This window comes from Eublepharis macularius, chromosome 4 (assembly GCF_028583425.1).
Source record: "Eublepharis macularius isolate TG4126 chromosome 4, MPM_Emac_v1.0, whole genome shotgun sequence".
Taxonomy (NCBI): domain Eukaryota; kingdom Metazoa; phylum Chordata; class Lepidosauria; order Squamata; family Eublepharidae; genus Eublepharis; species Eublepharis macularius.
This window is the reverse complement of record NC_072793.1, coordinates 162763788-162815403: the sequence shown is the minus strand read 5'-3', so window position 1 is coordinate 162815403 and position 51616 is coordinate 162763788. Positions and strand designations below refer to the sequence as shown.

Sequence of the window (51616 nt, the reverse complement as noted above, 5' to 3'; positions counted from 1 at the left end):
TCAGTGTCACAGTCACTGTGACACTGAGAGATCTCTGTCTTTTGGTGCTACACCTCTGAAGATGCCAGCCACAGCTGCTGGCGAAACGTCAGGAACTACAATGCCAAGAGCACGGCAATACAGCCCGGAAAACCCACAACAACCACAGTTTTGTAGCTTCTTAAGACACACAATTTTTCTTCTAGCATAAGTTTTCATGGATTTAGAGCTCAGAGATCTGAAAAAGCAGATCACAAAATTTATGCCAGAATAAACACCTGTTATTCTTTAGCCAAGGCTCCTGTTTACTTTTGTTTCAGCTGGACTCGTGGCTGCTTCACGTGCAGTGTTACTGCCAGATGATAATTCTAGATGGCTAGTCATGTCAGCCTGTGGCAGCAAAATAAAACAGGATCTCAGTGCCACCACAGTTAAGGGAGAAGCCTTGTTTAAATTGGCTTTGTACAGGTCTCAACTTTTCCCTTTAGTTTCTTGCTGCTTCAGGGATCACTTACAGCATTCCCTTCTTTTGGAACCCTAGCCTTTTCTTGACCCTTCTGCTTCTTTTAGAAGCAATTAGCTTTCTTTCTCCCTTTTTGCCCCCGTTTTTGTAATTAGTCCCCACTAAATCCTTTGTTAGATATATTAAAAACATTCTGTATTCTTTGTGTGCTGCCAAGTAGTACTCATTTGGCTGCCTCGTATAAAAGACCATCCAAGGCTTTGCTCTGCAGGCAGACTTGAACAGGTTCGCCTCCAGCCCTCTTTTTTTGCCTTTTTCTTATGGAGGCAATTACACTCCTCTGTACAATTTGCATCCTGCCCGGAACGCTGAATAATTGTAACACGCGTACCCATCACAAGATTATAAATATATTGTCCTCCATAATTATTCCCCGTCTCCCCCCTGCAGTTTTCAAAGGGTGAACAGACTGCAGCTTGCACCACGATGCTCGGATTAGTGCTTCTTTGCTCTTAGATGATCTGCGTGACAGGGTCTCTATTTTATCTCCTTCCCATCTTAATTAAATTTTTCGGAGTACCAGCCTAGTTTTCTCGGAATGGCATGGACTGACCTCAGTCGTTTATCCATGATTTTAGTTCTCTGAAAACCCGGTTGCTCGTTTCTCCTAAATCCAAGCGGCATTTAAAATACTTTTGTAGTGAAGCACAGCGACTTCTCACCAACTGAGCCCGATGGAAATGCCATTTGTATCTATGGTTAGTTAATCGTCACTGAGGCGCCCTCTCGCTTTGCATGGGATTTGTAGTTTTGCTGAAACTCTAGCTAGCCATAGTTGCAAGGGCTTTAAAGGACGGCTGGACTACAAATCCCGGCGTGTCCCGCAGTTTCCTGGACCGTTGCACTGTGGGATAGGTAGTTCTTTTCTTGCTTGCCCACTCTTTCCATATCCTGAAGCCGTACAGTCCCGTGGTGCCCTTTCGTTACGGGAGAGAAGCGCGTGCGCGGTTGAAACTGGCAGAGGCCTTAGCGGTCCAAAGCTTGTTTGCATCCCGTGTTCCTCTCCTTGAGGCAATTGAGCCCCTGGGGTGAGTTATTGGGGTACACATTTAGCGAGCCGGGTGGCAGATAGTAGGAGGATTTCTTGGCAATGTCCTTTTAGCGGCAAGGTTACGGGAGGGCTGTAGGGGCCTATTCCACAGCACAGAAGTACGAAAGCAAGAGTGGTGTCGCCCCCTTCCCCCCACTTTTGTGTACGGGGACAGAGTATGGCTATAGGCTAAACTCTTATGCAGATTATCTTAGTGCTAACGGACTGTGGGAGTGACCGAGTAAACGGAAAGAGTTAAGGGATTTGCTTCAGCTGGCACATGTACAAACGCGGTAGGGTGGATTTTTTTTAAAAAAATCACTGGAACAGTACGGGAGCGAAGTGACTGAAAATCACTGTACTATTAAGAGTACTTTTAAAAATTAATACAGGAATACTTCCTGGCTACACCGGGAGAACAGGTCAGTGAGTGAAGGGGGAGCAGTGTTGTGTAGATGCTGATTTCCCTCTCTGTCTTTAGAGGACGGGAAGATGAGTAGTTCTGAAGAAGTATCCTGGATTTCCTGGTTCTGTGGCTTGCGTGGCAATGAGTTCTTCTGTGAGGTGAGCTGGGCAGAGGAGCTTCCTCAAAGTGGAAGTGGGTTTTGCTGCTGAAGGACTGGGGTAAATTGTGTTGTCTGAATTAAGAAGAGATTTCATAGATTATGCAGCATGGGTGGATCAGCAAGGATTGGGTCCTGATTCTGAATGGTGTTGTAGTTTAATGAGAGGACACTTAAGAGATGGTGGCATTTTTAGGAAGTTAGCAACTTGATAAAACTTTTTGGGAGGTAAATAGATTGAGTGGGTTTGAGAAGTTAGGAGGGCTAATTTGGTTGATTGTGGATTCCAATAATTTGTATCTCTGTTCTAGGTGGATGAAGATTACATTCAGGACAAATTCAATCTAACTGGTCTTAATGAGCAAGTTCCCCATTATCGCCAGGCCTTGGACATGATACTGGATTTGGAACCAGGTTACAGACAGCAATGTGTAATGTTTTGGAGGGTTGAGAAGTCCCTTGATACCAAGGGAGATTAGAGCCAACCAAAGGGTGCTGAGTCTGTGGCATGCATGACCAGTAATGAGTGTAACTCCATGGCAATCCTTGTGGGGTTGAGGTGTCAAACTGGGCCTGCAGTATCTTGGAAAGACTTGCTTTCAGGTGTCTTTTGATTTATGGCATGGTAATTTCAAGTGATTCTTCTGATTATCTGTTCTTCTGCTTGCATGTGTGGAAATAGAGGGGAACATTTTCTGCTACTTTCAGGAGCAAAAAGCTGGAGACTCATGAGGGTAATTTGGAAACCCTCTCCTCTTATCTCCAAGATTCTGTATGCTCACTGACTTTCTCCCATTGACCCTTCTTTTGTACCTTTAAATGATGCCCAGATGCTCTCAGCACTGTTCTTTTGAGGGCTCTTTCAAGCCTTGTCAGGTAGGCTTTTAGAGGTTTCTCTGTGTTGGTTGGCGAATTAATATATTTCTGCATAACCTCCAAATTCCATGACTATGTAGAGACCCCTACTTTATCTGCCAGTTTACACTTAGATATAATGATGACAGTTGAAAATTTGCAACATGTATGGATAATATAAATTGTTATAGATTTGGAACAGTCTGCCCTGGGAACTGTACATATCCCAGTAATTGTAATTTTTGGTTTCCAAGAGGCAACATTTTTCAAGATTGAGATGTATATGGACTTTGGTGTGAAATATAAAAATGTTATTGATACTTGTTTCAAGTACAAATATTTCAAAACTAGTGAATATGTTTTTGCCACTGTTGTATTAAAGAATACCATTAAAATTTGGAGAGCTGAGAAGGGAGTACAAGATAGGAATGCTATTCATTTTATGCTTGCACAGTATGATATCCTTGAGGTATAATTTGATCTTAGAAGTTAATATCAATATTATTTTAGTAGAAGCTAGAGGAATGATGTGGGGACCCATTATTCTTCTCTGCCATTGTATAAGTGTTATTCTTCTGTGGTTCTATGGTCTTTATTACCTTGAATTTCTTCTTCTCCTCTTGCAGATGAGGAGCTTGAGGACAATCCTAATCAGAGTGACTTGATTGAGCAGGCAGCTGAAATGCTGTATGGGCTCATTCATGCCCGCTACATTCTCACAAACCGTGGCATTGCCCAGATGGTACGTATATGTATTTGTGTTATTTATTAAAATATTTATAACCTGCATTTCCTTTGTGGCTCAATGTGACTTACAAATCCAAACTGAAAATATTTTGGGTTGGTTCCTACACTTTTGTTCACTTATCTGGAGTGTTGTGGAGGTGGTCCTCTGGCATGGGGCATTTCCACTTTTACTAGACAAGTGTTTTGTGAGGAGTCTCAAAGTGCCTATTGCAAGGGTATCTCACAGCACATGGAGAGAAATGCTTACGGAACAAAAGTATAAGTTCTGAGTCTCTAAGTACAAAACTTCTTAAATAACTACCCCCGTCCCCAAATGCCTGCATCCTGTACCCCTTAAAAGCCCTAGATAGTAGAATGGCCATTCAGTACTTCCTTAAAAATCTTTGGAGCTGGTACATCATTCACCTCAGAGAACCTGTTCCAGAGGATGGAAGTTACTATAGGAAAATCACAGGCTGTAGTCAATGCCAAGCACATTACCTTAAATGGGAAGGACAAACCTCTGGGTGACAACCTGAAAACCATAGAGGCACATTGGGACATATGGAGAGAGATGGTACTTTATGTTCCCTGGAGCTCCTTGGAAGAAGACAGGATAAAAAAATTAGACCGTGTTTGTGGTTTCTGTGTTGTGAATTTTTGTAGTTTGTGTAAAGAGTTACTGTAGAACTTAATGGTCTCAGAAGCAGCTGCTCCAAGATGAGAGCGAGTCAGTGCAATCCTAAGCAGAGTTGCTCCAGTCTAAGCACACCGATTTCCATGAGGTTAGACTGGAGTAAATCTGCTTAATATTGCACTGAGTGAGTGTAAGAAGGGAAATACTCTTTATCCTATACTGTGGCATCAAATGAATAACTGGCTTAGTTGGCTAGTGCTAGCTTAGATCTCCTTGAAGGTTTTCCTGATGAACAGGAGCCACCTTTCCAAAAAGCGGAGTGGCCTTCCATTGCTTACACCCTTTCCCCTTTTTTTCTAGCTTGAGAAATACCAGCAAGGAGATTTTGGCTATTGTCCTCGAGTTTATTGTGAGAACCAGCCCATGCTACCTATTGGTAAGTATATACCTGTTGAGAAGGGCACTTGGGTTGAGGCTGAAGTTGGAGGACTACATGTTAGAGTTCTGGAATTCATCTGGAAGTACTGAATGAACTAGAGATGTTCTAGGATGATAGACAGTAGGGAGTTGTTGATTCTCAGGTAGGAGAATAAAGCGGGGAAGCTGTGAATACTGACTCTTGAGTTCTTTAGGCATGGGCTATTTCATTTTTATACTTTTGAATTCCATTGTCTAGAAAGCTGATTGGTTCTAGAAACCATGCTGATGGTACTCATCCCAGAAGCTACAACACCTGACTTCTTTGGTAGCTTTGAGCAGCCTTGTTTCTGAACTTTGCCTTCTTCTTTACTCATAGGCTTGTCTGATATCCCTGGAGAGGCCATGGTCAAACTATACTGCCCAAAGTGCATGGATGTGTACACCCCCAAATCCTCCCGTCACCATCACACGGATGGGGCCTATTTTGGGACTGGCTTCCCCCACATGCTGTTCATGGTGCACCCAGAGTATCGGCCGAAACGGCCAGCCAACCAATTTGTGCCCAGGTAAGCTGCTTCCCAAAAATTCTAGGTGGCTTTGCCCTGAGAGAGTATGTACAAACATTAGTTAAAGAAAGAACCTGGAACTGGACTCCATAACCTCAATGAATGGGAATGAAATTGGAGTTCAGGCTTTGTAGCTACAGAAATGAAGTAAGCGTCATCTCTTGAACAGAAATGACTAGTTGGAGACCTGCAGTCTGTATCCAGACTCCCTGCCCGCCCCTGCCCCCCCACCCCCACCAGCTGCCAGCTTAGAGGCAGCCTGGCCCAAAAGCAGTGCATGACTGCTGGTTCCCAGGAGCTTGTGGTGTAGTGATTACTCTGCTGGACTAGGATCTGGGAGACATGTGTTAAAATCTCCACTGTATCATGAAACTCCACCTCCGGCCAGTCCATCTCTCAGCCTTAATCCACATGACTGGGCTGTAGGGAAGATTGAGGGAGCAACATTCACTGCCCTGAGTACCTTGAAGAAAGTGTGGGAAAAATATGTATAGATAGATATAGTGTGTCTTACTCACATGCAGCTGTTAAGCTGGGTTGCTGTTCAGCATTCCCAGTGATAAGAAGGCTATGGAGTGGACAGGCAGCCAGCTCAAAAGCAGAAGTGTAACTCAGGTGTGTTATGCTGGGTTTTGACTGTGCCACTTACTGAGCAAGCTCTTAGAAGCAACAGCGTGATGCACACTTCAGAGTTGCAGGTTGCTTCTGAATGAGGTCTGGAGCCTAGCTCCAAGTTTACGTCTTTTTTTCTGTTGAGACGAGGACAGAGCTCATACAAGTATCATCTATTGGATATCTTGTATGTGTGAGAGAGAAGATTTTATTTGTTTCCATCTCTGATGGCCTTTAAATGAGGAATATGTCCATTGATGGATGTTCTATCCACCACTTGAACCCACTGCCTGGCAACCAGGAGGGACCTAATGATTTTTTAAAAAATTAAATATTATTTGCTGTCCTTGAAACTCTACAGCCCATATCTGAGACAACCCACTTTACTTGATAGTGGCCATATTCTTTGGGGGAACTAACTCACTCAATCCTAACATGGGTGTACAGATTCTTTACTTAAATATCTATTGGCTATTTGTGGGCAGGGCTTTCTTCTCTGTCTCTCTTTCCCCCGTTTAACCCACCCTGCTTTTTGTTTCAGGCTTTATGGCTTCAAGATCCATCCCATGGCTTACCAGTTGCAGCTTCAGGCCGCCAGTAATTTCAAGAGCCCAGTCAAAACTATTCGTTGATCTTCTCTGTCCAGGTGCCCAGGGTCCTTCCCTTTTCCTCCCAGTCAGGGCTGCTCATACTTTAATTTTGATGACACCCCTGAGCTTTCAGTCACCCTTCACCCTGATTTTTAGTCTTATTCTGGTGTGTGGTTTAAATTAATAATAAGCAATTTCTGTTAATTCCAGAAACATAGACTGTGACAGACAAATTCAACAACCAACTCGAATGTCATGATTTTGTGGGGCTTTTTTTTCTTTTTAAAAAATAAAATAAATTTAAAAAACTAAAAGGATGAAAATCAAATCTTTTCCTCTTGTGAGGGACTAGTTTAAAGGAAATTAGGGGTAGGAAATAGGATAAAGTAAAAGACATTAAAAGATGGGAGACAAACCATGCATCTCTGAGGATCACTCTGGAAATACTCTGCATGTTGGAGACTTTGAATCTAGTAGATGCCAAGCCAAATGTAGTAGATAACGTTACATTTCTTCTGTGACGATTCTTGATTCTATATAGTGGGTGGATCTTTCCAACAGCCCCATAACAGTAATTAAGAAGGCTTTTTATTTATTTCATTTATAGTTAGCCCTTCTCACCGAGACTCGAGGCAGTTTACACAGTGTACTAAAACTGTATAATATATACAAACAATGCATGAAATCTTGATTAGAGAAACACAAAAACTGATACTATAGACAGTAATACATACAATAAAAATGCAATGAAAATTGTCTAAAATGTCCACAGACATTAAAATTAAAATCCTATTCCTATCATAAAAATGTTCTCCTGAAAAATTCCACTTCACATATTTAGTGTAATGATAGAAACATAGGGGCTGCCCAAATCTTGAACGAGGTGTAAAAATACAAGCAGCTTTAAAATAACAACATCACAGTGCAAATAATGTTTGGAAGCTAGAGAATACTCTGGAATTCATTTTCTTCTCGAGAGGCAGAAAGAAAACTGAGATAAAACTGTTGAACTCAAGTCAACAGAGGATGTTGAGAAGAATAAATCTAAGTGGAGAATAATTGGTTAAGGAGACTTAACGTGTTTTTTTCAAATTGCTACAGAAATTGAGCTAGGTGGAGATATTCTGAATTAATGAATGCAGAGAACACAAGTTTAATCTTAACTCTGCAGCACTGCTCTCCTCCACCCCTTTGTACAATCTGTCTCTTCAGCCTTGCTGTTGGCTTTGTTTTCCATGTACCATGTTCCTTTCCCTTACAACTTACTACAAGTCATTTGGAATTAATTCAGAATGATTAAGAACACAAGAAGAGTCCTGCTGGATAAGGCCAGTGGTCCATGCAGACCAGCATCTGGGTTCCCTCAGAGTCTCTACACAAGACGAATTACACCAAGACGCTCAAGTGAAGGGAGACGCAGTGTTAGCTGGGAAGCTGAGATCGGAAGGCTCTGTCAATTTCGCCTCCCAAAGAGGAGCTATCTTTGCAGGCTCTAGAGAGGTGAAACTGACAGAGCCTTTTGATCTGTCTTTTAAAACTTGGCTTGCTGGCTAAGGTGTCTCCCTTCACTTGAGAATCCTCATGTAATTCGTCTTGTGTAGAGAGACTTTCAGTGATCAACCGGATGCCTCAAAGGAAGACCCACAAGCAGGTATAGTTTCAGTAGGTAGCCCTATTGGTCTGCAGAAGAATAGCAGGATTTGAGTCAAGTGACACCTTGGAGACCAATAAGATTTTCTGGGTATAAGCTTTTGAGAGTCAAAGCTCCCTTCAGATACGGTAGGCATAGTGCCACTAAACAAGGAGACTTCATTTAGATATTGTGATTAATTGCCACTGATGGACTTATCCTCTGTGAACATGTCTAATCCCCTCTTAAAACTAAGGTAGTAGTCATCACTACATCTTGTGGCAGTGAGTTCCACAGTTATGCATTATGTGAGTTAGTAATTTTGCTTCGAAGAAAGTGAGGCAAAACAGCCTCTGATACAATAAATTATGCCATCCTTTAGAGGTGTTTAAAGGCAGGAGTAAATTGTTACTCATAGATCAGACTCCAGGGTTGCCATTGGAGACCAGCTATCCTTAGTGTGAGGTTTGCCCTGTGGGGTTCTACAAGAGGCAATCTTATCCTTGGTGCTATTCAGTCTCTATATAAAGCCTTTAGGGGAATTCATTAATACCTTTGGAATTGGATGCCATCAATATGCTGATGTGACCTGGCTCTATCTCTTTCCAAACCCTCTGGTGATGTGGTACAGGTTTTGAGCCACTGACTTGTTGCTGTAATTAAATGACTGAAAGTGAACGAAGAGAAACTGTATCCAGAAAAGATGGAAGTAATGCTGGTTAGGATAGGAATCCTGAGGTCTTGAACAACATCATTCTTCCTACTTTTGACAAAGTTCATCAGACACTTGCTGACTGGGTTAAGAGATTAAGAGTTATACTGGACCCAGCATGACTGCTGAGAAGAAAATTAATGCAGCTGTAAAAAAAAAAAAAGATTTCCCCCCAACAAAATCAAGTCAGAGACTCTAGCTATGCAGAATGCAGCAACTTGGTTATTAGCAGGTGGTAGGTGGAACATTTATTTATTCACATGATTTATAGCCCACCTGTCAAGGAGACTCAAGGCAGATCGCACAGTGAGTCAACAATCAATGGCTGGTGCATCAATAACAATGCAATAGCGTATGGATTGCAGAAATCTGAATACAGACAAAAATCCAAATACAGAGCTGAACAATGCTGAAATAATCCATAAGCAATTAGACATCACGTATTTAAATGCTGCAGAAGTACCCAGTAGATACATAGTATAGTCCACACCCTCTGTCCCTTAACCAAAGCATCTCTCTGGACCATTTCCTTACAGTACCATCCTCCTACTTGTGTAAAAAAGCCCTCCTGAATAATTTAGTTTTGCCTATTTGTGGAAAGCTAGGAGAATGGGAGTCCTAACCTCATAGGAATTGGACACCTTCACTGCTACAAACTGACTGCACACCAAAAGGAGATGTTTACATTTCCAAGCAAAGGAATGTTTTGATTGCCTCTATGCTAATTGCATTCTGCCTTCTTGTGATTTATGACCCCTCCCTTTTCTCTCTCTTTCCCCCTCCTCTTCTGTATCTGCCCAGTTTTGATCAGGCATCTGATGAAGAGAACTTGATTCTCGAAAGCTTATGCTATAATAAAATTGGTTAGTCTTAAAGGTGCTACTGGACTCTTTTTGATTTTGCTACTACAGACTAACACGGCTAACTCCTCTGGATCTCTAACCTCATCAGCAGGCCATTCCAAAAAAATGTGTGCCACAACAGAGAATGCAAGTGTACAGGTTGCTGTTGATTTTGCCCAACTGCGGGGTGGCACCTGCAGAAGGCCTTGTGCAGATGAGCAAAGCTGCCATGGCAGAATATAGGAAGGGGGACGGTCCCCTAGATATGAGGGACCAAGGCCATGAAGGACTTTGTATGTGATAGCCAATACCTTGAATTGATGGGTAGGCGATGGAGTGACTGTAGAACAGGAGTAATCTGCGTGCTCTGCCTAGCTCCTGATAACAGAGCTGCCGCTTTCTGCACCAACTGGAGTCGCCAAGTTGACTTAAAGGGCATTCCAATGGTCGAGTCTTGATGTTACTGTGGCATGGATCCAGGTGACCAAATCTTCCAAGTCTGTGTGTGTGTGTGGGGGGGGGGGGAATCTTCTGAGCAAAACAAAGTTGGAGGAAAGTTTTTGCAGCTGCATTAACTTGCTTCTCCAGCAATAATGCTGTATTTAGTTGTAATTCCATGCCTCTAAGTAAGTCGACAAGGGCCTGCTGAACACTGCAGGTGGGAAGTTCTCTCAATCACCTTGCCCACAAAGGGCAAATTAGAAGAGACTGGATGATAGTTGGCCACATCACTGGGATATAAATGAAGTAAATCTAAAACAATTACAAAGAATGGGGTTGGGTTGGGGATATTCTGGGACAGGATGCAAACAAACTTCAGACCATTTGCAAATTAAGAGGTTACACACTGGAATAATACTCTACAGCAAGATCTAGAGGAAGTATCTCCACTGAAAAATACCATTATAGGGAAAAAGATATGGGCAGACAACACTGTTGGGGTTAGTCCATGCAGCATGTGGAGCAGGGCCCCTAAAAAAATGATGCTGTGAGTGCAGCAAGCTTATAGGGATGAATGGCCAGAGTGAGGGATGGTCAATGTACCACAAAAATAAACTGGAGCTTTAACAACAAACTATTTCATTCTGGCATATGTTTTCATGGACTAGAACTCTCTTCACGCTTAAGGCAGACCTTTTCTGTAGGAGGTATGAAAAAATAGTAACAGTCCCGAGGGGCCATGAAATATACTTAGGTATAAAAATGTAAATAATTATGTAAAATTTAGATCACATTTTAAAAAGTAATGTCATATTAGTTATGCTCCTACTGAGCAGTTTCTGCATCGTTTAATAAATCCTGTCAAATTATTTCAGCAATGCTTCATCTCTATATCTTCAAATGTCTGCTCTGCACACCCTGTTATGTTGTTTATTGAATATCCCAGCTGTTGATTGCATGGACTTGTGCTGCATAATCCACCTTGAGTCTCAGAAAGGCAAACTATAAATAACAAATAAAAATAGACGTGTTCATCAAGATGCATGCAGAGAGTCTTCATGAGCAAGGCTGCTGGACACGAGGGACTGACAGATGCAGGACTAGGACAATGTTCCTTGGGGTCAGTCACAGCTGAACCTACCTCACAGGGGTATTCTTAGGTTGCAAAGGAGGGGAAGAGAATAATGTATGCTTCTTTTGGTTCTGCATAAAGGAATAAAATATTTCAGGGCTCCTGGTCACCATGGGGCTGGGTAAGCAAAGACATTTATTTTGATAAATTTGTGGTGAATCAGGATGATGTGATGGGGGTGGATGGGTGCTCAAGGGGGATTTTTGCCTGGGGAAGCAGACTGGCTCTTAACAGTTCTGCTCACTATGCAGACATATATATAGATAAAAAAGTGTAAGCAACATGGACCGAAGGGCTACAAAATGCAATCCAGGCTGGGTGTGACTCCTTGCACGCTCCACCTCCTTCATGACTTTTGCAACTGATTTGCATTTACATAGCCCTCATTCCCTGCACCTTCTCCCCCCTCCCCTCACCACCTATATATCTCTGGCCAGTTTCTTCATACCCTCCATGCATCTGATGAAGAGAGCTGTGTTCTCAAAAGCTTATGCTACAGTAAAGCTGGTTAGTTTTAAAAGGTGCTACTGGACTCTACTATTTTACAATGGCAGTAACTGAGTGATAAGTGATCTCCATAGCTAATATTGAGAGTGACTGAGGAATCCCAGATCCTTATTTATTCCATTAAGTCTTATTTATCTCCATCACTTTCTGAAGACTTTTCTGTTTTGTCTGGGGTTCCCTCACAGACCCACTTTCTCATTTGTGTCATCTTTAACTGTTTTATTATTATGCATTTTATAATTTGTTTTTAATGTTTCTGATTGTTCACTGTTTTGGGGAACCCTAAGATTGGTGGAAAGATGGCATAGAAATGTTTTTATTATAACTTACTTGCTTTGATCTGAACAACCCAGGCAAGCCTGATCTCATCTGTTCTTGGAAGCTAAACTGGGTTTGTTTGGGGTAGTAATTAGATGGGAGACCTCCAAAGAAGACCAGGGTTGCAGAGGCAGGCAATGGCAAAGAACCTTGGTTAGACTCTTGCCTTGAAAACACCACCAGTCAGATATGATTTTACAGCACTTTCCACCACATAATTTATTTACTTCATTTATAGCTCACTTTTCTCCCCAAAGCCTACCCAAAGGAGAGTACAACATTTTCCCCTTCTCCATTTTATTTTCACAACAGCCCTGTGAGGTAGGTTGGGCTGATTGTGCGATTAGTCCAAGGTCACCCAGCAGACTGCCATCGCAGACTGGCCTATTATTATTAGCGTGCTGCATGATTTTCACCTCTTCCGCACCGCATTATTCATTGGCTGAATGTTTGCATTACTCATTTAGGCGACAAGGCCAATGCAATGAGCAGCTGCCAGGGCGGCTGTGCAAGCCAATCTGTTCCATCTACCACCTTGCCATTATTCCAAACTGCGGGGAAAGTTACACCACAACGCAATTATAATAAACACCACTGAGCTGATATATAACGCTCATACCCTTTTGCTCTCGGACCTAAGTTGCACCCTACGTCTTTCCACAGTCCCCCGTTGCGGAGACTGAGAGCATCTCTTTCCATTCAACTGAATCTCGGAATGGAAAAAACGGCGGAGCCTCCGTGACTACAACTCCCGGAATTCTCCAGTACCAGATCGACTGCCTCCCATGTGGCCCTAGCCAGGGACTACGATTCCCAGCACCCTTGAGCTTCCTGCCCAATACAATTGATGTTTTTATTCTTAAATTGCACCGATGAGCGGTGGAGAAATAGGTTGCCACTGTAGAAAAGAGGGAAGAGGACTCTGCTTGGAGGAGTTTCTGCTTAGGGGTCTCCTGGGACCATTATGGCAACGGAAAGCGTCCTGGAGCAAGCTTTGGTCTGTGCCGAAAGCTTCAGCCTCGCAGGTAAGAGATCTCCATAAGAATGCGAGGCGGAGGAGGGAGGGAAGGAGGATTGAACTTTTTGCCTGGGGGTCTTCTTTTTTTTAAAGTTCAGGATGGAGCGCGTTAGGAGATTGCCGCTTGCCAGTAATCCAAGCCTCCGTTATCTGTTGGGATCAAATTCCCCGGGCATATTTCTTTTGTCTGTCTGGGAGGAGGCGGTCCGAGTAAACCGAGAAAACGCAAGAGGAAGAAAGAAGGAGATGGTGGGTGGATATAGGGAGGATGGGATGGGATGAGGGGGATTTGGAGGGATGTGTGAAAGGAGATTGGATGAGATGGGAAGGGGTCGAATCTATTGACCTTTTGTCAAAAAAAAAAAAAGGAGTTGCATGAAATCCCAAAAATTCCTAGGAAAGGAAAGACTCCTGTACCCCCTGATAATTATTCTTTGTCCATTCACCTCCAACGTGCTTATTTATCAATACATAAAAACCTTTAGTGGAGACTCCGTTATACTATTACAGCAAAATCAGAAGAGTCTTAATAGCACCTTTAGAGAGTCTGCCGCATGCACCATACAGCATTTTCTCCCCATTTTCTAAATATCATTAGCAACATACGGGCTGTAGTCCACTAAAATGATAGTAATTCTGTTAGTCATTATAGTCTTTCGGAGCAATTAAATTGTGGAATTTATCACCAGTGACAGCCAGGAGCACTGATGACTTTAAAAGGGGGTAGACAGATTCCTGGAGGAGAGGCAACTAGCCATGGTGAGTAAAGGGAATCTCCATATCCAGAGGCAGCAAACTTCTGAAATCCAGTTCCAGGAGGCAACATCAAGGGAAGGTTTCACCACTATGTCCTGTTGGCTAGCCCTCCAGGGCAACTCGTTGGCTGTTGTGTGAAACAGCATGCTGGTTTTCTCTTCCTAGGCAATATAATCACCTTCAAACATCTAGGAAAACGGTGCAACTTCGGACAAAACTCTGAACTTTCCCCTTTTGTCCATGTAGGCTCAGAAACATGGCCCATGTCTCAGTCAAGGTCAACATACCACCCTTGGACAAGGGATTCTTCGGCAGTAGAGCCTGCCCAGGTATGGTATATGGGAGCGAGGATGAAAGACTTATACAAGATATAAGTCTGACTAAAACCCCATTTTTACCTGCTGAAGCCCCAAATGGGTTGCTGTTATCGTCACCCCCTTTTCTAAATGTCTGTATGCTACATGTGCCCATCTTTTTCATGTTATTTTCGCAACAACCACCCTGTGAGGTTGAGTGAGTGTCTAGGCCAGGGTCACCTTATGGGTTTCATTAGAGTGGGGGTTTGAACCTAGGTCTCCAAGATCATAGTCCTACATTCTCACCTTTATTCCACAGAGGGTCTCTGCCATGAATACATTGGTAGTCTTTTCAGCTCTCAGTCTCAGCTCCCTGCATTTACAATATGGGTACAATAATACTGGCGTACCTTACAGTGCTAGGGTAATATAAACCTGAAAGCACTGTACAAATGCTATTATTGTCTATACCACTCCTGGTATAGATATATATGTGGTGAATACTGCTTTTGAATGTTCCTTTGTGTTTTAAAAAATCCCACAAATACCAGAAAGAAATGTTTGGGCCTACTTCAGCAGTCCTTAACCTTTTTGAGCCTGTGGGTACCTTTGAAATTCTGATGTAGCGCAGTGGGTGCAGCCACAAAATGGTTGCCACAGGAAGTGGAGACTGCCATCAACAGCTGCTGCTGCAGTTTACCTTTAATCACACAGTAAAGATTCTTGTACTGTGTTTTTAAAAAATCTGCACTGCCAATCAGCTCTCCAATGGCCAGTCAGAAGCCTTGCTGAGCAAAAGCCCCATCTGACCCAGCTAGGGTTGCCAGGTCTTCTTACCCTCCCAGTGGGAAGGGGGGAACTGGCACTTAGCTTTTTGGAGATCCTTGCGCACATGTGCTATGCGCACGCTCCCAGCATGGCACGGTGAAGTCAATTCCGGGAATGACGTCATCGCACAGGCTCCAAGAGTGCTCCTCGGCTTCATGCTGGGCCGATTTGTGCCCCCAAATGGGCTGAATTGGCCTGGCAGGAAGCCTGGGAGCATTCCTGGAGAGTGACATTGTTGCACTGCACTGGGAGCATGACATGGAAGGTCTGTTTCTGCACCTTTCCCCCCACTGGCCAGGTGAGTAGTGGCGGGGGAGGAGGCTGGGAGTGGGGAATCCCCCGCCTCCCCTGGGGGACCAGCAATTCTAGGCCCGGAGCACTTTCCAAAAACATTTGATGGGCACTATGGTTCCCATGGACACTCTGTTGGAGACTCATGGGTGGGCTGTTTCCCTGCTGTGCCTATTTTCAGTTGGCAGGGAACTTTTAATGGCATCCCTCTCTTGCAGTTTGAAGTCCACTTGAGTCCTCTACATACGTAAACCAAGCTTCCTTTTCTTTAAAGGCAGAAAAAAATTGCTTCTGGGAAAGAAATTGGATTTTCTTTTTCCCCTGGAAGAGATTTTTGGCGTGGCTGAGACTGAGTTGATATTGTTTCTTCTGTTTCAGGAGCTGGTGACCTTTGAGGATGTGGCCGTTTATTTCTCAAAGGGGCAGTGGGATCTGCTGGATCCAGAGCAAAAAGCCTTGTACAGGGAGGTCATGCAGCAGAATTATGAGAATGTGGTCTCTCTGGGTAAACACCTGTTTTCTCTGACTGTAAGAGGATCTGGGGAGTCTGTGTGTTTCTGTGTTTCTTTATGGAGGAGGAGGGGCAGAGTAGGTCCCCTTACTTGCCCAGTGAGAGGGGGGGACCCAGCAGTTACCTTTCAGTCATTTCCATGGTCTTCTTCCAGAAGCGACCTCATCATCACACTGGTATGGGGCTCACGTGTGGTTTACAGCAGGCGAATTTGGATCCCAAATGAGCCCGATTTGGCCTGTTTGGGGCCCAAATCAGCTCACTGCAAAGTGCAGGAGCACTCTTGGTGTAGTGCGATGACATCACCCCTAGGAAATGACATCATTGCGCCTTCCCAGGAGTGCGTTTGGGAGGCCCATTCCTGCACCTTTCTCCCCCATCGGCCACATAAGTGGTGACAGGGTGTGTGTGTGGAGGGTGAAAGCGGGGGATTCCCCACTCCTAGAGGCAAGAGAGAAGAGGTCTGGCTCCTAGAGCAGGGGCCTGCAGCCTGTGGTATTCCCAAGAAAACGCTCAAAGCAGCTTGCAAAATCGATGAAATGTAATCCATAAAACAAGGTCGAATAATAAGATAAAAGCTGAGTAAAGTGGAAAAAACCAAATGGGAGAGTCAACCAAAAGGCTGGATTTTTTTGCCTGGCATTTGAAGGTCAATGATGGTTCTCAGTGGGCCTCATGAGGAAGAGAGTTCCAGAGGCTTTTTGATGTGAATGTTTTCCATCAGCAACAGCCCCTTCCCAAGTTCTGGAGAGAAAGTATTCTGTTCATCATTTCACCCTGTCTCATCAACGTGGCCTACTAACCAGGTTGTCGCAAAGATAACTGAATGCACAGTATAATAATAAACAAATAAGGTGCACTATTTGAATTATAAAACCATTCATTCTTGCAAGGTTGAAATGGTAATGCTGAATACTGTTAACCATTATTGGGTTTTTGGAAAGGAATTAGAAGACCCTTGCTAGCACCAGATGTCAGTCCTTTGGGAGAAAGGCAGGTTAGAAACAATTTAGCTAAACAAAAAAATCCACAAGTAGTACCTTCTGAAATGCCCCAAGACTATTGGGAATCAATGTTCTTTGCCCCTGTTGCTCTGTGCTCTTCTTTATAACCGTCTCCATTTATCACCTCCTCTGACCAGGTTTCCCTGTAGCTAAACCTGCACTGATCTTCTGGCTTGAGCAAGGAGCAGAGCCTTGGATTCAAGATCCAGGAGAAAGGGCAACAAAAGGTGAGAGGGCCTGGGGCAATCCAGCTGGGTTGCGCTCATATGTGTGTGATGCTTCCTCAGACACTTAAGTTCCTCTGTGGTCTTTCTGGTCCCTGAGCTTTTTTTTCATTCCACTCTTCTTTTAAGGAGCTCAGGGTGCCATACATAGTTCTCTGCCAGCCCTGGGAAACCTCAAAAGTATGCTCCGAGCTACAAAACAGAGAGTTCTCTAAGCTTACCAGTAGCCCGAATTCAGTTGTCTCAGAGCTGGATCTTTGGGAGGTCAATGTGACTGTTGTTCAGGCTAGTCTGAACCCTGCTTTAAAGTAGCATCAAGGACTCTGGATGTTGGTCAGAGGCTAGCTGGATGAGCCACCTGGGACTGTGTGCTGAAGCCTCAGAGCTTCCAGATATGGAAGGGAACAACAGCCCCTGCTATCAGTGGGCAACAAAAACCTGCCATGTTATGTTAATACTAGACCATCTGCCCGTGCTTGGCTCAAGGGAACAGGGTCTGCTGCACTTCGAGGCCTGCTTGCAGTTTCTTCATACCCATGGCGTCGAACAAGTCCTAACATAGGGTTGGATCCTTCCAGATTTTCAGCAGATGCAAAAGGAAGTAAAGGTCCTTTTGATCCCCCTGAAAAGGGTTGTAAGAATTCTGGGATTCAGGATGGATCTGCCACGCATCTGTCCATCCACCCTCTTGCACCAGCAGAAAAGTTGGTAAGATCCAACCCAAACATCAGGGAGTTTCCATGTTCAAATAAATAAAGCATCTCCTGGTTTATTTACAATTATGAAGGAAGCCATGGGTCCCAATCACAATCCCTGCCTGCCCCTCTCCCATTTTATAACCATGTTTAAAACCTCTTGTTTATTGGAGGAAGCCCCTCAGAACTGAAACCGTAATATATTGTCTGAGGGGAGAATGCCATTTCTTTTCCCCTCTCTGGCAGGCTCATCTATGAACTGTGTAGATTCGTATTGTGAAAGCCTCACAGGTACTTTTGGGGTAGTCTAAACCCCCTAAAAACGAAGCATCCCTCCAGTGTGAGAATATTGAATTATCCCCTTTGTTAAAATAAGGCAACAGTGTGGTGAGTAAAAGGTAATCCTCCTCCCTCCCTCAGCATTGCCCTTATATTTCCTGAAACTTTATATATCCTATTTTATTTTTGAAAGTCACATGTTACTCCTTTCCAGAGTATATGTATCTATGAATCAGGCCTTGGAATCCTCCCTTGTTCTTCTTCTTTTTTCCCTCAGAAGGTGACAGGAAGACAGTGAAGAAAAAAGCCACTTGCCTGTTGTGTGGGAAAACAGTCTCTTCCAAATATGCTCTCATTGGACACATGAGGACCCACACGGGAGAGAAACCATACGAGTGCCCTGAATGCAGGAGGAGATTTGCTTTAAGGAAGAATCTTACCTTGCATCAGAAAACCCACCAGAGTGAGCAAACACAATTAATTAGTAGCTAATAGCTGGGGGGAGGGGGAGGAAGAGCCTGTTGTCTTAAGGCCATGATTTTTGTTCGAAGCGTGACAGGTTCTAGGTTCAGTTCCCAGACGAGGCTCTGCTAGTCTGGAAAAGGGTCCATGTCTGGGCAGCTAGAGCACATGTTTTACATATGGATGCTCTGAAGCTGAATCTCTGATATCTGCAGAAGGAAGGATTTTGAGGAGTGGGTGTTGGCAAAGCCCTTTCTCTGCCAGAGGCTTGGAGGAGCTGTGGCCAGTCAGTGCAGACGGTCCTGAACTAGACGAATCCATGGTCTGACTTGGTTCAAAGCCGCTTCGCTGTATCAAATGGCAAAAGGTTGGCCCCCGTGCAAGGTACATAAGGGGGCCAGTCACAACTACCGCCCACTGTTCAGCAAACCCATCTTCAAGGATTGCATAAAAAATCATTCTTTAAAACATAACCCCCCAAACCTAACCAACCCCCCCTCCCAAAGTTAATAGCAATGTCTTTGCACGAGCAAATGTTCGAACTGCTGAAGACTGGGCAGCATTTTTATGTTGCTATGGCAACACAAAAGGCTGTACAAAAACTCGCAGGGGCTAGGATGAGGAGGAAGACAAGGGGGCAGCAGCAACCAGGAGGAGGAGGAGGAAGAAGAAGAGACGGGAGTGGCACACGGGGAGGGGAGCCAGAGGAAGGAGGGAATGGGGTTTCCTTTCCCCTGCAGTTTCTTTCACGTCTCCCTCTTGCTTTATGTATTATAAAGAGCGTTGTGTGTTCTTGCAGTATTCTCTATGCACTCTGCCTGCAAGATGCCTGGACCCTCTCCAGCATTAAGTGGTCGGGTTCTGGTTTTGTCCAGAGAGCGTTGTTCCTCTGTATCCACCCCATTTACTAAAACTGAGACTGCATCTTTTCATGGTTATAGTTCCTAGGAATGAAGCAGGTATTGCCATAAAAGTCCTTTTTGCGGTGCTTTGGACGGATTCATTTCCAAGACAGGACATTTGCTTACATCCTGGCAAAAAAAGGATTCATTAAGCACCACTGGTTTCACGACTTCACATACGTATGAATATGTGTTGTTTCCTTTACAGAACACCTTGAGCCAAACCTCCCATTAACTCAAGAGAACTTTTCTGCCAAAGAGTTGGCATTTCACCAGGACCAGCCAGGAGATCAAGAGCTTCAAGGTATCCAGTTCTGTCCTCCCCAGTCACCAGATTTCCATATCAGTCTTTGCTCGGCGGAATAATGTCAAAGGTTGCTGCAGTCAGAAGGATAAAGGGTCTCTGCAGCATAGGAAAAATTGGGTTAACTATTACACTAAGGGCCCTACAGACCCTAGACCTCTATCTTTCATCTCATGCTGTTCCTAGAGATCTGCAGTCCCAAAGGAGGAGCATTTATGGGACATTTGGGGGAGTAGTAGGACAGGGAGAAGAAGAAGTCCCACTCCTATGATAGAAGTCCTCTTCTTCTGTGAAGACTTTCTGTGGGTCCAGGAGGCCAAGCACTAAGAGTTGCTGTAGAGGGTGCACCTAAGATTTAATTTCTAGTTGTTACATTTTTATCTGACCTTTCCTCCAAGTATCTCAGAGTGGTGTACGCTGTTCTTTCTTTCTTCTCCATTTAATTCTCACAATAGGCAGGAAGAGGGATGCTGGCCTATGGTCACCCACTGAACTTCATGGGAGAGTAGGGATTTGAACCCTGTCTCCCTCATCTTAGTCTAACCATATAACCACACTGGTCCTCTTAGTTCCTAAAAGGGATCCAAATCCTCCTGGAAATGGTAGCTTTTGACCTGAACATCCTTGCCCTTACCCTCCAGGAAAGAGTAATCGTTATGGGGAGTAGATGCAAAACTAGATGTGGTTGTTTGATGTCACACATGCTTCACATGTCTCAGAACTGCTCTTTTTATATTTTTATTTATTTCGATATTTAAACTTATTTAAATATTTTTATATTTTTATTTATTTAAATATTTATACCCTCCCTTTATCGTGCCTCAGGGTAGCTTACAAATAGCATTTTAAAAATACAACATCCAATAAAGACCCCTGGGGCCAGCCTTCCCAATTTTCCAGGCACCAGAAGGAATAGCAACATATTTGAGTTTTTAAAAAAATGAGTTTTGTTTCTGTTCATTCAGATCACCAGGCACCAGAAGAGGCAACGCCTCCACCAAGCTATCTTGAAGGTGAGTGCTGCTGAGTGTTTAGCTGAGTGTTTAGAAGAACCCCAGAAGCTCAAGACTAAAGGCCAAGCTACAAGTGACAAATGACACAGGTTGGACACTTGTCAGCTTCCCTCAAGTTTTGATGGGAAATGTAGGCGTCCTGGTCTTGCAGCTTGGCTCTCTGTCTGCTGTCCAATGGACTTTGCAACTCTCACTTGTCCAACATTCTGCCAAGCTGCCTACATTTCCCATCAAAACTTGCGGGACGCTGACAAGTGTCCAACCTGTGTCATTTGTCACTTGTAGTTTGGCCCTCAGTTGTCCTCTTCAGGAAGGATTAGAAAATGTCCTCAGGTCGGTATCCCAAAGACCCCTGAAGCAACCAGAAGTGAGAGAGTTGTACACTCCCACCGATTTTTCTTGGTGGCTGAGGCTTCTTGTCTCTGGTTGAGTTAGGAACTAGGGGGACAATGACAGTCTGAGGAATGTGGGCCCTAGATATAGAAAGCCTCTTGAAAGTTATCTCGTGCCTTTTGTGAGAATTCTCTTCAGTGACATCAGGCAGTGGCTGGGAAAGAGCACGAATAGCTGCTGCCTCAGCCTAAAGCAGAGACCAAACGAAGAACAGAATAGAAAAAACCAACCCCATTGCTTTTGTTTATTTTTAAAGGGATAATCAAGGTTGAAATGGTGGAAGGCCCAGATGTACAGGATCCAGTAGATGACTACCCTCTTTCTGTGCATTCTCCAACAGAAGCATGGCCTCCAAAAATCTATCAAGGCAGTTGCAGGAGAGAACAAAATACAGTGGGAATAGCAAGAAAGACTTTAGGGCCACGGTCGATTCAGAAGTCATGGTTTTCTCAGTTTCCGTGGCTGGAGGCTGACAAGGGACAGACCACACTGTACTGTGTCATTTGCAGGGAGAAACCCCCTGCTCACGGCCCAGTGTCCAAATTAGTGACTGGATACACCAGGCCATTTAAAGTGGAAACTCTCAAACACCACGACAAGAGCAATGCCCATAACCTTTGTGTCCGAGCATTGACAGCTAAAGAAGACCCAAATGGCGTTCCAGTTGCTGTGCGCATGACAAAAATGTCCAGCTATGTCCTGAAAAACATGGAACACCTTTTTAGCGCGGCATATGACATTGCCTATCATTCAAAGCCTTTGAATGATTTTGAAAAAGCTTTAGATCTCTTGCAGGTCATGGGAGCCCCCATCATACCCAGGTACAGAAACAGAGTGGCGTGCACCCTCTTCATCAAATGTATCGCAGACACACTTGGGAAGGAAATACTTGATGGCATACGCCAGTCGCCTTGCATTAGTATTCTGCTGGACGGTTTTACGAATTCCTCCGATCAGCCATGTGTAGTGATTTACATCCGGTACATAAAAAGAACAGATGTGAAGGAATCTTATGTCTGCTTGGCTTTGCTGCCCAATGAAACAGCCGATGCCTGTTTTGAGACAATCATTTCAACCTTAGAGGAACTACAGATCCCGTTTAGAAAGCCAGGGTGGCTGGTGGGCTTAGGAACCGGTGGAGCAGCCAATATAGTGGACTGCAAAAACGGGATCATCGCAAAATTTGAAGACATCACCCCCCAGTTCACTTCGGCCCATTGTGTTACCTACAAGATACAATTTGCTGTCATTGATGCTTGCTGCAGGGGTATTGACTTTGTTAAGAACTGTGAGAAGCGTATACGGGCAATGTTCAAGTTTTACCAGGTGTCTCCTGAGAGGCTGAGAGAGCTGCAGGTGGTGGCTTCTCGTCTAGGCCGGAAGGTTGCCAAGCTGATGGACTGTAACGACGTGAGGTGGGTCATCAGCAGGAGAGGGACTCTAAATGCCCTTCTGGAAAACTTGCCTGCAGTTGTGAATCACCTGGAGCGGCTGTCAAAATCCAGTGGACACGAGGGTCAAAAAGCAAAAGGGATGCTGACGTTCCTGAGAAGCTTCCATTTTGTAAAACTTTCCCACTTCTTAATAGATTTCCTGAATATTTACAAGCCTCTCTCTGAAGTATTTCAAAAAGAAAACATCTTACTCAGGCAAGTGAATTCCACTCTAGAAAACACATACCTTACACTCCAAAGCCTTCTTCAGCAGGCAGGACCAAAAGAGGCAGAGTTTGATACAAATGTGAAGGGTGCGTGCTTCCGTGGCATCCCTTTGCTTGGAAGAGAGTCTGGGGAGTGTCGATTTCAAACTGACAGAGCAAAGATTATTCTGACAGGAGCAGAATATTTGCACCAAAGGTTTGACACAGAGAAATCACTAGAGGTATTAAAAAATATGGAGGTATTTGATACCACCTCTTGGCCTGACAGCAGCCGTCTTGCCAGCTTTGGGAATGTGGAGATTCTTTCTTTAGCTAAGCATTTTGACAGCTCTCTAACGTCAAGCTATAGTGAAGATGGACTGCTGAGTGAGTGGTTGGAACTTAAAACCATTGCAAAGGACCTTCCTTTCTCAGCATTGTGCAAGAAGGCTATGGCTGAGGGTCAGAGGTTTCCTTTGCTGAGTAAACTCACATCGGTCGCAGCATGTCTGTGTACTTCCACAGCAAGCTGCAAGCGGGGGTTTGTCGTTATGAATCTGATAAGGACTTACGAGAGGCTGAAGCTTTCCAACGAAGTGGCAAACTCTCTAATGATGGTTGCTGTCAATGGCGTGGCAGTTCCAGATTATGACCCGCTGCCTGCAATTGAGCACTGGTACTTGACATCTTCTGGCCGTCGCTGTTAACCATCACTACAACATCACTTGGAGCTGGGATTGTACTGATTCTAAATATTTAGTACCCCCATTGTCTGATGAACTGCAAAACGTGCCATTATCTCTGCTCAGAGTACTTGTCTGCAAATCTCCATAACAGAGCTTATAAGACTGGGCATTTGACTGGTCAATTGACTGATTAAATAATGGTCAGGGTGTTTTTTTATTACCTTTATTAGGACAAGCAAAAAGATGCTTTAATCATTGATAGATCTTATGCTAATTTAAAAAACAAATTAGCTAACTGTAGCAGTGAAACAAATTAACTTTGACAAAAATGTAGTAATAACTTTCTAACAATGTGACGTTTCTATAAATGTGAACAAGTCACCAAACAGCTGTTCTCACTTCTTACAGATCCTTCTTGGCGTAATGGTCAAGTAATGGATGATCTGTTGAATATTCTCAGTCTGAGAATATTTGACCAGTCCATTCACCAGTGTGCCAGCCCTTTCTGCTAGCCATTTGTCTTGTGATCAGTATTAGTTATGGAACGAACACTCCCCCAAATATAAGTGAGAATTCTTGTATTTATTTTTACTTTGGATTTTTTTCTCTGGATACTTGCCAGGTTCTGGGTTTTAACTAGGGCTACAATATTTTAATGATTAATTGATTTTTAAAAAATCTTGTACTTGACTTTTAAAAAATGCCTGATTGAGCAACAGCTTTTAAAAACAGATTAATTGTTTTTAACACAGGAACCTACAAAAAACTGTCAATGACAGGTGCCATTTTGACAGAATTCCTAATTTTTCTCCCCGCAGGAGTTAATGCCTTTCCTAAGATGGAATCCACTGTGAAACACGCAGCAGCATCTGTGCTTTTTTTCTTTCAGGTGTATTGCTTTAGTCTTATGAAAATGTATTTAAATTACATCAAACAAATTAAAACTCAGCCGAGGTTTTGTTAATTCTGTGACGGCCCTAATTTTAATTTCTCTGAACTGGTTTGAGTATGATACAGAAAGGGTACAGAAATTGGAGTTTTTCTGGTTGTACACTCAACTGGTTGAGTGTGTGTTGTTTCAGAGAGGATTTATGGGCTCCCTCTTAAGTGTCACTGGCCTGTCTTAATGGAAAATGTCAGCACCTACTTTCTTCTCTGATTCCTTATAAAAACATAAGAAGAGCCCTGCTGCATCAGACCAATGGCCTGTCTAGTCTAGTACCCTGTTTCACACAGTAGCCAACCAGTTACATTGGAGGAGCAACCACAGGACAGAGGCCAAGACCTTCCCTGGAGTGGTCTCCTGGCACTGGTATTCAGATGTTCACTGCCTCTGAATATGGACGCTCCCTTTACTCACCAGCAAGAAAAAATTAGGGCAGTAAATGCCCAGGGCAGAGACTTTTCTTTGGTGGCACTTCTGTCATGGAATGCCCTCCCCAAGGATGCTATTACAGACCTTGTAGCAGTTTAGAAAAACTTTTTAAAAACACTTTTTTATTTTCTTGAGCCTCAGGTCTAGCATTGCTGGTTCTGCCTGTTAATTTTATATTTTAATATTAGTGTTGTTTTTCATTTGGTGGTTCTGTTTTGTGTGGTTAGGGACTGGCTTGTTTTGCTTTCTTTAATCTTTCTTTGCACTTCAGCTTGCTCACCTTTGGATGCCAAGACAGTAATGACATTTCCAGGGATAAATAAAATGTCCGTTAAAATCAGCGTGTAAGTGGTGTGGATAATGCCTAGTGAAACAACGGAAGCGAGAAAGAAATGAACTTGTTAATGCAGAGCTTGCTTCTGCGCGCATATGTGCGCGCGCGTGTGCACACGCACACACAGAGTTCCATTCAATCAGGCTCCCACACATCTGCTTTAAAAGAAAAAAAGTTTTGGAGATCATTCACGGAACTACTTCCATTACATCTGGCCTCCTATTTGAAGTAAAGAAGCATTGCCTTATACTAAGGCAGACCATTTGTACTGTTACCACAGCTTAGAAAGCCTCTGTATCTGTAGTCAGAACGATGTGCTGTCCCTTTAACAATTGGTACTCATGGGAATCGTAGTTCCCTCTCCAACATTGGGACAGCGGGACATTTGAGAAGTTTATTGTAGATCTTCCTGTTAGGGTGTTAGTTTTAGGGTGCTCTTCCTTTTTCTTTGTTCAGCAACTTACCCTCTCAATCAAGGATGCAAAAGCCATTATGAATTCACCGCTAGTCTACGAATAAATCTAGAGCAATAAAGATGTACCTGGATTCTGATCGAACCATGTCTTGTTTACTGGCTCCAACTGTAAGTAAGGATTCCTTTAAAATCTGGGTTGAAAGAGGCAGCAAATTAAAACTACCTGGGAATCAGCCTCTCCTTTCAGCTGCTCCCAGAATACCATTGGTACATCAAGCCAATTACTGGCTAGTCTAATTGCAGCAACTCCACAGGTAAAGCCTTGTAACCAAAGATCTTCTAACTTGAAATGCCAGAGATCAGACCAGGGACATCTTATGTGTGCAAAAGCCATGCTCTGCTGCTGAACTATGCGCCTTCTCTAAGCAGCTGGAAAGCATTCTGGTATAGCAGGAGTAAACATACGGGGTTGCTTCCAGGGAAGCATCAAACAGAAGGCACTAATGGGCACGGATCTGTCCTGTGACCCTCTTTCCCAAAACTTTCTAATCCGGAAAAAGTTTCGAACCAAGGTGGTGGGACCCGTGGGGGATAACAGCCACATGGGTTGGGAGGATGCAATGGCGAGGGGGAAGGAGGTAAAATCTTCCTTTTTGCTGCATCCACCACCCAGCTTGGGGGCGGGGGAGGACAGACACAGGAATGAGCCACACTAGATTGCTGGATCCAAACCACTGAGTGCAAAAATTTAGCAATGTAAGGATTTCATCTTACATTGCAAACAAAAGCACATTTTAAAGTTAAGGCTGAAGGTTGGTCCAGATATAGTCAGATAGTCAGACAGACATTCTTTTGCTTGGCCTATAATTTCTCCAAATGCTCTGACAGCCCCTCATCAGCACAAACAAATCTTTTGACCTCTGGCACCACCTTGCCTTTCCTTCACCCTTCATCTTAAAAGGGGAAACAAAACCAGTTGCTAAAAAAAGCAAGAGACATTCTGAGAGCGTACATTTCTCTCACTACAGCACATGATGCTGCATCATAACTGCTCAAGGTGATTGTGAAACTGCAAAATTATTTTGGGTTGGTTGCTCAACTAACCTAGAGGAAACATCTAGCCAAGATTTAATTCTCTTTATAGAATTTCCAGGACTTCAAGCACCTCTACTCGCTTAAGGTCGCCAGCTTTTAAATGATATTCAAGCTGTCCCTTGAATATCATTTTGATCTGTAGAAATTATCCGGTGATGTTATTTACCTCTGTGCCTTGGAAAGCTTCCACTCACTGCCTATTTCCACTCATTAAACTGCTATTAAAGGGACAGGGCATGTTTTTCCTGTGCACTTTTCCCTTATACTTGTGGCAAACTGTGAGCCAAAAGAGACTTTAAGAGTAACTTGTATAGGGATACAGTGTCTGATAGGGTTTGCCAACCACAGATTGAGAGACTCCTGGAAATTTGGGGCAGAACCTGGGGAGGGCAGAGTTGGAGGAGGGAGAACCTCATCAGGGTATAATACCATACAGTTCACCCACCAAAGCCGCCATTTTCTCCAGCAGATCCAGCTTGGTGTAGTGGTTAAGAGCAGCAGGATGCTAACATGAAGAACTGGATTTGATTCCTCACTCCTTCCCTTGAAGCTAGCTGGGTGACCTTGGGCTAGTCACAGCTTCTAGGAGCTCTGTCAGCCCCACCGGCCTCACAGAGTGCTTGTTGTTGTTGTGGGGATAATAATAACATACTTTGTAAACCACTCTGAGTGGGTGTTCAGGTGTCCTGAAGGGAGGTATATAAATCAAATATTATTATGTTATTATTATTATATCAGTAGTCTGGAGATCAAATGGCAATCCTAGGAGGTCTCCAGGTCCCACCTGGAAGCTGGCAACCTTACTCACTGTCACATGTAATGACTCATACAAAGTGGCTTTATTCAACTAAAAAAAGTACTTTGTTGGTTTCTGGAATGCTGCAAGGTGGGAGGAGGGGTTTCCAGCTTCCCTACCGAGCCACTTTTGACCAGCTGTGGGGGAGAGGGGAGATCGTTTGCCCCTTCTCTGGCTCTACGCATCCTTCCCTAGGGAAAGAGTTAAAGGCAGCCCTGCTCTTGCCCTGCTGCTCTGAGCAAATCTGGAGTAGCTTAAAGGCTGCTTCCTTACGGGGGATGATTCCTGGTTGTGTACTTATTCCAGCGGTAAATGTATAGGGTCCACATGCGGGAGGCATTCCCCATGGTGAGAAAGATGGTGACCAAAAAGTTCAGGTTTAAGACAAGTAGAGGCCTTATTTTTTTACCCTGATATTTTCAACTATTTTGAAAATGCGCTTGGAACCCGCGCTCTCAGAGCAGATGAACGGGGCACGGGCATTTGGACTGTTCACTAGTACACAATTTCTATATTGTTTATCTAAAATGTATAATATATCGTCACATGTGCTTTCGTAATGAAGTCTTCTGTGCTGAGCATGTCACGCTGAGAGAAAAGAGTTGGGCAATTGATCTTTCAAATCTGCTTGCATTTTCTCCATCTATCTGCTTTCTAACGCTCTCACTTCCTTTTCCAAATTTTCTGACTTCAAAGGCTGGGTGTTCCTTATTCTTCCCCTTCTCATGTCATTTGTATGAAAACATCACTCAATGGTGGAAAGCCTTGAAAGACGGAGAATCAAGAAGGATATATGAAAAGAAGCCTTTGATAAAGAAGAATAGCAATGGGAGCACCTCCAAAGAAGTCCCAAGGTATTGGTTTGAAATGTCACCACGATCCTTCCTCTCTTAACTTCTGGCCCCAAAGCTTTATTTCATAGCCTAGGAGAAAAGGGCAGCTTCCACATTAGCTCTTTAATCTGGAATAGATGTAATTAATTCACCAGTTTTTACAGAGAATACAAATGTTACATTTCCCTCCTTCCTCTTTTTCCTGCTTCTTAGTTTAATTAATTACTTCTTGTTCACTCAAAAGGCCATGGTATTGTTGAACAGACCTTTAATGACTTCAAGGGGGTTGGGGTGGTATCAAATACTGCTTTTTCTCTTTGCAGCACGCTCATTTGTTTTGCTTTTATTTTTGTCCCATGACCATGCAGTTACAGGGGTTTTCCACATGAATTTTTTCCATTGGTTCTGGTCACATACTGCTCCAATTTATCTACTGAGTTCTGCATGCATTTTTTGGCCTTCAGTTCCCCCTTTGAGTTTTTGGGTTCCCCCCAGGTTTTTTTCCAGTTCTTTTGAGACCACTTTTACCCAGATCATTTTCTGGAAGCCAATTTGAGTTGATTCCTCGCCCCCCATGTGTAACGTTTCTTTTGGTTTTGGGAGTGTCGTGCAATACTCTAGGAATTGCCTCAATATCTATGGTAAAGGCCATAGAGATTGGGAGGATTCCTAATCAGTCCATCTTCCATTCATAAGCCTTCTAACCACTCAGTTGCCTATACCATCTGTTCATCCTGTCCCAGACAGCACTGGCTGTCGCATGCAATTGGGAGGGCTGCCATTGTGCACCACCCATGTGCCTTTCCTTGAGGATTCTGGGCAGCTGGGAGTGAGCGAGCAAATGTATGTGTAACACTTCAAGCAAACAGGTGGGGAAGGGTGTGCAGATAGGTGGCAGGGAAGGTACATGGGTGGGAGATCAGTGGCAGTGGGCCCCACCAGAAGCGCTTGCAACTCTCCCACCTCAGGGGATGCTGATGCCAGCCCTGAAACAGACAAATCCTTTTCTTATTATAGATTAATTGGAAAAAATGCCCTGCCTTCTTAATAGAGGCTGAACAGGATGTTATTTACCAGGTGCTGGGATTTACCACCATGCTGTGAAAAGCTTCAGCTGCCCATTTCCACACATTAAAGGGACAGGGCACTGTCCTTAAGGCAGTCCTAGCTTTAAGGCATAGCACTGCAACCTCTGCTTATCTTATAGACACACAGTTGAAGGTCTAGTCAGCAAGCAGAGGCAAACTATGATGGTCTCCAAGCAACATCATAACCTCCAAGAAACCTGCATGTTATACACAAATATTTACCTGAAGCTCCTCATAGAACACAGCTAAAGATGTTTGAGGGGGCTCTAAATTGTCCCCCCCCCCCAGCTTTTCCTCTTGGAGGTTTTGGGTCCCCATTATTGTACACTTGAATAAAATGCCTAGCTTGGGCTGAACTCCATGTTGCATTTAGGACATCATTAAGACTTGGGCCCGGAAGCTCCTGTCAGGCAAGGTGAGGCAGCAACTTTAGGAGGCAGCTTTGAGATATCGTTAAGGACAGCATTGTGGAGTCTGGGAGATCTGAATCTCAGCAGCACAATTCAGTGGTAAAACCTCATTAAAGCGAACAAGGACTCACGCGCAGCTGCTGTTCATTCCTAAAAGGAATACATAGGATAACATCCTGGGGAATCATGTTCCATGTTAATCTGTGTGTGCCATTATGTTCTGCCTCAGGCACACAGATCACTTGGGTTGGCCTTTATCCAGAAAGCAAGGGCTATGGAGCTCTTCTATTCAGCTACAAACCTGGATAAAAGCCACATACCTCCTCCTTCAGATTTTCACCATGAATTTTAATTCCACAGGCCCTACTCCAAAGCAACACAGATGGAAAATAATAATGGCGGTTCTTCTGGCAGCAATCATTGCTCTGAAGCTGTATCTCCTTTTCATTCTGGTTCTGTCAGGTACATTTCTTCTTGGTTTAACTCAAATATCTGCACAATCCCTCTTGCGCTAACGTCGTCACCCCACTGTTGTCTCTGGTAAACCGGTTTCACAGGCTTTTGTATTGTTTTGAAAACTTGCATAACCTGTTCGATCAAAAACAACAGAGGGACAATATACGTGTATTCCCTTTGTCAGACTTTGAGGCCTACTTCAGAAGAAAAGGATGAAGTGCCTTAAACACCACCCAGCATGTTTTGTTGGCATTGGTGCCATTCTAAATACCTTTTTGTATGAGAGCTGATAATTGGCTTCTCTCACGGGAGGGAGTAGATTTGGCCCAAGGGTTGCTGATTGTTACAACACACATTTACAACCTGGGGTATAATTTTTAGCACAGTGTGGAAATATTATCGTTAGAACTGCTGTTCAATGGGATATTGCCTGGCCCTGCCCCATAAGCCTCAGGAGGACCTGGGAGGCCAATCCAATCCTAATTTAGACCTAATGTGGTGCCAGAATGCAGCAGAACTACTTTTCTAACTGAAGTTGTTTCCAAGTTTTTCAGGAACACTCTTCAGAAATTGCCTTCAGTTCTGCAGTCTCATTCAGTTCCTGTGAACTGGCCCATCGCAACTTAACAGGTAATCTTGGCTTCCTCTGAAAGTCGGATGGATGAGTTTCTGGTGCCATTTTTAGCTCGGTTGCAATCCAGGCATCAGAGCCAGGATTCAGGATTTTAGAAGCCACAGGTGAGAGGCTGTCAGATGGAATATAGTGACATAGCACTCACAACTGTAGTGGCCAAGGTTGAATTTAGGTAGCCCAGTCTAATGTCTTCTCGTATTTCACTCAGGCAGATAGAAAGAGTGTAAGGAATTCATCTCACACTTTTGGTTTCTGATGAGTTAGAAGAATGCTCCATCCCAGTACTTGGAACTTTCCATCAAACGAGGCCATCTTCAGAATCCCTGCCACCCCGCAGAATCCCTCACCTTCTATGACAAAGGGCCAAGCTACACATGACGAATGACACTTGAACGGCAAGTGGATTGAGTGGAGGGCAAGTGAACAGGGAGAAATACACTTGCTGTTCAAGTGTCATTCATCATGTGTAGCTTGGCCCAAACAGGGCCTTCTTGGTTATGGTACCTTGACTTTGTAATGTTCTCCCCATGGTTGTTCGCTTGGAGCTGAGTCTGTAATGTGGGTAGGACTGTGTCTTGGTGCATCTACTTTGCATGCACGTAGTCCTTCAATCCTTGGCATCTCCAGTTGAAAGGATCAGTTGGCAGGTGGTGTGAAAGACCTCTACCTGATACCCAGGAGAGCCACTATCCATCAGAACAGACAATACTGAACTCAATACACCACTGGCCAGACTCAATATAAGATATGTTCATATGTTCAGGTTCTTGGCACCAGGGCCGTTTCTACGCGGTTTACCTTCCCTCGGAACGACCCAGAACATTGCGCAAAGCCCGTGGAAGATTGCGTTTTCTCGTGCAAGATTTGTGCGATGTTCCGGGTCGTTCCGAGGGAAGGTAAGCCGTGTGGAAACGGCCCAGATGTACCTTTTAATCCAGGCCTTTACTTGATTGCCTTTTTACCCTGCACTTTAGGGAACTGTTATTAACCTTTTCTCATTGCTAATTTAAGCCTTGTTTTGGTTTTATTTTGTTTTGCTTTTATGATGGCTTTATAGTTTCTTCTAAGAAACTGTTTATTGCTATCTGCCTTTAGGAGTTGCTGCTGTTTCTGGATTGGTGTTTTTTAAAGATATTCATTAATTATTTCTTCTTCATGGTACGGCTGTTAGCCACTTCTGGAATCACTTACTCATGTCTGTGCGGGGAGAGGGCGATAAAATGTTTTCAATGAACAAAAGGCAGCCCTGAGATAGTAGCAAAATTCTCTTGTTTTTCACTGAGGAAAGAGAGAACTCCCTTTACAGGTATGGGGCAGCGGTTAGAGTGGTGGAGTAGAAAGATCTAGGTTTGAATCCCAACTCAGCCCTCAAGCTCTCCTTGGGGCACTCACCCTCTCAGCCTAGCCTACCTCACAGTGTTGTTGTAGGGATAAAATGAAGAAGAGAATCACGTGCACTACCTGAGCATGTTGGACAAAAGGTGAGGAAGTAATGAAAGAGCAGGGCTTTTTTTCAGCGGGAACGCGGTGGAATGGAGTTCCGGCACCTCTTAATAATCTAAACTCCCCTCTGTCTGGAGATCAAGGGGTGGAGCCACCGGCCATGTGACCATTTTTGCCAAGGGCAATTTAAACTTTAAAAAACTCCCCCCTTGTTTCAGCTGACCCAAAGTGATGTCATTGTGCAGTCTTGAGTTCCACCACCTCTTTTCCTAGAAAAAAAGCCCTCAGTACAAGAGTGCTTTCTCTCCCCCCATTTGATTCTTCTCAGGGAGAAAATACACTCTGCACTTGCTCAGCAGAAAGAATGGTCATTAATCCCATTTTTTAAAAAAACAAAAACTATCTTCAGAGAGGAAGAATGCTCTGCATTTGCTCAGTGGCATTTCATCAGCAGGTACCACCCACCCCCAAACAGTGACACCCTTTAATTGTTCTGAGCCATATCAACATGCATGCCATCAAAGACTGGTCTTTATTTCAGGGAAACCATCTGATCTCCATCCCTCCACTCATTTTTTTTTTTGCAGAGAACCTGACTTTGGATCCCGATACAGCACATTATCAGCTGATTCTGTCAAAGGATGGCAAAAATGTGTGGCGTGGAAACAGCATAGTGGTTACACCATCCTCGAATGCAAAGAGATTTGACACTCTCCTCAGCGTCCTCACCTCTCAGGGATTCACCTCAGGGAAACACTGCTGGAAGGTGGATACCAATAATGGGAGATTCTGGGCTATGGGGGTTGCCACGGAGTCCGTGAGGAGAGAGGGAAGGTTCAACATTAGTCCCAAGGAAGGGGTCTGGGCAATTCAACAGTGGGCTGGTGAATACCAGGCTCTCACTTCCCCACCATTGGTGCTCTCTCTTCGAAACATTCCAAAAATGATCTGGGTATATTTGGACTATGACAAGGAGGTGGTGGCATTTTTCAACCCTATGACTAAAGACCCAATGTTTGCTTTTCCAAAGGCTTCATTTTCTGGACAAAGAATATTCCCCTGGTTTGCAGTGTGGGCTTCAGGTTTCTACCTCACTCTGCTGCCCTGAGATACCTAGAGCCAGTCCTCAACATACCTACCAAAGGGCCCAAGTCTTTGGGATTCTCGAGGGGCATTTCTAGCCGTTTGAGAGCCTTATTGCAATTGGCAGAATCCTCCATGTGCAGCACAGAGGAACTGAGGTAAAAAAATCCCTCCCAAACCCTCAAGACTGTCTCTTTTTGTGTGGTGCCCTGAAAGTATCATGATATCAACCCAAAAAGCAAACTATATGGAAAAAGAAGAAATTCTGTGTGGGGAGCCTACTTGTCCTTCAGGCAGGAATTCAACAGGTTATCATGGAGATACAGGAATGGGAATGGTGTAACCGATGAACTTCTCCCTTTTGTATTGTCGATGTATTGTCGAAGGCAATCCCTGTTGTATAGCATTAGTATTAGATAGGCGCAGGAGATATAATGTTGCCCACTGACCAGGAAAAAGTCTTCACTCTTTAATAGATGCTTAATGTGTAGAAATTTGATCTTTGCCACAGGTCAAACTGAAATTAATGGGACAGCTCCAGGGACCAGGTTAAAAGTTGGCAATACTAGTAGCATCCCTTTTACAGTAGACAGAATACGTATGGGTGACTTACCCTAGATTACATAGAAGATTGTTGAAACTGAATCCCAACTCCTAAAATATCTATTTCAACTAATCGCCCCTCAAACATTCAAAGTCCACCTGAATCTCCCCAAACTAATTTCAAACACGGATTTTTCCAAATCCATTTTTCTTTAAATTCATTTTATCCCAATGACTCAGTTAGGAGGAAGCAATGAAACAGGCAAACTCCATACTGATGATTATTGTGTAATCTGCCTTGAGTCTCAGTGACTATAAATCATGTAAATAAATAAATTAGGAAAGGGACTGAAAATAAAATGTCTGGTGGTGACCAAAGGGAATCTTCTCCATATTTTGAGTCAGCAAACTTCTGAATACCGACGGTGATAGCCGGGCAACCTTTCCCCACCCCCCACCCCAAATTACTGTCTTAGCCATAGGGGGGCAGATTGATACAGAAAACTTTATTTTAAAAATGTACGTCAATTCCTTTGTATTTTCGCTCCTTGTGCATTGTAGATAGAGCTTTCTAATTGGAAGCGTGGTTTGTGTGGAATACGTTACAACATACCTGGAACACTGTAAGGAAAGACTATCATGTGTGTGTTGGGACACGGCAAGCACTTTATTAGACTATACTATCCTTGTGTTGTATTAAATTAAAGGGTTTAAAAAATTTATGGGTGTGCATCTCATCTTTCTGATTGCTATTTCTACAATCAATCAATCAATCAATCAATCAATCAATCAATCAATCAATCAATCAATCAATCAATCAATCAATCAATCAATCAATCACAGTTCTTTGAGATAATGGACAGCATTAACGCACAAACTTTTTTACCACTTGTCAGCCAGGAAAATATATATTAAGTACTGAAAGGTTTATTTGGACACCTTCAGGACTACCAGATCTACACTGCAATTCCATTTTTGCGTAGGCGTTTTTTTTTCTGCTTTTGGCCCCATACTAGACTGCACCTCTTAGCCTTTTCTGTCTCATCAGATTCCAATGTAATAAAGCAGTTGGGTTCTGGGTTTGCAATGAGTCCAATTAATTTGTTTTTGAAGCCGGAATCCTTTACATCTCCCCTCTCACTGCGTTGCTCAGTGCTTGTGCCTCATGAAATTTTTTCTTGCTACTTCCTCCTGTGTCCAGAAGATGGTGGTAGTGTATCACAGATACCGACAACAACCTGAAAAGAAAAAAATGTCCTGTCTCTTTAACAGAGGCTAAATAGATGTTATTTATCAGGTGTTACTAACCTACATGCCATGAAAAGCTTCAGCTGCCCATTTCCACACATCAAGCCCTTATTAAAGGGAAAGGCCTTTTTTTCCCTCTAGATTGCTGGGAACCCTAATTGCACATACCCGTTATAATCAGAGGGGGGAAATTCTTTCATAGATATATGCTAGAGAAATAAAAAACATGCAATACTTTTTATTAAATTTGCTTCTGTTCAAGAATTCACAGCGCAAGAGTGTTTCCATTCACAGATTCACTCTATGCTTTCCTGTCTCACCTGTCATTTCTCCCACCACTACTTTTTGCTGTTAAAGAAAATTATTGGTAGTCAACGTATTGCTATGGCAAGCTATCTACTAATGATAAAAAATGGCAAAAAGGGTACCAGTAGTGGCGATGGGTGGGAATGGAAATAGCACCAGTTGTGGGCGGGGAGGTGAAGAAATTCAAAACTCTTCCACTAATTGCCAAGCCCATTGATAATGTGATTTTCCAGGAAATATTCACCAAAGTAGGTTTGGGAAAGACTGCAAGAGTTGGGGAAAACCCTGAAAGTTGATGGAAGCACATCGATGTCATGTGGAGGCCAAAATTATATCAATTGCAATGCTGGACGGGGGACGGAGCAAGAGCTCCATGCTGCAGCCACCCAAAGCTAACCAAAATATCACAAAATGTTATGCAAGCACTTGAATTTTCCAGAACTATTTTATTTGGAAATTAAAATATACAATACAACCCCAGGAGTTAAACTTAACCAAATATCAAGGACAAGTAGAGCTAGTTAGGGAAAGAAGCTAGAATTGCCAGCCCAGTCCAACTTCCTTTATTTGCATTTCCTAAAGTCCTTGGAGGCAACCCAAATAGAAGCTTTGTGTCAGAACAGGTGACTGGACCAGGCATCAGTGCTTGGGATTGTTGTAGGTGTCAGTCTTCAGAGTGCAGGGATGCATGATTTGGGGTGGTCCAAAGATTGTTTGGAGGTATAGTCCCCCCCCCCATACACACACACCATCTGCATTTGGGAAGGCACCCCACTTTGGAGCTGCTAGCACAAGAACTGGGCTTCGGATGAGGAAACAGCGCTGGTCAGCTTGGAGGACAAAGTCCCTTGAGTGTATGGCACATAGTGGTCCAAACTCTATTTCGGGTTGCAGAGCTTTTTAATCATCCACAATATTGGTTTTTGGGTTTGTTCACAGGAAACGCAAATAAGTAACGGCGCCAACTTCAGCCTCTCAGAGCCAAGCTACAAATGACGCCTGACACAGGTTGGACACTTGTCAGCTTCCCTCAAGTTTTGATGGGAAATGTAGGCAGCTTGGTGGAATGTTGGACAAGTGACAGTTGAAAAGTCTATTGGACAGCAGTCAGAGAGTCAAGCTGCAAGACTAGGATGCCTACATTTCCCATCAAAACTTGAGGGAAGCTGACAAGTGTCCAATCTGTGTCAGGTGTCACTTGTAGCTTGGTTCTCAGAGAAGAAGTTCCACTATAATGCCTGGGGTTTTATGATGTTTCTAGTATATTGTTAAGGAAAAGGTTACTTTTGAATGGATTGGGTGGAAGAATTGAGAAGCCATTGAAAAGTCAAATTCTCAACCAAATTTGTGAGGGAGGATGAATGTCACAAAAGAAACATATTTCGTAACTACATCCATCAATTCGTAAGCACCTTCATTAAAAACAATCGCTACTCTTTAAAAAGCCACTACCTGATTATAACTTCTACTGAACAAAGGATTTTAAATGTGTTTATATGCCAGTCTTCCTACACTTTATCATATGTCACACATACAAAAATGGTGCTTAACGTGAGATTATGAGAGTAAAGGTGGGGGGGATAGCTTTTATGTTTCCTCTGCAATGGGATCAGACCCACCCTCTTTGGACAAATTATTAAAAATACAACTGCCTATCACAATAATGTTTTAAGAAGAAGGCATGGCTTCCAGGCAGGTTTGACTCGTACCATTTAAAAAAGAGAAGAAAGTAAGCCCTGTATAGGCTCAGACTGGCAGCAAGGTTGCCATCTTTTAAAATGGTACATCTAGCTATCCCTTTAATATCAGCTCAATCTGTGGTAAATACCAGGTGATGTTATTTATCCTCTATGCCATTAAAAGCTTCACCTGCTCATTTCCATACATTAAGCCTCTATTAAAGGGACAGGACATTTTGGGGGGAAATTCCAGCTGCAGCAAAATGGCTGAAATAACACTCCGAGCTACGTATTTAGAAATGTCATTAGGCCCAGCCATTCTTTGACCATACCACTTCAGGAGACACAAATTGCCCTGGGATCTCCCTCAGCATTTAACAGTCCAGTGGTATCCGGTCCCTATTGAAGGCAGAGTAAACATCTACTGGAAGGACTTCAGACCAATCCAGCACAATTCTCACAATTTGGGGAATAAAATGGAAGCGAAGGTCCTAGATTTAGCAGGAAGTTCTTTGGTGATTCAGTAGCAAATGAAATCCTGATTTTGTGCACATCTGCAATTGAGTTTGGGACTCTAGGTAAACACCAACCAAATAACCTGTTAAACACAACACAGCAGAAATTAACTAAAAAAGGAGGCCTATTTCTGCCTCCCCCCCTGCCAGCCAGGTGAGTTGTGGTGGTAGCAGGGGATTCACTGCCCCTAATGGGGGACTTGGGATCCCTACTGTATGCACTGCAATGGTATAATAGCTAAAGTATTAGATGAGGATTCTGGAGGGCCAATAACAACAACAACAACAACAACAGTGCTTATATACCTCTCTTCTGGACAGATTACTGACACACACAGAGTAGTGAAAAATGTTGTTGCTATTATTGTCCCCCCCACCCCCCAAAAAAGAGTTGGGGAATTGAGGCTGAGACGAATAGCTTATCTACAACCACCTGCTAAGATTGTGACAGTAGTGGGATTAGAGCTGGCAGAATGTTAATTCATAGCCCAGCCACTTAACCACTATAGTACAGCAGAACCAACTTTTTATCTTCATTCTGTCATGGAAACGGGGCCAACTCTCTTTCTTTCTGCTTAACCTATCTTACAAGCTCATTTTGAGGATAAAATGGAGAAAATGGGGTGCTCTAAGCCATTTTGGGTCCCCATGGGGGAAAAAATAATGTATAAGGGCCTAAATAAATCATGCTTGTCTATATTTTTCTTTTGGTTTAATAAACCTGGCAAAATTTTGACTCTTTTGGAAACACGGTCTATAGGTACCAAGAAGCAGCCCCTGATTTCTGTCTCCTGCAATTTCTGCACCTGAAACTGACCCAAAAGCCTATCTCACCAGGAGGTGGCCTCATAATAACACTCTCCTCTTAACTAATTTCTGCTACACTAGTTTTTCTAAAGGAATAGAAGATGCATTCCTGGAAGGTAAAAGGGAAGGTCCAAGCAGGCACAGGTATTACTATGACTAAACTATTGTGCTTTGGTCACATCATGAGAAGACAAGACTCACTGGAAAAAATAATAATGCTAAGAAAAGTTGAAGGTAGTAGGAAAAGACTCAATGCAGCATGGATTGACTCAATAATGGAAGCCCTGGCCTTCAGTTTGCAAGAGTTGAGCAAGGTTATGAATGATAGGACATTTTGGAGATCATTAATTCACAGGGTTGCCATAAATCCAAAATGGCTTGAGAGCACATAATATACACATTATGAATCTTCTCCAACTGGAATTACCCCACTCCACCATCCGAGTAGTGGTCCCTGCTTAATGCAAAGAAGCAATAATTGCCTATGAGACTACAATTCCCATGAGGCTGTTCAGAAACTCTGCCAAGAAAAGATGGGGTACTGCCTCTTGGAAACTGTAGTTCAGTGTTTTTAGAAGGGCGTGGCCAGAAGGCTGTGGGAGGGCTATATATCTAATGAGAGCAGAGGGTGCTTAGTTGCAAAGAGGTTTCTTCTGAGATTTGGTGGGTAGTTGCTTGATTTTACTGCTGTAGCTATTCTGAATGAGAGTAATCTCTTTTGTAGGGTTGCAGTTTGAACTGGCTGTGAATTGTCTGCATGGTCAACCCCAGGTTTTTTCCCCAAGTTTTTCTTGATGTTGCCATTGTGTGTTAACCTGCATGAGTAGCAGTACTTCCTGCAGGTAGCCAAAAATGTCAATAAGGCTAGTTCTTTTATTCCTTCAGTAGATCGGAGTATCTTACCAGTGAATACAGTACATCCTAGGTGTGTTATCATTTTGGATTGTAGAGAATACGATTGTGAGGGGCTTTTTACTCTTAATTGGTGTCAGTGCAGAAACAAAACCTGTTTTTAGTAACTGTTACTATGTCTTGATTAAATGAATTCAGCTGTGTTATACCTTCAATATGCATAATACATGGTGAATAGGGAAAGGCTGCATAAGCAGAGTTTCCTCTGGGGACTTCAAGTACAGTTTGCCAAACTCCAGATGGGGCCTGGAGATCACCCAGAATTTCAACTAATCTCCAAACTACACTGATCAGTTTGGATGGTGGGCATCATACCCCTCTTGAGGCCAATCCCCAGGTAGGGTTGCCAGCTCCAAGTTGGGAAATTCCTGAAGATCTGGGGGGTGAAACCTGGAGAAACCAGGAGAAAGTGGGGTTTGGGGAGGGAAAGGACCTTGGCATGGCATAATTCCCTAGAGTCCACCCTCAAAAGTAGCCATTTTCTCCAGGTCAACTGATCTCTGTGGCCTGGAAACCAATAGTAATTCCGGGAGATCTCCAGCTGCTACCTGGAGGCTGCAACTACAATACCAAAAAAATTATGAACATATGATATATATGCTTATAGTAATGACAATACAATTGAATAAACAGCATATGTGAAAATTAATCAAAGATACGAGTCATATATACAAGTACAAGGAATGTCCCAACCTGGAGCTGGCAACCCTAAGAGTATAATGTCACCCAATTTCTCTTTCTTATCTCCAAGACTGGTAGAAGCAGTTCCTCTCCAGCCAATCCTGGTAACCTCTGCTGTCGAGAGCTACTGATGTTCCAGGCAGTGATATTAACCTCTCTTGTTTGACCCATGGCTACGGACCTTCTCAGGAAGAAGCTTCAGGAGGAAGCTACTTGCTCCATCTGCTTGGAGTATTACACTGATCCAGTTGTCCTGGACTGCGGGCACAATTTCTGTCGCAACTGCATCACTCGCTGCTGGAATGAGTTTCCCGCCAACACTGCTTGCCCGCAGTGTAGGAAGGCTGTTACGACAAAGAACTGCAGGCCAAACAGGCCATTGGCCAATGTAGTTGAGATCCTCAAGCAGCTGAATAACCAGGGGAAAGAAGAGAGCAGAGATAATAACTGCGGGAAGCACCCAGAGCCATCCAAAGTTCTTTTTTGTAAGGAAGACCAAGTCTCTGTGTGCTTAGCGTGTGAGGGAACTGAGAAGCACAGAGGTCACCACACGGTTCCTTTGGAAGAAGCTGCCCAGGAGTACAAGGTAGGAACTGATCCTTCTGACAATGAGTTAAAATGAGGCTGGTTAGGAAAAGCGGGATATTGGTTGAGGAGGAGGAGTACTGAGTGAGGAAAAGCGTAGGCGTGGATTTCCCCTCTCTTTAGCATGTGGGTATCTGGGAGCAGTGATACAACTGGGTGGCCTAGTCCCCATTTTTTTGTGAATCTTGGGGATAAATCAAAAAGATCTTGTATGGAACAGGAAAATGAGGCATTTCAAATTGTTTTGCTGGTCAGTGAAGCTGGAGCAGTGTGTTCCTCACATGTGTTGTGTCACAGCCATGTATCCTTTGCTTATTCATAGACAAAGATTTTCTTGTCTATCTGCCCTGAAAGCTTTGTATGTTGGCTATTCCAGGAACAAGTCCTCCCCTTGTCTTTTTTAAAAACAAAAATTAAATAGCTTGCCTACCCATCCATTTTTATTCAGTCTATTTTTCTCAGAGCAACTTAAATTTTTTGTGCCCCTCTCTGTATTTATCTTCATAACAATGCTGTGAGGTAGGTTAGAATGAGAGTGACTGGTCCACCCAAAAAAGCTTTTTTTTTAAAGTGGTGTTTGAACCTGGGTTTCCCAAATGTTAGTTTGATACTCTAACCACTACACAGCACAGCACTTCTTCCCCAGAAGAAAGAGTTAATTCTGACTTTCCTCTGCTGTCTTGGTGCTTGGCAGACCATTCCATCAGCTCAAGGAACAAAGATGTTGGAATGTTTGCAGTTGGCTTTCTGTGAGGGAAAGAAAAGTTGTCTGTATGGGATTAAGGAATTGCACAGACTGCTGCACTGGTGTGTTGTAATGGTCCATGGTTTTGGTCCATGTTCTAGAAGCCATGAGTTTAAATTCCCACACAATAATGAAGCTCAGAGGGTGACCTTGAGTGAGGTTCTTTGGATCCTGACAGAGGAGTGAGAAAAAAATTGTGGAGTAGGTAGGAGATCTTGAGGAAGAAAATAGAAGATATGAAACTAAAACTAACCTTGACTTACACTGTTCTTTTGCCTACAGGCCACCAGAATTTAACAAACATAGATCTATGTACGTTTTCTTTCTTTTCAGGATCGTTTTCTTAGCTGTATTGAGATCCTGAAGAATGAGAAGAAGGAGATTCTGGCACATAAGATAAGTGCCATACGGGACAGTGAAGAGTTGATGGTAGGTGTCTGTTTCAAAGAATTGACTGAGTGAACTTTGAGATGGGTGGGTATGGAGAGAAAACCAGTCTCCCTCAAGGGGACCACAAAATCTCACTCAAAGATGAATATCTTCTGGAAATCCTGTTCTTCAGCTAAACAAGAAGTGAGACATGAATACCTCTTGTTCTCCCCTCCCTTTAATGCACAAGTGATATAACTGTGCTATTTCTTGTGCTGTTCCTGACTTGTATCGTTGGCTGTCAACTGCTGGGACATAGCTACATACATGGGCTATGATGGTACATTCCAGACTGTTTACCTAAATATTTCAAGGAAAGGGAGGGGGAGTGAGAGCAGAGGGCAGCTCAGTTTCCCTTGGCCCCTTTAGCTGAGTCTCTTATGATAGCTGAAAGTTACATGCCTGTGGGGTATTGGCTCCAAGATTGTGTGCATCTGAGGTTTCTTTGTCTTTGCTGTCCCTTCTGGTCAAACACATTCTGCAGGTTTCCTCAATAATTAAATGCATGTCTTTATTTAAGAGAGAGGTAAGATGAGGATAGGTACCATATTAGTCACCCTTTAAAACGATCATCTGCTCTTTGGTAAGATGCGTTTCTGTGTCTGACTGAAGAGAGGTACTGGCTATGCGTTTGAGCAATCAGCTGGGAGTCTGTTTCAAACTGGACTTCAGCTTTAAATTTGCATAATGACCTTAAGCAAGCGACTGCCTCTGAGCTGAGCCTTTATCTTTAATAAGGTCATAGTGGCCTACCTTATGAAGTTATTGTAAGGATTGCTATTCATGTACATGGTATGATTTGAAGGAAGCATTACTTTAAATTTACATGGTGATTAAAACCTCTTTGACTAGCTTAAAGCAATGCATTAACCCCTGAAGCCAGTTTGGTGTCATGGTTAAGAGCGGCAGGACTCTGGAGAGCTGGGTTTGATTCCCCACTCCTCCCCTTGAAGCCAGCTGGGTGACCTTGGGTCAGTCACAGCTCTCTCAGAGCTCTCTCAGCCTCACCTAACTCACAAGGTGAGTGTTGTTGTGGGGATAATAATGACACACTTTGTAAACCGCTATGAGTTGTCCTGAAGGGTGGTATATAAATTGAATCTTGTTGTTGTTATTATTAAATCAGTGTTGCTTGGTAACTGAATGTTCCCTTAAAACATTCAATCTTTGCAGGGCACAGCTCCCTAACTTGGGGAGATATTGAGGCTTATGTATATGTTCCAGGGTCAAAGACCCTCCATTTTCCAGCCAATAATCAGGGCTTCAGTTTGAATCTGGAACAAATAAATGAATCTCAGTTATTTCCCTTAGAACTGCAGGGATATGCCTCGCCAGGGGTCATTTTGTAGAAAAAGAACTGGAGGAACTCATTAGCATAACTCATTAGCATATCTCATTAGCATATGCCATGCCCCTTGGCATCACCTGAAGTGTGTCATTAGCATAACTGATTTGGATGTGCCACACACCCTGACATCACCTATCCTGGCTGTTTTGGACCCGATCCTGGCCATTCAGGGCCGAAATTGGGCCCAAAATGGCAAAAAGGAGCTGAAAATGGCTGAAACGGGGGCCCAAAATGGTCAGGATCGGGCCACTGCTGAGTGGGAGAGTGATCCACCACCTGTCAGAGGTCCGATCCGGGCTGTTTCAGCCCCAATCCAGGCTGAAGCGGGCCCAAAATGGCTGAGAGTCAGGTGGGCAGGGCCACCTGACATGTGACCTCTTCGGGGAACTGCCAGAACTGTGTTCCGGTGTGTTCCCCCTCGGAATGAGCCCGGTGCCTTGCAAGGATTGAGTGTTTTAGGGGAATATTTCAAGCAGCACTGTGCTTTAGCGGCTACTGTGTTGCTTTAATTCAGAGAGGTTTTAATTGCCATGTAATTGTTTAAAAGTAATGCCCCCTCACAGGCGGGTCCAAGCAACTGCCGCCCTGTGTAAGGAACACCTCTTTTACATCCCGACTCTGCAACGATGGCCTCCTTTCCTGGCCGTGACCTGTGCTCTCTCTCCTGCCCTTCTGTTTGCTGCAGAAACATACAGAAAAAGAGAAGCAAAAAACAATGGCGGAGTTCAAGCAATTGCACCACTTCCTGGCGGATCAAGAAAACTTCCTGCTGGTCCAGATACAAGCGGTGGCCAGAGAGGTTGTGAATAAAAGGAACGAGCACTTGAGCAAACTCTCTGCGGATCTCTTCACTCTTCAGAACATCATCCGGCAGCTGGAGGAAAAAAGCCTGCAGCCGGACAATGAACTCTTGCAGGTGAGACCGGGGCCTGTTTCTGTTGGCCACCAGGAGAAAGCGACAGCCCAGACTTGCATACCCCTCCTTAGTTAACCGCCCATCCCAGAAGTGAAGGAGGCCGCATAGGCAGTTCATTCAGAATCCTTTGCATTGCTGGCCTGGCCTGTAGAGGGTATTGCTGCCAGCAGTTGGACCCAGTGGCTCAGCCTGGACGTCATGCAAGCCCGTAGCTTAATGAAGTGAATGTGAATATAATGTGATTGCTTGAACTTAGGCACGCTGGTTACAGTGCATCTAACCAGGATCTGAAACCACAGCTAGAAAGTGGCTTTGTGTTTGTTGTTTGTTGTAACTTTGGCTTTGTGTAATGTCAGGACAGACGTGCTGGCTTGTTCCTTAGCACCCCTCTCTCTGAAGTGTAGCAAGATCCTGCAGCAAGTTCTAATTAAACAAGGTGGTAGCAGAAATGTTTTTTCAAAAGGTACTTTCAAATGGGGCTTTTCCTTGTCTTCCTGCAGAATGCTCCTCTTAGGCTCTTCTACTGGAACTCTCCACACTTTCTCTCGGCTAGCAAGCAGATTTATTTTTCTTCAGTCCCATTTTGTTTGTTTGGTAGTTCCATAAATAAAACTTTAGAAAAGAGCCAGAGTTCTGTAGCACCTGTAAGACTAACAAAATTAGTGGTAGGGTATGAGCTTTTGCAGGGCTGTTTTTCAGCTGGAACGTGGTGGAACGGAGTTCTGGAACCTCTTGAAAATGGTCACATGGCTGGTGGCCCCGCCCCCTGATCTTCAGACAGAGGGGAGTTTAGATTACCCTCAGTGCCCCAGTGCAGAGGGCAATCTAAACTCCCCTCTGTCTGGAGATCAGGGGGCGGGGCCACCAGCCATGTGACCATTTTCGCCATGGGTGATTCAAACTTTTAAAAACTCCCCCCTTGTTCCAGCTTACGGAAAGTGACGTCATTGGCCCTGGGAGCATGCGTGCATTTTGCACACGCACTTGTGGTACCAGGGCACCACCTCCCACCAAGAGTTGGCCCCTGTGCTGACAACCCACTGAGTTCCACTACCTCTTTTCTCAGAAAAAAAGCCCTGAGCTTTCGTAAGCCACAGCTCACTTCTTCAGGTATCTGAGCTATGGCTCATGAAAACTCATACCCTATGACAAATTTTGTTAGTCTTATAGGTGCTACTGGACTCTTTTCTACTGCTACAGACTAACACAGCGACCCATCTTGAAATAAAGCTTTGTTAGTCAGTTCAGTGTTGTTATTGCTGCACAGGCACTCTGCCAACAAGATAATGAAACCAGCCTTTTTATAAGGGCAAACCATGATATGAATGATTGTCTGCAGGGTGAATTCTAGGTTCACAAGCTAACTTGCTTGTGCTTAATGAGGATCTAGATCCTTCATCCACTGTTGTCCACTCAGACTGACAGTGGCTCTCCAGGGTCTCGGGCTGTGGTCTTTACTTATTGCTTAAACTTTTTGACTGGAGATAACTGGGATTGAACTCAGAACCTTCTGTATGCAAAGCAGATGCACTATTGCTGAGCCATAGGATGTTGTCTGAGCTGCACCACAGCAGCAACATTCAAGTGTTTGGTGGTGTCAGGGCAACCTGGGATAGGCACTGAACTTCCTTTCTCTTTCCAGGATGCTGAAAAGACCTTGGAAAGGTAAGTAAAACCCAGTTTCTTATGTTGTGTCTAGGAAAGTAAACATGACTGTAAGGCCAACTTTCTGTATCGAGCTGTAGAAATCTCAAAGGATTGTACAGATAACAGCCACTTCCACCTGGAGTTGGGAAAAGCTGTGAATAGGCTCAAGGCGGGCATGTGGGGAAGAAGGAAAGGATTGGCCCTCTGATTGTTGGAAGTACTGTTGGATTTCACACCATCCAAACCTGCTGGAAAATATTATAAAATGCAATTTGTCAGTGAAACTCCAGAACAGTAAATTTGGGCATTGGGTATTAGAGGCATCCTGGATAATGACCCTTCATCTATGGAAAAGGCGTTTTGCAGCTTTTTCTCTTCCAGCCAAAAAGAAGAATCTACAGCAATGTCTAAAACTTGTCACAACATTTCCCGGTAGGTGGTTGATTCTGTTCTGGGCAGATCCATGTAGTTCAGAGTAGGTTGAACTCTCCGGTCCCTGACATGAGAGTAACCTCAGAGCCAAGCTACAAGTGACGCCGGACACAGGTTGGACACTTGTCAGTTTCCCTCAAGTTTTGATGGGAAATGTAGGCATCCTGTTCTTGAAGCTTGGCTCTCCATTTAATTGAAGTTTACAGAGCAGCAGTCTATGAGAGGGAGAACATGAGGTCGGGAGGGGAGTGCAGGCATTGGGCTCTTGCCAGGTGCCCCCCTTTCCTTCCACTAGGGGTGTGTGTGGGGGGGAGGGGTTCTGTAAACTTCAATTAAGCTGTAAGACCAGGACACCTACATTTCCCATCAAAACTTGAGGTAATCTGACACGTGTTCAACCTGTGTCGGGCATCACTTGTAGCTTGGCTCTCAGTTTCTGCTTCCCAGGCAGCAACCCGCTGTCTCTGAATCTGCCTGTGGCACTGGAACTTTCTGTTGTCTTCCCGTTTTCTCCTTAGAACTGGCCCAGTCTAATCTGTGATGCAAATGGCTGTCTAGAGAATATCTACTTGAGAGGGTACACAATTGTTCCACCCTCTACCTGACAACTTTAGGACAACAGGATCCAGGGAAGGCGTACCTCACTCCTTGTGACTTTCTCCAGATCTGGCCCTTTCTCCTAACTGTCCTTGAAGAGTGATAAGAAGCTCTTGAGTGTCACACTTTCCTTCCTCCTCTAGGACCCGCTTTGAGAGGACAGGGGAGCAGGATTTGTGGGTGTTGCTAGAGCCAAAGGGTGGGTGGATGGATTTAATTTTATTTACAGTCCACCTTTCTCGCTGAGACTGAAGATGAATTACATAGTGCAAGTCAATAAGATCAGCAGCTAGGACCTTCAGTAAACAAATACAATAGAGTCTGGGTTGTAGACGTTTTAAAAAGCGGCATAAACACTGTTGAAACAAATCGAAAAGAGTCCAGTAGCACCTTTAAAACAAAGCAAAGTTGAAACAAAGCGTGTTATTAATCGTGACATCTTTAATGATGCAGAAGGAACATATCTACATCAACAGACAGTACCCAGTAGAATAGTTTACAGTTTCTGTCCCTTCTCCAAGGGATTTAACTAAGCCATTTCTTATAGCATAGCCCTATTACCTGAGTGAAAAAGTCCAACTGAATAATTCAGTTTTGCATAGTTTGCAGAAAGCCAGGATAGTGGAACCTTTCTTGTCCATCTCAGACAGGCCATTTCGTAAATTGGGGGCCACCACAGAGAGTGTGTGTATATGGGCAGCTGTAGATTTTGTCCAACTGGAGGGTGGTATCTGCAGAAGGTCCTATTCAGATGATTGAAGCTGCTGTGATGGAGCATAGGGGGAGAGGTGGTCTGCAGATATGAAGGGCCAAGGCCATGAAGGGCTTTGTATGTGATAGTCAAAACTTTGAATTGAGACTGGTAATGGATGGATGGCCAGTGGAGTGACTGCAGAATGGAAATAATATGTATGATCCACCTAGCTCCTGAGAGTAAACAAGCTGCGAAGTTCTACAGCAGCTGGAATCTCCAAGCTGACTTTGAGGGGCGACGTTGAGCAAGGCTTGTTCTTCCTTCCTTTTCTTGTTTTTTTCCTGGGAGTTCTGGATGGTCATCTAGTATCAATTGCTTCTTTTCAGGTTTGAGAAAAGACAGAAGTTTAAAGCTCCTGAGGCTATTCCACTTGACCTGAAATGGGGCGTTTGGGAGATGCATGATAGAAATGTCCTTGTGGAAGGTGCAGCAAAGCATTTCAAAGGTAAGGGGGACAGTGGAAATATTGTATTAGCTTCCTATATCGAATAGCCAGATATGCCCCCTGTGCAAATGGTGTGGGGGCAGTAGCAGAAGGCTCTAGTGTGTTTCTGTAAACCCAGCTACAAAGGGTGGGTTTCTGTAAACGCAGCTACAAAGGGTGGGTTTGCAGAAAAAACATGGAAAGTGAAAATGAGACTAAAACCGCCCCCAGATCTGTGTCTGGAACTCAGGGTTGTTTTGATGATTTCTGGAAAATGGATGATAGGAAGAGAAACGGTGAGGTGAAAGAAAAGTGTAGGGAGGGATAATTGTCTGGGGAGATGAAAAAATGGGTGGGTGATAGGGCTGCCAGCCTCCAGGTGGTGGCTGGAGATCTCCCAGAATTACAACTGATCTCCAGGTGCGAGCTAAGCTACAAGTAATGAATTACATGAGGAAGAACACATGAAGGGAGTCTCAATGTTAGCCAGGAAGTTGAGTTTTAAAAGAGATCGGAAGGCTTTGTCAAGTTCCCCTCTCTACAGAGCCAGGGAGATCCCTGCTCAGAGGGTTTGTTTATTTCCTCTTTGCCTCAGAGAAGGGGAGGTGAAACTGATGGAGCCTTTGGGAGGCAAAGAGGAAATTCACAAACCCTCTGAGTAGCGATCTCCAGGCGCTGTAGAGAGGGGAAATTAGCAAAGCCTTCTGATCTCTTTTAAAACTCAGCTTCCCGGCTAACATTGTGACTCCCTTCATGTGCTCCTTCTCGTGTAATTCGTCTCTTGTAGCTTGTCTCTGACAGAGAAAATGGCTGCTTTGGAGGGTGGACTCTATGGCAATATACCATTCTGAGGCCCCTCCCCTCCTCAAACCCTGCCCTCTCCAGGCTCCAACTCCACCCCTCAAATCTCCAGGAATTTCCAAACCTGGACCTGGCAACTCTAGTGGGTGAGGAATCGGAGAAAAAGTTGATTGGGAAGGGTGGATGATGGGGTGGGAGAGAACTGGCAAAACAGTGTGGGAAGGGACAAGAGGAGGGGAAGTGTGTGTGTGGGGGTTCCATTCCCTCCCAAATTCCCCTCCTGTTCAATTTCACATGGAATTGTGGGGAGGGGGTGGGGAGGTTGGCTGGTTGGCCCCTGAAGGTCTCTGCCTAAAACAGCAGGCCTGGCCTTCAGGGGCCTCTGCCTAAAACAGCAGGCTTTCAGGGGCCGCCCTACCCTCTTTCCCCCCACACTGTGGGTCACTCGGTGCCCTTCACATGGAACTGATATGTGTATGTCTAGGCCATGATCTAGAAGGGCCCTAAATCTAATATCCTCCACAAATGCAGTGGATTTTTTTCAACAGTGGGAAAAGATGCAACTTGGATATTTAATGGCAGGCATGTTGAAAATCTCTGAACCTCTTCAGCTTGTGCTTATTTCTTCGCTTGAAATAATAACTTCTTAAACAAATTTCTTAAATTAATCCTTATTCTGTTCTCTTCTTCAGATGTTCTGCAAGAGGGGTATTGGCCGCGGGAAGGTAGGATTCTGGGACGGATAGAGAACCAAAGTGGGGATAGGGGGCTGGTGGATTGTAATTTCGTTGATATCCAATGATTCTGTCCTGCAGCTCTGGAATTAAAGAGGTACTGATGAATGAATAGTGAGCCAAGACAGTGCGGGGAAGAAGCTCCAACCTTCTCTAGATTCACTCTTGGGGCCAGATTACAAGTGACAGTGGCCATGGGACCACCCAGTGGTCGCCACAGCCATTTTAAAAGCATCTGTAGTTCTTTAAAAATGGCCATGGGGCCCCAATCTGGATCACACGTGCGACAGCCCCAGGAGCTGTTACCCCCGTGCCTTTTCAGGTGCCAAAATGCTCCCTCCCCTATTGCTGAAAAGGCACTGGGGGGGGGGAGGCGGCACAAGAGCTCCTAGGCCTGCCATACCACGTGCATGGATCGTGGCCCTGCGGCAACTTCTAAAGAACTACAACTGCTTTTAAAATTGGTATGGCAGCCACACGATAGACCCGTGGCCACTGTCACTGTTTGGCCCTTAGTGAACCCACGGTCCAGTTCAGAACTGCAGCCGATAAAAGGCCCCTATCCCCAAAAGCTGCCCTGTGCATCTGCCCTCTTTCCTTAACTGTACGTCATTGTTTTGCAGGCTTGTTTTCTGTGTTGCTAGCTTCAGGCCAACACTCAACTTCAATTTGGGGGAAAGTCTAGGAGAGAGAATGAGCACCCCAGTCCTACACGGATTGATGTTGCATTGTAATGTCCGTCGTCAGAGCTGGCTAAGAGTGTGAGCCAGGAAGGCCCCAGTTCAAATGCCACCTTCGTAGGGTTGCCAGCTTCCAGGCAGGGCCTGGCATTCTCCCAGAATTACTTCTGATCCCCATGGCTGCAAATGGCAGCTTTCAAGGGCAAACTCTGTTATACCATAGAAGCTAGGTGTAATCCCTCCTAAGGATGCCAGGTTGCTGCCTGGCACCCCAGAAGGATTTGGGGGGCATCATGGCATCACTTCTGGAAAAACCACTGCAACAGCTGTGCACCCCCCCCCTCCATTTTTCCCCTTCTTGAAGCATCAAAGGGCAATTTTAGGGTTTGCTGGGAGGTCTCCTGCCATAGCAGAGGCCTGGCATCCCTAATACATCCCCAAATTCTGTCTGCCAAGGCACCACCCCTCATATCTAGGAATTACCTATGCCAGAATTGGCAACCCTGCCCCTTAGCCAGGCGTTCTCAAGATGGCCACACTCCTGCTTCACCTCCCTCCCATCTGCAACGAGAGAATGATAATACTGTGACCCACTTTGCAGGGCCTGCTTTACAAGCTTTATCTGGATGTGTGTGAAATGCCTTGAACACGTAACCATGATGTATGTGCTAAATGTTTTCAGTGTTATACCTGGTGTCAAGACCTGAGTTGTTCTCCTTGCCCCACTGCCTGTTTTTTCCCCTCTTCTCCCCAGTCAATGTGACTTTGGATGCAGAATCGGCTCATCCCCAACTGGTCCTGTCTTGCAATGGTAAAAGCTTGAGGTGGGCAGAGAAGGCTCAAGACGTGCCTGAGTCACCCAAAAGATTTGAGAAACGTTTTTGCATAATGGGGCGCCAGGAGTTCACAGCAGGCCGGCACTTCTGGGTGGTCCACGTGGGGTGCAAGGAGGAATGGGCAGTGGGGGTTGCCACTCACTCTGTGAAGAGGAAGGGCTTTTTCCCTTTGAATACTGAAGAAGGGATCTTTGCTTTGGGGAAGATGGCAGAACACTACAGGCCTGTCAGCGTCCCGCATTCCCCTCCTCTGCGGCTGAGTGGAGCGGTCAAGAGGATCCGTGTCTCCCTGAACTATGCTGGGGGCCAAGTGACATTTTATGATGCTGACACTGCAACAAAACTCTTTGCTTTCACTAAAGCCTCCTTCCTCAGAGAGACCCTCCACCCTTTCTTCTGGCTGAAGGGAGAGGCCCATCTCAGCATCTCCATCTAAGGTCGCTCTGGTCTCCCCTTCCCTCTGCCTTTCTGCTACCAGCTTTCTACCAGCTGTAGAATAACAGATGATGGCTTGGTATGATGCAGAGAGGCTAGTGTGATGCTACAAAATCATGATATGCAAAATGGTTCCTGGTCCTCGCTTGTTACTGAGCAGAGTTGCATTGCAATAAAGGGGCTCTTGGTTTGGTGGGGTGGAATCTATTCGCAGAT

General features: G+C 44.2%; 3 protein-coding genes across 3 annotated transcripts; all 3 read left to right on the top strand.

Moving 5' to 3' along the window:
* The first annotated feature begins 1405 nt into the window (after positions 1-1405).
* On the top strand, positions 1406-6800 carry CSNK2B (casein kinase 2 beta). Its single transcript, XM_054978156.1, has 7 exons — positions 1406-1530; positions 2014-2096; positions 2407-2509; positions 3577-3692; positions 4674-4749; positions 5110-5299; positions 6453-6800. The coding sequence occupies exons 2-7, from the start codon at positions 2025-2027 to the stop codon at positions 6541-6543; spliced, it is 648 nt and encodes a 215-aa protein (XP_054834131.1). The 5' UTR covers positions 1406-1530; positions 2014-2024; the 3' UTR covers positions 6544-6800.
* Positions 6801-13036: 6236 nt separating this feature from the next.
* ZNF862 (zinc finger protein 862) lies at positions 13037-25293 on the top strand. The gene is made up of 8 exons (XM_054977700.1): positions 13037-13108; positions 14104-14186; positions 15651-15777; positions 16925-17014; positions 17953-18448; positions 19558-19653; positions 20619-20666; positions 21316-25293. The coding sequence occupies exons 5-8, from the start codon at positions 18349-18351 to the stop codon at positions 23403-23405; spliced, it is 2334 nt and encodes a 777-aa protein (XP_054833675.1). The 5' UTR covers positions 13037-13108; positions 14104-14186; positions 15651-15777; positions 16925-17014; positions 17953-18348; the 3' UTR covers positions 23406-25293.
* A 14913-nt stretch (positions 25294-40206) lies between these two features.
* Positions 40207-51401, top strand: LOC129327746 (E3 ubiquitin-protein ligase TRIM39-like). The gene is made up of 7 exons (XM_054976505.1): positions 40207-40623; positions 41701-41796; positions 43830-44060; positions 45703-45725; positions 46880-46935; positions 49408-49440; positions 50884-51401. The coding sequence occupies exons 1-7, from the start codon at positions 40207-40209 to the stop codon at positions 51399-51401; spliced, it is 1374 nt and encodes a 457-aa protein (XP_054832480.1).
* The last annotated feature ends 215 nt before the right edge of the window (positions 51402-51616 follow it).

Coding starts and splice junctions, on each gene's coding strand:
- CSNK2B (XM_054978156.1), top strand. CDS start 2,025: ATGAGTAGTTCTGAAGAAGTATCCTGGATTTCCTGGTTCTGTGGCTTG. Junction 2,097..2,406: donor GCAATGAGTTCTTCTGTGAG/GTGAGCTGGGCA, acceptor TCTCTGTTCTAG/GTGGATGAAGATTACATTCA. Junction 3,693..4,673: donor ACCGTGGCATTGCCCAGATG/GTACGTATATGT, acceptor CTTTTTTTCTAG/CTTGAGAAATACCAGCAAGG.
- ZNF862 (XM_054977700.1), top strand. CDS start 18,349: ATGAGGACCCACACGGGAGAGAAACCATACGAGTGCCCTGAATGCAGG. Junction 18,449..19,557: donor GCATCAGAAAACCCACCAGA/GTGAGCAAACAC, acceptor TTTCCTTTACAG/AACACCTTGAGCCAAACCTC. Junction 20,667..21,315: donor TCCACCAAGCTATCTTGAAG/GTGAGTGCTGCT, acceptor TTATTTTTAAAG/GGATAATCAAGGTTGAAATG.
- LOC129327746 (XM_054976505.1), top strand. CDS start 40,207: ATGGCTACGGACCTTCTCAGGAAGAAGCTTCAGGAGGAAGCTACTTGC. Junction 40,624..41,700: donor AAGCTGCCCAGGAGTACAAG/GTAGGAACTGAT, acceptor CTTTCTTTTCAG/GATCGTTTTCTTAGCTGTAT. Junction 46,936..49,407: donor GGTGTTGCTAGAGCCAAAGG/GTGGGTGGATGG, acceptor TCTCTTCTTCAG/ATGTTCTGCAAGAGGGGTAT.